General features: G+C 37.7%; 2 protein-coding genes across 4 annotated transcripts in view; one reads left to right on the top strand and one right to left on the bottom strand.

The window, feature by feature from the left end:
- LOC311080936 (uncharacterized protein) overlaps positions 1 to 5,454 on the top strand; it is a 5,778-nt gene extending 324 nt beyond the window's left edge. Inside the window, exons 1-6 of one of the 2 annotated variants that reach the window (XM_084111185.1) lie at positions 1 to 17; positions 1,058 to 1,293; positions 1,483 to 1,555; positions 1,631 to 1,721; positions 3,759 to 3,868; positions 4,958 to 5,454. The exon at positions 1 to 17 is cut by the window's left edge and continues 303 nt beyond it. In XM_084111185.1, coding sequence (XP_083967311.1) covers positions 1,129 to 1,293; positions 1,483 to 1,555; positions 1,631 to 1,721; positions 3,759 to 3,868; positions 4,958 to 5,379 — 861 coding nt within the window. In that variant the 5' untranslated portion in view covers positions 1 to 17; positions 1,058 to 1,128 and the 3' untranslated portion in view covers positions 5,380 to 5,454. The remainder of the gene's footprint in view (positions 18 to 1,057; positions 1,294 to 1,482; positions 1,556 to 1,630; positions 1,722 to 3,758; positions 3,869 to 4,957) is intronic. The other variant, XM_084111184.1, reaches the window with a different exon arrangement.
- A 12,339-nt stretch (positions 5,455 to 17,793) lies between these two features.
- LOC311080930 (cytidine monophosphate-N-acetylneuraminic acid hydroxylase-like) lies at positions 17,794 to 60,712 on the bottom strand. Of its 2 annotated transcripts, none has more exons than XM_084111176.1 (20): positions 60,595 to 60,712; positions 53,120 to 53,335; positions 52,291 to 52,382; positions 51,367 to 51,479; positions 43,651 to 43,841; positions 43,461 to 43,541; positions 41,795 to 41,861; positions 41,626 to 41,707; positions 40,945 to 41,082; positions 38,496 to 38,631; positions 38,044 to 38,187; positions 27,538 to 27,712; positions 27,316 to 27,432; positions 27,118 to 27,233; positions 24,628 to 24,736; positions 19,239 to 19,487; positions 19,022 to 19,140; positions 18,831 to 18,916; positions 18,725 to 18,751; positions 17,794 to 18,200 (listed from the first exon to the last, which is right to left on the bottom strand). In XM_084111176.1, exons 2-20 carry the CDS (start codon positions 53,323 to 53,325, stop codon positions 18,049 to 18,051), a joined length of 2,400 nt encoding a protein of 799 aa, XP_083967302.1. In that variant the 5' UTR covers positions 53,326 to 53,335; positions 60,595 to 60,712; the 3' UTR covers positions 17,794 to 18,048. The 2 variants fall into 2 exon arrangements, with proteins under 2 accessions (XP_083967302.1, XP_083967303.1); XM_084111177.1 differs by having other exon boundaries at positions 53,120 to 53,385; positions 60,595 to 60,665.
- Between the last annotated feature and the right edge of the window lie 11,377 nt (positions 60,713 to 72,089).

Here is a 72,089-nt window from a genome sequence, read left to right as displayed (position 1 = left end):
TTTTTACTACGTCTCTGGTTTGTGAAGTTTGTATTAACACCCTTAGTTTACTCCAAAAAAAAAATATGTTTCTTGTTATTGTATCTATATTTCATTTCATTTAGTCGATATCTAATATCATTTTCATGTTAAAAATTATTTGAGTAAAAGTGTAGATGAAGCGGTCATTTACATTTGTCCATATTTGCATTCATGCATGCTTAAAATTGTATCTAAATATGTTATAAATGTTTACGTACTTTCTGTACTTTTATAACGATAAAATACATTTAACTTTTATTTTTAGATATTTATATTTTGTCTCGTGCACCCAGCACCCAAATCACAATGTTTATTATCATTATTATATTCAAAATAATTTTTAGTGAAAGTGCAGAGCAAGCTGTCATTTGCTTTTATCCATATCTGTTTTCATTGATATTTTACATATGTATATGTGAATTTAGCATGTTTACATGCATCGTGTGCCTTAAAATCCTAAAACACATTTGAGTTTTATTTTTTTATATATTTATATTTTGTTCCAGTTCTCAAATATCCTAGTGTTTAATGTCATTTTCATGTTCAAAATTATTTTAGTAAAAGTGCAGAGGAAGCTGTCATTTGCATTTATCCGTATTTACATTCAAACGTGCTAAACTTATATGTTATATAAGTTTATGTACATTCTGTACTTTAAAACCATAAAATACATTTGAGTGACTTTTATTTTATTTTCAGATATTTATATTTTGTCCAAGTTATCAAATCCTAATGTTTAATATCATTTTCATGTTCAATTTTTTTAAAAGTGTAATTTGCTTTTATGCATATTTTCTTTTAAAGATGCTAAACTTATATGTAAATATTACATGTTTGCATACATTCTGGAAACATAACAAACACTTGAGAAACTTTTGTTTTATTTTTAGATATCATTTATATTTTGTTGTTGTGCACCAAGCAATCAAACCCCAATGTTTGATATCATTTTCATATTCACAATAGTTTTTAGATTGTCTCCTTGGAGAATCTGATGTATATTTGGGGGATTGTGGGTCTGTGTGTTGTCCTGTAGGTCCTGGTTCCGGTGTCGGTCCTGGTAGCGTGAAAAGTCAGCAGCAGTTCCACAAGAACGCAGCGCCTCAGATGTCCCAGAGTGTGGAGAACATGCATCAGATGAAGAAACTCATGGAGCAGGAGATGAAAAGCGACAAATACAAATCCAACAGCAACAATAAGGGCTACGTCTTCACTCTCATGCCCATCTACGCCATCGGAGTCGGGCTCTTTGCCGCTTATAAGTTTCTAAAGGTGGTGACTTTTCTGTTGTTGTTATGCATAATACAGTAATGTTTCTTCTGCATTCACGAAAGGTCAAGGAAATGATGGCACAATGCATAAAAAATGAATGTTCCTAAAAATAGGCTTCGTTATAGGGGCCAAAACAACATCCATTCTTCTGGGTTGCTGTTTGAGAGGTTTGTGTTTTTGTGTTTGCAGATAAAGTCTGCGAGTGATTCTGAAGCACAAAAAGCCAAAGCAGCTCGAGGAGTGAAGAAGTCAGAGGAGACGGGTCTGTGTGCATGAATGAAAATGCTGAAATTTGCGTTTCTAATATCTCGCCATTTATTTTACCATTTATTTCCAGAGAATCAGCTGAATGAGCTGGAGCAGAGGTTGGCTCAGACCGAGAAGATGCTCAACTCCATACTGACCCAGCTGGACCCGCTTACAAACTGGTGAGAGTTATTTACTGTGAAAGTGAACATGATCACACTGATTCAGATCTGCGTTGGCGGAGAGAGCAGTTATCATGTGTAGGATTGAAACGGCTTCAAAAGCAGTCTTTTCAACCACACAGTATCATTATTTCTGTGTTACAGTAATTCAAATTGTCACAGAAGTACTGGGATAAAAGTTTATAGTTCTGATATAAACGCTGTGTACAGAAGCAAAATAGAGTAAAACACCTTTTGAAAGAAGCTTGAAACACTTCAAATAAAGATTGTTTCAATTACACCGTTACACCAGTAGGTGGCGACAAGCGACGGTTAAAAATTAATTTGTCATTGAATCATTCATTCAAGAGATTCGTTCAGAAACACTAGCTATGTTTCCATCCACACGTTTTTATCCGAATTAAGTGATATCGAATGAAAAATGCCTTATGGAAACAGTAAAATTCGATTGAATTTCATGAATATCGACTCAAATGAAATGCGTTTAAATCAATCTTCCCCCGCCCAGCGAGTGCTTGAAGTGCATCAGAAACAGAGCGCGCGCGCGATCAGTTGTTGGTAATTTGTTGTGTAGCGTGCGCGACGCCGCATCCAATGTAGACAGCATTGCTTTAGTTTGAGGGCGCTCAACACACTCAGGCACCCCTGTAGAAACGGGCCTGGCAGCTCGCGCCAGGTCTAGACACGGTGAAAGTTTCCTGATTGTGACGGATGGCCGAATTTACATGACACATTATAAATTAGCATTATAGTCTGCGATAGATACAGTGCCAAAAAGAAGAGAAGAGGATAAAAGGGGATAAAGACAGAGGTAAAGTGATGTAGTGAACGAACAGTTTATCTAATTGCATAGGAGTAAGATACTATAATTTCATGGCAGTTATTTTTACCTTAAACTTAATGTTACCAGTTGTTCTGAGTTCTCCAGAGGCCCCAGACTGTGTGATTTTGTAACAATCATGTCAGTTTTCACTTTTTTTTATTAATGTTTTACTCTGCAGTTGTGCAGTTTTGGGGGGGATACAGTACAGGCCAAAAGTTTGGAAACATTACTATTTTTAATGTTTTTGAAAGAAGTTTCTTCTGCTCATCAAGCCTGCATTTATTTGATCAAAAATACAGAAAAAATTTAATATTGTGATATATTATTACAATTTAAAATAATTGGTTTTCAATGTATTATACTTTAAATTATCATTTATTTCTGTGATGCAAAGCTGAATTTTCAGCATCATTACTCCAGTCTTCAGTGTCACATGTGACATCCGGTCTATCACATGATCCTTTAGAAATCATTCTAATATTCTGATTTATTATGAGTGTTGGAAACAGTTCTGCTGCCTAATATATGATGAATAAAAGGTTAAAAAGAACTGCATTTATTCAAAATAAAAAAAATATTTTCTAATAAAACTGACCAGTAGTGTATATTGCTGTTACAAAAGATTTCTATTTTTAAAACATTTTCTTCTTTTTTTATTTTTATTTTTTTATTCATCAGAGTATCCTAAAAAAGTATCACAGGTTATGAAAAAATATTAAGCAGCAGAACTGTTTCCAACTTTGATAATGAATCATCATATTAGAATGATTTCTAAAGGATCATGTGATAGACTGGAGTAATGATCCTGAAAATTCAGCTTTGCATCACATAAATAAATGATAATTTAAAGTATAAAAAAATTGAAAACCAATTATTTTAAATTGTAATAATTTATCACAATATTGCAATTTTTTCTGTATTTTTGATCAAATAAGTGCAGGCTTGATGAGGCTTCCAAACTTTTGGCCTGTACTGTATATGGCATTTTTAAAATTTATTTGCCAAGATTAGTAATGATATTTGTTTACAAGTTTATTAAAAATAGCAAAGTTCACATTAAATATGTATTGTAAAACGCTATATATATATATATATATATTCATATAGGCTAAATAATCATGAACACAATGACGGGGTGAAATGGGCTGCGATGCATGGGGCACCAGGTAAAATCTTGCCTAGGGCAGCAAATTGGTCAGGGCCCTGTGCTGCAGTGTGAAGTCTGTTGCCATGGAGCAGAAGAACGAGATAATGTCGCAGCTGCAGTGCATTCGCCAGCTAATGAAGAAGAGAGGCATGGAGTTTCCAAACATCAGGATAGAAGGTAAACACGTCTGCTCCCGTGTACAAACCCACACAATTAACATATACACACACACACACATGCGCTTCACAGGACAACGCCAGCATGTTAAATGTCTCACTACTGATCAACAACATTGCATGTAACATTGCAAGTGTCACATACAGTTAAATGGCCTTTGAAAACTCCCATGGCAAAATGAGCTGATAAATTAATGAAGGAATTATTTACCACTCAAACTCAATAACATAATGCATCTGATTACAAAATTACACTTTTGAGTACAAAATTTTTTGCTTTTTCTAATGTTTTGTTTTATTTAAATATTTTTTTTATTTAAATCAGCTACTCAAATTCTTATGCAATAAATGTATCTATTATTTATACATTTTTTATCTTAATTTTAATTAGTAAATCTGTTTTTGCATTACAGTACTGGGAATGGGATTTTATTGATCTGTATTTATAAATTATTTATAAAATTTATAAATCAAATTGTTATGGCATTTTGCTCCATTTAAAAAAAAAAAATCTTAATTGGACGCATGTGTAAATCTTTTATATATAGGTTTACATTCATGTCAGTGAGTAAGTGGTAGTATATCTTAATGTATAGTGCAAATGCAAATTCTAGTTATGCATAACTAATGCAGACGACCACAATCAATGAAGCAGGTCTTTGAAAATAATAGATACCGTAAGCAAATTATTGGGATAAACAAATAAACGCCCAACTGTAGGTCATGCTGCCATTCCTGTCAGTCGAGTTGAGCAGTGAAGATCATGATGTATTATTAAATCATGCTAAATATGTGATTATGTGCATGTTGTAATCTAAAGTTTCAAGTTTAGTTAATTTATAAAGCACATTTAAACACAGCCACGAGACTGACCAAATCTAAATATACACATTTAAGATAATACACACAAATGTAATATAATATACACACATTTAAGAGGAATGTGTAAAAAAAGGAGATTTATAGTGATGCCAGAAAGTATTTTGCTTTCTGTAATGCCATGACATCCACATATTAAAGTGTGATGTAAGCGCTGCTTCTGATTTGTTGTGCCGTTGGGTGATGCGAATCGCTTGGTTATTTCTTTTAGAGCCGACATGTGAACGCAATCTAGACAGACTCATCGAGACTTTGACTTCAGCCGAAGCTCTTCCAGACACTCGTCTGGAATCACAAACACACGATGAAGCGCAGCTTCTCGATCACCGAGCGCTCAGACCTGATCCTGAGGTAGAGGAAGAGGAGGACGAGGAGAGCAAACACGCAGCGGGAGAGGAAGACGTGGGTAGTGAGAGTGACTCTAGTATGCCCTCCCTCAAGGACTCGGGCGACGTCAGCGTAGACGACGTCACCGTCACTCAGAAGCTTCCAGAAGATCTGACAGAAATCTATTTATTTATTTATTTATTTATTGAATTCCTCATGATGAAGCGAACACTACTCATTGGTTCGACGTCTAAATCTGCATATTTCACTGACATGAATCAAAATCCACCCTGTTTACTTTCTTAAAGGAACACTCCACCGTTTTTTGAAATAGGGCTTATTCACATTCTTTCATACATTTAGATAGGTGGGTAAATGCATTTTTGTCTCAGTGCATGCATTGTTTTAGTTTGACAGGGTCGGCGCTAGCTTAGCTTAGCACAATGAATGGAATCCTTTGTTGCCAGCTAGCTTGTCCTGAGTAAAAGTGATTAAAAAAAAACAAAAAAAACCCACGTAATTACTTCTTGTGGCCTGCGTATTCACAACGAGTACAAATAGCGATGCAGATTAACACTAGGCGATTTCTTAGGCAGATATTGACTTGGGACTATATTATGGGGAAGCACAGGCGAAGCACGGCTACTTAGGTGAAGCACTGCTACTTGGGCGCAGACATATCACGCAACACATGAAATCCCACGACTTCTGTCAACATACCAGTGTGCAAGGAGTCAAAACACAGAAGAACAATGCGCGTGATCTGCACCGAGTGTCTTCGCTTTTGGATTGTTTTTTTTTGAGAAGTTACAGCTACAGTTACAGCAAACATGGTAATTATCTGCGTAGCAAAAGGTTGTGAGAACAAGCAAAGGACATACACGAATGTAATGTTTCACAGAATTCCATCGAATGTGGAACTGAGAAATAAATGGCTAGCTGCTCTGGAGATCTGTACTTCAACGCCTCTTTACAAAATCAAACAGTATCGTGTTTGCAAAGAGCATTTTGCACCGGAGGACTAAGTTACTTTGAAAAAATGGAATATGGGCCCAGAAAGACGGTATTACATCTGAAACATACGGCTGTCCCCATCCCATCTATTTTCAAAGCACAGGCAGAACAAAGTGCACATGTAAGTTGTCTTTTATTACTCTTCCTTATGTTAATCTGTGTCTTTATTCGGTTGTAAGATAGATGCTGAGAAGCTGTATATAGACTACGGTTCAAATAACGTTAACCTCCTTTAGTATAACCTCATGTTGAATTCAACCTGTTTAGCATGAACAACCAAACTAAAATAAAAATCGCTGTTATCGTTACCTGTAAAATGAAATGACTGAGGGCTAAGTTAGCTATGTTTCTCTCACCGAGTTAGGCTCAGGAGTTTTAGTATAACTACTATGAGGAGAAGGCTACAAGCAGTTTACTATACATGTGTCATGTTTAAAATAATCACTTAAGGCCTATTTATACTTCTGCGTCGAACTGCCGCCGTAGCTACGTCGTAGGCTGTGTGTAGCGCGCGTACCCTATGGCGTACCCTGACGTGCACCTCTCCAAAAATGTAACAACGCGTCAATTCTACGCGGACGCAAGCGCTGTGATTGGTGTGCCAGAACCCCTCCCTCGGGGTTTCACATGCTCCCTAAGTGCGCGTCAACGCGGACAACGACACAGAAGTATAAATTAAAACCAACACGTTGCCTACGGCGTATAGGCTCCGGCGTAGGTCCGACGCAGAAGTATAATGAGGCCTTTACTCTGTGGACAGCTGTCCATTTGGTCCATTCGGCGTGGGGCGTTTTTTCCAGTTCACTTTATCACACCGGAAAAAAAAATCGAGTACTGCCGGATGGATCAGCACCGTGAAATCCTCGGTAGCTGTGACACAACTGCGGGCACGCTCATCTTGATCTGACACATTGAGCCTGGTTATCGATGGAAGTAACTTGTCCCACTCGCCACAGCACAGACACTCTATTTCAGTTGGCATATTCCCCCACATTCACACCACCAGTTCGTGTTGGCTCTCATCCTCACGTCCTCGGGCTGTTGAGCGATTGCAACCTCCGCCTGTCGTTCTATTTCCACTCATTTTCTGTAAACTCTTGTATATAGGTATGGTTCTGGCTCACACAAAATCAGCCATGTTCATCGCCATTCATGTACTGTAGGGAAAATAGCCAGGCAGCTACTATTCACACCGTTATGTTGACGGAAGTCGTGGGATTTCATGTGTTGCGTGATATGTCTGCGCCCAAATAGCTGTGCTTCGCCTAAGTAGCCGTGCTTCGCCTGTGCTTCCCCATAATATAGTCCCAAGTCAATATCTGCCTAAGAAATCACTAGTGTTAATCTGCATCGCTATTTGTACTCGTTGTGAATACGCAGGCCACAAGAAGTAATTACGTGGGTTTTTTTAATTATTTTTTTATCACTTTTACTCAGGACATGCTAGCTGGCAACAAAGGATTCCATTCATTGTGCTAAGCTAAGCTAGCGCCGACCCTGTCAAACTAAAACAATGCATGCACTGAGACAAAAATGCATTTACCCACCTATCTAAATGTATGAAAGAATGTGAATAAGCCCTATTTCAAAAAACGGTGGAGTGTTCCTTTAATACACTACCATTTAAAAGCCAAGGCTGCTTTTATTTGTTACAGTAAAAACAGTAATGTTGCGAATTATTGTTACAATTTACAAGAGCTGTTTTCCATCTGAATATGTTGTTAAATATAATTTATTCCTGTGATCAAAGCTGAATTTTCAGCATCGTTACTCCAGTCTTGTCACATGATCCTTCAGAAATCATTCTTATATGATGATTTGATGCTCAAGAAACATTTATGATTATTATCAATGTTGAAAACTGTTGTGCTGTTTCATATTTTTGTGGAAACTGATAAATTTTCTTTAGGATTCTTTTGATGGCTAGAAAGTTATAAAGAACAGCATTTATTTTAAGTGTAAATATTTTGTAACAATATAAAAGCCTTTACTGTCGATTTAATGTGTCCTTGCTGAATAAAAGTATTTTTTAAATTTGTAAAAAAAAAAAAAATGTTTAACTAATATTTTTTACAAATTACCCCAAGCTTATGACTTAGTGCATAACGGTTTTCACAAAAATATAAAGCAGCTCAACTGTTTTCAACACTAATAATAATAAATGTTTCTTGAGCATCAAATCATCATATTAGAATGATTTCTGAAGGATCATGTGACACAAGACTGGAGGAATGATGCTGAAAAATTAATTTCATTTTAAAATATATTCACACAGAAAACAGTTATTTTATATTATAATAATATTTCAATCCAAACGTTTGAACATTAGTGTACATGTTTTTAGTCTGTAAATGATTCATAAATGTTGTTCCAGATAAGAAAATGTTTGTCTTCATAATCTGCTCAACCTCTGAAGTGACTTTCCTTTCAGCTGACATCATCAAGGCCGTGTGGGCGGGGAAAACAATGTCAGCCAATAGCCAAAAAACTGTATATGAATCCTTAGTCAGCATTTCTAAAATCATTACAATAGTTAGCAGTAATTTAATGCAGGCTAATGTAATGAAGGTGTGTGAATATGAATGTTTCCTTTTAACTTGTCGGCAAGTGTTTGCTGTATCTTCAGTCATGTATATGTCAGTACGCACCTGCATTCGCTTCATCTCCCTCTGTGATTGGGTGAGGTCAGGTCAAACCACTGCGGCGTATCCAAGGCAGCCAGTGATGTGTTTTGGTTTCATTTGCATGTTTTCCATGGCCTGCGGAGGTTTTACACAGCTGCATGTTTCTGGTATGACAATCATGTGTTCTGAAGCGTTCAGGCGTGAGGACTGCAAACGAGACGTTTTCTAAAAGAGTTATTAAATCTGACTTATTATTTTTTTTCGCTGAGCAGTACGGCAACTTTACAGCTTTGAGCTTTCTTTTTTAAAGCTTGAATGAAATACCAAACACTAAATGTGATCATACACTATTAGATTAGATGTTTCATACGTGGTTAAGAAGTTAAGAATATATTTTAGTTACAGATTTCCCCTTTTATAATATGTTTTCATATTATTATTATTATTATTTTTTTGTTGTTGTTGTTGTTGTTGTTGAGGATAACGAAATAATCTTTCTTAGGGAAAAAATATGAAAGTTCCAAAGTAGTGCTGAAATCAAAACGTTTACAAAACATGCAACTGGTCCTATTAGAAAATAATTTTCATAATTTAGTTGCATGGACTTTGAATGATGTGATTTAGCATCTGGAGATCATCGGATGTGAATGGCATGCAATAAGACACCCTGTGCTCATTATTGTTTTTGCTGTGTATGTGTTATGCTGATTGATATAAGCAACTGTTGAAAGCCTTAAATAAACTCCAAATATAAAATGTGTTGTGCTGGTGTTTATTATGGCACTTGATATTACATTTTTTGGGTTTATTAGTCTGATCAGATTGTGTTCTTTCATTTTTTATGTAGTAACAGTTTTGTCTTCTTCCATATGCACTCCATGTGTTTAAACACACCTGTTTATCTGCTCATTAATGCAAGTATCTAATCAGCCAATCAGGTTGATGCATGAAAGTAAGATGTTCAGTTGTTAAGAAATATGGCTCTGTGCTTTGAGTTTGAACCACTGATCTTCTGGGATCTTCTCACACCTCGGTCTCTGGAGTTCATAGCCGATGGTGTGAGAAAACAGCGAGGTGTAACATGGATGGAGTTCAGCAGCTGAGATCTTCTCATTAATGTCAGGTAAGACCAGCAAACTGTCTTGTCACCTGGTCTGATGTAACTCAATATCTATTTTTACATGTAGGTCAGACTTTGGCATAAACAACATCAATCCATCTTGTATCCATCAATCTATATTATTCAGCCATTCATTGATCCTGTGATGCATTTTGCACACAATAGTTATGCATATCTGCCAGTCGTGGTGCACAAGTCATGTTTACAATGAGCACTATTAAGGAAGTCTCATTTAAGAATATATTTCTAAAGGTTTTCTTCATCAAATGCTTGGATATTAGATGAAAACCACTTGCTTTTTCACTCTGCAAACCAGTCTGTGTACTGAACTGTGATTGGCCGCTTCATGTGTCATTAAGACGGTCTCTTCCTGTCTAAGTGGGCGGGTCTTGTCCAGTATGACGAGTGGATAGTGCCACGGATAACTTACCGAAGTCGACAGTCGTGTACTTTTACGTGACAGAAGGGGAATGCCGCACCACAGACGCGTGACACCAACGTGTGACGTCGCATCAAAATAAAATAATATCTATTTTCCCCCCTAGCTTTTCTTATCTTTCCTTTTTTATCTTTCTAATCAATCATTCTTTTCTTGAATTCTGATGACATTGAAAATATCATTGATACAAATTTTGTATTGTATACAAAGTTGTGTAGGCTATGTCATTAATGTCATCTCTGAATGGTTTATGACAGTATTTTTTTGTTTTTAATAATTCACTCACTTTCTACTGGATATGAGGACTATGCAAATTATACACCATCAAAGTCACAACTTTTTGCACAATTATTAACAACAACTTTAAAGTTGAACAGAGGGTTGTTCCATAAAAGACGCTTAGAAAAGCGGGGATTAAACTCCAAAACCGGACTTGAATGAGCCTAACAAATAAGTTAGGGCTAAAGTGGTTCCATAAAAGGTACTTGAAGTTCACCCAATCTCACTAATTTGATCCAGGTTTATCAAGTCTAGATAATTGCGTGTGCACGCGTTTCTGAAGCAGCCCTAGAGGTCGATCATGGATCAAATCGATCCACCATCAAACAGCGTATATTTTGTGCTGTTTTATGCGTTTGTGATATGTGTTTTTTCCCCCTCAGTGCAAAACTTACATTTTACAATTATATCCTCCATCTGTAAATGTTAGAAAGTCATGCAAATGTATCCATTTTGCTGCTAATCTTCATTTTGAACGAGCGCTGCTGCGCGCATGCGCGCCAAATAGGAGCGCAATAATTCTGACTGAAATATACATTTTGCTTGGAAAATTAATACGCGATATTTTATAACACTAGAAATATCTTCTAATTATAATCATTTATCTTTAGGATGTTGGATAAGTTGCAGTGAACTTCTAGCGAACAGAAGTACTTCAGTGAACAGAAGTAGCCTAATTAGGGAAGATTTTTTTAAGAAACTAAATATATAAAGATACAAAATATAGTTTTGGGTATATGACATATGCTACTTAATAAAGATTTATTTATTTATTTTTATTTATTCATTTATTTCACACACGTCATATTAAAGACAAATACAAAATTGCAGTAGTTATAGTTATAGGATGATTATTGTGTGAAAAGGGGGAACCCCAAAGAAGCTATTAAAAGCTTTTAATAGGGGGCCCAATACCAACATACAACAAATAAATAACATACAAAAAAAAAAAAAAACACTAAATCCATAGACACAAATAAATAATATAATAAATACAACAAGACACAACAAACAGACAATCCCAGCACAAGTATAATACTGAAGTATTCAAATGGTGTATGTTAATAGCATTTTTACCTTAAGATGTTTCTTGAAAGCGGAGACAGAATGCAAAAGTTTAAGATTTTCCTCAAGCTCGTTCCAAATCTGCGGACCTCTACAGACTACACTCAGGCTCGTACATTTCAATCGTCTTATTTTTCCAGTAATTAAATGTTTTTCCCTTGTATGATATGTATGCTGGGGTCGACTGATTGGGACAAGTTCACACAATCGGTAATTTAGCTTATGGACAACCTGAAATATCGTACAGGCATTATGAAAAGCATTATATTCTGTAAGTCTTAATAAACCAAGGCGATAAAACAAAAGACGCGAAGGGGTATTTTGCTCAGACCACGTTAATACCCTAATAATTTTTTTCTGTAAAGTCTGTATTTTTATCAAGTAGCTAGTAAAAGTGTTACACCATATAACGTTACAATAATTTAAGTGTGACTCAAACAAGGTTTTATATAAGATGACAAGTGCTGACTGTGGGAGAAAATTTCTTACTTTGAAAAATAGTCCAACGTATTTTGATAATTTGTTTACTAACTGATCAATATGATATTTGAATTGTAGACATTCATCAATAAAGACTCCAAGAAATTTAGTGGTGTTTACTCTTTCAATAATTTGTTCATTAATTTTAAGACAAACATGCTTATTAGCCAATTTATTCTTTTTGGAATGAAACACAATGTAGTTTGTCTTGTTTATGTTAAGAGATAATTTATTACACCGAAACCAGATAGCAACATTTCTTAGCTCTCTATTTATTGTTTCTTCCATCACATCTGGACTCTTATGAGACATAAATAAGTTTGTGTCATCAGCAAATAAAACCCTGTGTAAAGCCATTGTTGAATTTTCAAAATCATTTATATATATTAAAAAAAGAAGAGGGCCCAAAATGGATCCCTGAGGGACTCCACATTTAATGGGTTTACTTATTGAAATTTGGTCATTGATACTTACATAGTGCTTTCTACCAAGTAGGTAACTTGTAAACCAGCTAAGGCCTATTCCTCGAACTCCATAATAATTTAATTTATTCAAGAGGATGTTAAAATCAATAGTGTCAAACGCCTTAGATAAATCTAAAAAAATACCAGTAGCGGTGTCACCTTTATCGATGGCATCATTGATCTTTTCAATCAAATCGAGTACCGCCATACATGTGCTTCTTTTTTTTCTAAAACCATATTGAGAAGAAGAAATAATATTAAATTTATCAAGGTAGCCATATAGCCTATTGTACACTACTCTCTCTAAAACTTTTGAGATTGTGGGCAAGATTGATATCGGACGATAATTGCACATATCATTTTTATCTCCAGATTTAAACACTGGTATAATTCTGGCAATTTTTGTCCTTTTTGGTACAATTCCAGAGAACAGAGAGAGATTAATACAATAAGTCAATGGCTCCATGATATTATATGCTATGGCTTTCAGAACTTTACTACAAATTTCATCCTCACCAGCAGTGTACGTGCTACGTAAATTTGTAATTATTTTATAGACTTCATCGCAATTAGTTGGTTTCATAAAAAAAGAATTTACATAGGAGCCCCGCAAGTAGTGGTCAAAAGTGATACCCAGAGGTTGAACTATTTTGTTAGAAAGTTTTTCCCCAATAGAGTTAAAGTAGTTATTAAAATTATTTGCTAAATCAATGTCATGCGTATATTTATCACCCAAATTTGAGTGTATGCCCACAGAATCTGGAAACACAGCGTTGTTTTTGCTCTTGTTAAGGACTTCATTTAGTACTTTCCAAGACTTCTTAGAGTCACCCTGTGACGCTTTTAGGAGGTATGTATAGTGGTTACTTTTCCTTTTCCTTATTATGTTAGTAAGTTTATTCCTGTAAGTAGTATATGTGTCCTTGTTCGTAGCACTTGGACATTTTAAGAACCGTTTATAAAGCTTATTTTTATGGGTAATAGATTTTAAGATACCCTAGATAAGATGATGTATACTTATTTAGAATGCTGAGAATTACAGCTTTTAATGCAATCATTTTTTGGAGAAAGCAAGAATCCCCAGTTTTAAATGAGTAGATGTACATTATGGAGAGGATAACATGAAATTAAGAGCAAATGTATACATTTTGAAAAGATATGTGCAACTCTAAAATCAAAGAATATTCCATAAAATAAAAGAATATATATTAGCCTACATTAACTACATTTTTATATAACCCTCCCTCCCTTTTATTTCTAGTTATTTGTTATTTTATTTATTGACTTATTTAATATTGAATGTTTGATATTCAAATAATATTACTTGAATAACTATTAGGAATTATGTGTCATTATAAGAGTTTGATATAAATATGTGAATGTTACATTTTTATTAATATTTATTTATTGTTTTTTTTGTCTTTTCCCCCTTAAATCATATGTAAAAGTGTCTAATATGTACTTTTTGGTTATTGTTCTAATCATGTGTTTTTTAGGCTATGTGTTGGTGGGTATTATCACAAAAGGAAAAAAAAAAGTAGAAGGAAAAATAAATAATAAATGAATATTTATTGGGGGAAAATATGATGTATTTAAAGGAACTGTCCATTTGTATAATTGTGTTAAATGTGTTTGAATTGAAAGCCACAATAAAGTACATAATATATATATATATATATATATATATATATATATATATATATATATATATATATATATATATATATATATATATATAATATGCTAAAATATTTGTTATTTGGACATTAACTGTAATAACTGTAGCAATAACTGTAAAGGGACCATTGTAATGGGGTAAATCAAATGTAGGCTAATATACTGTCAATTACTAAGCTCAGATTCATTAACTTTTTTTAGATTGTGTGTGTGTGTGTGTGTGTGTGTGTGTGTGTGTGTATATATATATATATATATATATATATATATATATATAATATATTGTCTAATTTATCATTGTAGCCTTATTTAAGTTTATTTTCTGTATACTGTGTATTTATTTTTGGACTAATAGTGGTTAATAAAGTCCAATAATGGTATGAGAGAGTGTCAGTGGTAATATCATTGTGTTCCTATTGGTTAGTGTTAGAGGATCTGTGTAACAGCTGAGGCTTAGCCTGACAGTTAGCCTGCCCTGGACCAGGCTAGTTTCCCAGCATAAGTTGCCAGGGTAACTGAGTTTGAACTATTTTAAGTTTGCTTTATGAAACAGAATCCACCGACAATAAGTCTGACTAACCAAAATAAGCCTGGCTTGTATTCTAATCTTGTTTTATGGAACAACCCTCAGATAAATTCATTAATTGTAATCTATAAACATAATATTCTGGAATGTGTCATTCTGAGTTTTTACTTTTGAAGGTGGTAATAATTTTAATTTACACAGTTGACCATAATGGGCGAATACACAATATGAAACTATTCACGATATTGTTTACAGGAGAAGGTGACAAGAAAGTATTTTAATATTATTTTCAATAAATCAACAATGAAAAAAAATAGACATGGAAATAGTCTTTTAGTCACAAAATGCAAAACAATGTAGGTTCATGTTCAAATGTTCAAAACTAGGGCTGTCAGTGTCGACTATTTTATTTTTGGTCATAAAGATAGATCTGAAGTGAACAATAGCCTTTAGTATGACTTAAATACATATTACAAATGAGGCAATATAATTGGTTCAAATAAAGTAGGCTATTAAAAGTAATGAATTATTTTATTTTATTTAACAACACTATTAAAATACATGAAGAAATATATAAACAATGAACATATGTATATTATGTACAAATGCCAACAGAGGGCGCAAGAGGGCTGACGATAATTGTTACACTTTACATCAAGATCAGTAGGCTACTACGATGACGCATATTAAAACGACATATTTTTCTCGTAATAACGAGATGTCGTTAAAGCGACATCTTTTTTTTTTTGTCTTTATAAGGACATGTGTAAATAGTTAAAAAATCATACATTATGATTTCTGGATTTTTTTTTTTAGATTATGTCTCTCACAGTGGACATGCACCTACGATGACAATTTCAGACCCCTCCATGATTTCCAAGTGGGAGAACTTGCAAAATAGCAGGGTGTTCAAATACTTATTTTCCTCACTAGATAGATAGATAGATAGATAGACAGATAGATAGATAGATAGATAATAACCCTGGTCCAGAACTGCATCTCATGTTGTACAATGATATTATTATTACATTTTATTAAAACAATTTAATCTTTATTTCAATTAACAGAAATGATTTGATTAGTTTTAGTTAACGATAATAACCCTGGTCCAGGATGGCATCTCATATTGTATAATAATGATGATAATAAAAGTAATTAAGATAAAATTATTATTCATTATAATAAATGGAAAAAAAAAGAAAAGAAGTTAAATCATTAAAATACATCAAATAAGCTAATATATAAACATAACTGATGTTAACTGCATGTACTGAACGTGATCTTGGTCAGAAGACTAATATTGGCTAGTAACATTCCTGGTAATATGACTTTATATTGTGTAGCCTAAATAATTCACATGTGAACTCATGATATAATATTTATTATTCTCTTCTTTATAGCAACCACAGAAAACAAAATTGATATTCAAGCCATTAAAGAAAAAGTGAAGAAAGCAAAAAGTAAAAAGCTCGGAGCTCCTCCTGTAAACCCCGAGACGCCTTCAGCGAAAGACGGCAAACGGAAGAAACTCAAAAGCTAACTCGCGTCGGTCGATCTGAACTCTGATCCTGGAGAAACACAGTCACACCATCACCGGACGTCCGTTCAGTTCAGCGGCTGAAATATTGTGTTTATATAAAAGATGTTTGGTTTCATGCTTCGTCAACATCATCATAAAACCTCAATCTCACAATCAGATCTTAGATTTTGGCTTGTCGGAGATGAGGAATAAGAGACAGGAAAAAATCAAACACAAAACTGTATGAACAATTACATGAGTTTGTCCTGTAGAGTCAGAAACTGTTAAAACCGCTGCTTCTACTTGAGACAGACGCTCATTGATCGTGTTACATACTTTAGGTATAATAATAACTATGAACGGTGTACGGTATGTACAGTAGCCTATAGGCTATTAGATGACCGATAAATCTGAATTTGTGATGCTTCTGCTCTCGTGCTGTTCGTCATGAGCAAAGTACCTCTGTATGTTCATTTTTCAGATGCATCTTTTTTTGCTACCCAGAATGCTTGGCATCATTTTTTTTTTTTTTACATTTATTTCAGTAATTTCTCTGATATATGGCAATAAATCGAATTATATTTCTGTCATATCTGTCTCACTCGTTTAAACTGAAGGGACTAGATGGACTAATTGATGAAACATGTCCAGGTCACATTCCAGCCCAAATCAAACCCATTAAATATTACTGTGATCTACAGATACTTGAAAGTTCATGAGAATGAGATTTTGCATAGCAGAAATTTGAATTTGTGGGGTAAATGTGCTTCACTGATATGAAAATGTAAATGTACAAAAAAATCACTTAATGCATAATTTTCTTACTTTCTTACTTAAATTTGCTTCAAAGAGTTTTTGTCCCTCCCCGTCCCAGTGGAAATGTGGCATTGTCTGAATGTGAACTTTCAGTTTTTTAAGTTTTGAAGCTTATGCAAACAGGATATGATGACAATTCAGACAAGCAAACGTGAGCCATATCTACATGTTCTTTAGTCAAGATGCATTTTTGACTTGACAAAACAAGTAATTGGAAATGAATTATCAAAATTGAGTTTTTGCTTATAGGGTGACTAAAATAATCTTGTTTTCCCTTTGAATTAAGTGTATTTTAATGACCCAACTGACAGATATTTTTTCTTATATTAAGCATAAACCTTTGTTTATTTTTTTGTCGCAGTGTGTCCATTGTTAATATTTTTTACAATTTGAAATATTAAAAGTTAGTATAAAATATTAAAAGGTAGTGAATATATATAATTTATATTATAAATATTAATCTAGATGAATAAATGCTGTGAAAGTATTTATTTTTTAGTTCATTATACCTAATGTATTAGGTATAATGTTAACTGATAGTGAGCGGATCCTTATTGTAAAGTGTTTAAAATATTACTGAGATCTATAGATATTCGAAAGTTCATGAGAATGAGATTTTGCATAGCAGAAATGAGAATTTGTGAGGTAAATGTGCTTCACTGATATGAAAATGTCAATGCAAAAAATAAAATAAAGATCACTTATTATAACCTTTATTATAGAAAAGAAGCACATTGAGATTAAGAATCTCTTTTACAAGAGCGTCGTGGGAAATTTGATCCAATCAAATTTCAATATCAATATATAAATACAAACTTAATGCATAATTTTCTTCTAAAATACTCTTTTAATGTAAAGTGCATCAAAGAGTTAATGTTCCTCCCTGTCCCTGAGGATATATGGCATTGTCTGAATGTGAACTTTAGTTTTTTGCATATGAGTTCAAGCTGTTTCACTCGTATGCAAACAGGTTATGATGGCAATTCAGCCAATAAACGCAGGCAAACATGAGTGGGACAGATATGACTCTAATAATCACAACCGACAGGCAGAAGGAGCCGCAGGAGGACAGCACAGGGTCCCAGTCTGGAGTCCACCGATAACCTACACAAACACACTCATGCTTAGGGGACTTGATAGCAGGATGCTGTTGTTGAAAAGATAATCAGAACCGCCCAAAACACTCCAGTCGCTCTTACAAATGTCTGAATGCCGTTGCATTCGCAGTGTTTCTCAACTAGTTTTGCTTCAGAGCCAGAATTGTTAAAAAAAAATCTATTTTTGTAAATGCATAAACATCGAAAATATGATTTACAGTCTAGTTTTAGTGTCTCCAAATAGTAGTTGTTTCAGTGGTTTCATTCTCTCAAAGGTCAAATAAAGGTTCTTCACGGAAACACCCATGGACTCTTTATTTTTAAGAGTGTATATTCGTCCTAATTAATGCATATTTATGAAATCTTGTGTAGTTTTTTATGGCTTAATGCCACATAATCAGCTTCCGCCATCAAAAGCATTTGTGCGCAGACACAGACACTTGCTGTATTGCGATGACAGTCAGACATTTATAATTGTGAGTGAAGTGAGCAGATCTGTGTATTCAGATTGAGAGATCAGGCTTGTCTTACTCTGCAGTGCATCGCGGGTGGAGTTTTCTGTGAAAGAACGAGAGCGATGTGAAGTAAAGCGGTTGTTGGAAAGGATGAGTATGTTTGTTAGCCTACAGACACTTACGACAGAGTTTGTTTTCACAGGTGTCCTGACCACAACCTCTGCACGATGACCCCTCTCTGTATGGAGCAACGCCGTAATAATTGCCTCTGTTGAAAACAATGTTGTTGTGTGTGAACAGTACGAAAACATGCTTTGCATAAAATGCACCGTTCAGAATTCTCTGCACCTGCAAATGTGGTTTTCATACTCACGCTGTTGCATAGTTGCACACAAATATGATTCCTGGCACTGTTGAGAACGCCGTTTCTGCCACACCTTTTGGACAGGCCTGCGCGGCACAACCAACCTTGTACGTGTCTGCCCAAACAACCTTTACGTGCAGAAAACAGGCGATACAGAGAGGGCTCATTCACTTATGCTTGAACACTTGAGTGTTTGGTTGAGCTTTAACCAGATCTGAGTGTGTACCTGTGTGTAGTGACCGCACACTTTTGAGCACTGGTTCTGACGGTAATTGTAATGTTGGACCTCGTCCACCCATGACTTCACTGCAGATTTCACTGTGAAATGGGTGTACGGATATCCAGCCCAGATGTTTTCACCCACAGAAGTGAACGTAGGGTGCATCCTTCTCACTTCCTTAAGGTGAATGTTATGTTCAAAGACACAGAATCTCGCCCAGGCCCGTGCTGTCACCGCCAGCCCTTCATCCCACGTCTGCACACACACACATACACATAGGCTTATTATGGCTTCATTTGTGATTAATGATGTAATCTTATGACAGATCCAATCTGTAGACCCACATGCAAACTGCCCTTTACACATTCATGCCTTTGCATCTATTGGGCAATTCTGTTCATTCCCTGCTGAGAAAACATCTTAAATCAAACCTCAAAATGGTTTGCTGGTTTAGAGGATTTTTGGGAGCTCAATGTTCTACTTTTTGGGAGACTTTAAACCAGCCAAGACCAACAAATCAACATAGGCTTTTTTTTTCTCTCTCTCTCTCTCTCTTTACCAACAGTACATACATGTTACTTATCTGGTGAAACCGGAAATTGCATGGGAAACAAATGTAGAACCAGTTTTATTAGGAACTGATTGGATCCTGAAAAGCCAATTTGAAAAGAACATTCAAAATATTAATAAATACTGTAATAACATAAATAATACTAAAACAACACTGTTTATTGTAGTTTATATTTTACATATTTATTTTACTGCACAGTAGTGTTGGTTTAAATGTCTGAAACTAAGAGTTAAACTCATTTTTTTGTTTGAAACAGGACATTACATAAGAAAATAATGTAGAATGGGGGTTGGTTTTATGAGGAATTGATTGGATCCTGAGAAAGCAGTCACGTGGTTCAAAAAACGATTCATGACGTCATATAAAAATGAAAGTTGTTTCGGAGGCGTAGCAAGTTATTACGTTTTGATTCGATTTTTGTATTTAATTTTATTTTTGTAATGTGCACCAATTAGTCATGCACTATAAGACCAGGAGCAGGTATGAAGACACATGCCCCTTTTACACAGAAAATGTAAGTAAAATTACCAGAACAACTTTTCTGGTAAATACCATAGACTGTAAAAAAATATTTATCACCAAATAATAAATTAAAAGAAAACTATGATGCACTCAAACACAGCACATGACCTTCTGTAACGCCCACAAACACACTCCCACCTCTGTAATAAACGCGGAGATGTTCGTCCAGTCCAAATCGGTACATAAAAAGATATCGAATGATAAGAATTGTGATTCAAACGTTGTTTAGAAAACTGACCAAAGCCGTTAGACAAGAGGTAATCAGTCTTAATTTTCCAGTTCAAATTAGACCAAACTAACATTTTATGTAACTGACATTAAAAAGGTAGGAGCACTCTTGAAGAAAACAATACTGATGACTGACTTCGTCCACATGACTTTCAGCTCCATTTAAAGGAACACTCCACCGTTTTTTGAAATAGGGCTTATTCACATTCTTTCATACATTTAGATAGGTGGGTAAATGCATTTTTGTCTCAGTGCATGCATTGTTTTAGTTTGACAGGGTCGGCGCTAGCTTAGCTTAGCACAATGAATGGAATCCTTTGTTGCCAGCTAGCATGTCCTGAGTAAAAGTGATAAAAAAAAACTAAAAAAAAACATGTAATTACTTCTTGTGGCCTGCGTATTCACAACGAGTACAAATAGCGATGCAGATTAACACTAGGCGATTTCTTAGGCAGATATTGACTTGGGACTATATTATGGGGAAGCACAGGCGAAGCACGGCTACTTAGGCGAAGCACAGCTACTTGGGTGCAGACATATCACGCAACACATGAAATCCCACGACTTCTGTCAACGTACCGGTGTGCAAGGAGTCAAAACACAGAAGAACAACACGCGTGATCTGCAGTGAGTGTCTTCGCTTTTGAATTGTTTTTTTTGAGAAGTTACAGCTACAGTTACAGCAAACATGGTAATTATCTGCGTAGCAAAAGGTTGTGAGAACAAGCAAAGGACATACACGAATGTAATGTTTCACAGAATTCCATCGAATGTGGAATGGATGAAGGTTTTAATCTGATTAATGAGTGTGGCATCTCTACCACAAAACTAGTTTTTATTGTGCAATCATGTTTGAAACAAATAATTGAACATGTATGCAGATGTGGTGAAACTGTGGTCGCAGGGCAGGGCTTTAAAGCAGGGCTTTATTTAAAGGTGCTCTAAGCGATGTCACACGTTTTTAGGCTGAAACATTTTTTGTCACATACAGCAAACATCTCCTCACTATCCGCTAGCTGCCTGTCCCCAGAACACACTGTAAAAAAACCGCGGTCTCTGTAGACAGCCCAGGCTCCACAAACGGCAACAAAAACAAACTGGCCAAGCCTGGACCACGAAACATAACAAACAGTGTTCCAGCCAATAACCGACAAGAATGATTTGGGGGTGGGGGTGGTATAACACTGATGTCTATATTTGTCTATATTTTTTTTATATTATGGTGTATCTAAAAGTCTAAAAGTGAAAGTCTTTTTTTTTCCAATGAAAATGTTTTTTTTTTAATGATTTTTTTTTATTACAAATTATATTATCTTAAAAACGACTTAAACTTAAAAAAAGTTAGAAGGGTTGCTGTGGCATTTAACGGAAATAAATTAAGTATAGAGTAAGTTTCTTAAAATTGCTAAAACTAAAAAAAAGTGTAATGGAAATATAAGAAAAATATAAAAATGACAATCAAATATAAAAATGAATACAATTTAAAATATTCATAACTTTATAGTTTATTAATCATTATTAATAAACTACTAAACAAATATGTACATGTTTATGTAGTTTATACTTTACATATTTACTTTATATTACAGTGGGGTTTAAAAGTCTGAAACTAAAAGTGGAAATCCATTTTTTGTTAATATATAATCAGAATAAAAGTTTGAGTGAAAAGTTGAATATAAATATGAAATATTTCTTCCTTATTTTATGTGTCCTATCCCCCCCCCCCCCCATGTTATTAAAAATTACACAGTCTTTTAAAGCATTTATTTTCTAAATGTTTTGTACAGTAATTCAAGTAGTTGATTATAAAGTGATCAGCATCTCATAATATCCCAGTGTTTAGTGACTCCTCCTGAACACTCAATGATGGTAATAGTTAATTGTCAGTGTCTCCCAAATACCAGCAACACAAAACAAACAAACATTTCAAACCCATTTCATTAATAAACAATAACTACATGACAATAATATAGCAAACTTAACCGAAAAAGAGACATGAAGCAAATGTACACTCACCTAAAGGATTATTAGGAACACCTGTTCAATTTCTCATTAATGCAATTATCTAATCAACCAATCACATGGCAGTTGCTTCAATGCATTTAGGGGTGTGGTCCTGGTCAAGACAATCTCCTGAACTCCAAACTGAATGTCAGAATGGGAAAGAAAGGTGATTTAAGCAATTTTGAGCGTGGCGTGGTTGGTGCAAGAAGGGCCGGTCTGATTATTTCACAATCTGCTCAGTTACTTATTTTCACGCACAACCATTTCTAGGGTTTACAAAGAATGATGTGAAAAGGGAAAAACATCCAGTATGCAGCAGTCCTGTGGGCGAAATTGCCTTGTTGATGCTAGAGGTCAGAGGAGAATGGGCCGACTGATTCAAGCTGATAGAAGAGCAACTTTGACTGAAATAACCACTCGTTACAACCGAGGTATGCAGCAAAGCATTTGTGAAGCCACAACACGCACAACCTTGAGGCGGATGGGCTACAACAGCAGAAGACCCCACCGGGTACCACTCATCTCCACTACAAATAGGAAAAAGAGGCTACAATTTGCATGAGCTCACCAAAATTGGACAGTTGAAGACTGGAAAAATGTTGCCTGGTCTGATGAGTCTCGATTTCTGTTGAGACATTCAGATGGTAGAGTCAGAATTTGGCGTAAACAGAATGAGAACATGGATCCATCATGCCTTGTTACCACTGTGAAGGCTGGTGGTGGTGGTGTAATGGTGTGGGGGATGTTTTCTTGGCACACTTTAGGCCCCTTAGTGCCAATTGGGCATCGTTTAAAGGGTAACTAAACCCTAAACCAACTTTTTTTAGTTAATGATCTGTAAGAATGGGGCTTTATTAGTGCTGTTCATTGATTCGAGTAACTTTTTTGACATTTGGGTATAAAGTGCTGCCCTCTTCAGGTTGAACGGTGGCTAATGCAGTTGAATTTTCCTATTGGATGTTGCGGTACTGCGTGACGTAGGCAGGTTCCAGCTCACCACGCCCTCCCTTGGTACGAGCTCACCACGCCCTTGGATGAGCTAGCGTAGATTTATCTGTATTTAGTACAGTGGTAGGTGTAGTGTCGGCGCATTTTGCTGGATTTTTTCACATAGCGGCAAAATATGAATATGCCTATAGAGAGCGCGCGCTATTGACATCAACTCGATAAAACTCATCAGATGCATATTTACGTCGTCTTGCGACCCTGTGAGCAAACTATCCATTTTAGACAGTCTGACAGCAGGACTCTCAGGTGCACGCCCACCCCGCTCACGGTTCGTCCCCTCTATCTCCGCTGGGGTCTGCCCACTTTTCTAGCATTTTTCAAATATTGCCAGTGGGTGGAGTCAGGCTCTGACCAGGGGTTTAGTTACCCTTTAAATGCCACGGCCTACCTAAGCATTGTTTCTGACCATGTCCATCCCCTTATGACCACCATGTACCCATCCTCTGATGGCTACTTCCAGCAGGATAATGCAACATGTCACAAAGCTGGAATCATTTCAAATTGGTTTCTTGAACATGACAATGAGTTCACTGTACTAAAATGGCCCCCACAGTCACCAGATCTCAACCCAATAGAGCATCTTTGGGATGTGGTGGAACGGGAGCTTCGTGCCCTGGATGTGCATCCCACAAATCTCCATCAACTGCAAGATGCTATCCTATCAATATGGGCCAACATTTCTAAAGAATGCTTTCAGCACCTTGTTGAATCAATGCCACGTAGAATTAGGGCAGTTCTGAAGGCGAAAGGGGGTCAAACACAGTATTAGTATGGTGTTCCTAATTATCCTTTAGGTGAGTGTATAGCGCAGCTTTGAAGAAAATCTTTGAAGCTGCTAGGGGAAACAAACAATCATTCGGTTTTGCACCATTATGCAAAATTATTTGTGCACAGAATCAAGTATTCCAGATAAAATAATACACTTTAACATTACATAAGAAATTTCCAAACGTGTGTGTAAGCAGCATCATCACACCCCTCACACTCCCAAAACCACATAAACAATGTTATGACCCAGAACAAAATATCCTTGTAATTCAAATGAACAAATTAAGACAGCACACATGCGTTACTGCTCTCTTCTGGCGCGTCCGTTTCACTGGCAGTTTGAAGGAAATGATCCCAGTCTGGCCCTGATAGTGGCAGTTCTGTCTGGAAATGATTCCAGAACCTGCCGGTGAAAAGTAATAGTCATGAATGCCACTGCTTGTATTTCTCTGATCTGAAATGTTTTTGTCATCATGTTAGCAAAGTGGTTGTACATGTTGTTATTGTTAACTTAAACTAAAATGGTAACACTTTAAAATAAGCTTTCATTTGTTAACATTAGTTAATGCATTAACAAACATTAAATGACTGATAAATGATATTGTTCATTCTTAGTTCATTTTAACTAATGTAGTTATCTCATGTTAACACATAAAACAATCTAGTGTTAACACTAAAACGTAAAAATTGTTTTCATTAATTAAAATAAATCTGAAATAAAATAATTTCATATATGAAAATTTGAATTAAATAAGTTAATTAGTTAAACTAATATATAGATATATACAGTGGGGCAAAAAAGTATTTAGTCAGCCACCAATTGTGCAAGTTCTCCCACTTAAAAAGATGAGAGAGGCCTGTAATTTTCATCATAGGTACACTTCAACTATGAGAGACAAAATGAGAAGAAAAAAATCCAGAAAATCACATTGTAGGATTTTTAATTAATTTATTTGCAAATTATGATGGTGGAAAAAAAGTATTTGGTCACCTACAAACAAGCAAGATTTCTGGCTCTCACAGACATGTAACAACTTTTTTAAGAGGCTCCTCTGTCCTCCACTTGTTACCTGTGTTAATGGCACCTTTTTGAACTTGTTATCAGTATAAAATACACCTGTCCACAACCTCAAACAGACACACTCCAAACTCCACTCTGGCCAAGACCAAAGAGCTGTCAAAGGACATCAGAAACAAAATTGTAGACCTGCACCAGGCTGGGAAGACTGAATCTGCAATAGGTAAGCAGCTTGGTGTGAAGAAATCAACTGTGTGGAGCAATTATTAGGAAATGGAAGACATACAAGACCACTGATAATCTCCCTTGATCTGGGGCTCCACGCAAGATCTCACCCCGTGGCCCGTGGGGTCAAAATTATCACAAGGACAGTGAGCAAAAATCCCAGAACCACACGGGGGACCTAGTGAATGACCTGCAGAGAGCTGGGACCAAAGTAACGAAGGCTACCATCAGTAACACACTACGCCGCCAGGGACTCAAATCCTGCAGTGCCAGACGTGTCCCCCTGCTTAAGCCAGTACATGTCCAGGCCCGTCTTAAGTTTGCTAGAGAGCATTTGGATGATCCAGAAGAGGATTGGGAGAATGTCATATGGTCAGATGAAACCAAAATAGAACTCAACTCGTCGTGTTTGGAGGAAAATTGGATCCAAGGAACACCATACCTACTGTGAAGCATGGGGGTGGAAACATCATGCTTTGGGCAAATACTCATTTTCCACCATAATTTGCAAATAAATTCATAAAAAATCCTACAATGTGATTTTATGGATTTTTTCCCCTCATTTTGTCTCTCATAGTTGAAGTGTACCTATGATGAAAATCAGGCCTCTCTCATCTTTTTAAGTGGGAGAACTTGCACAATTGGTGGCTGACTAAATACTTTTTTGCCCCACTTTTTTTACTTTTTTAAACGTTAAAACCTTCATACACTCTTAGAAGAAAAGTTTCTATATAGAACCTTTTAGGGGTTCCATCATGGGATCATTTAATGTATTTAGTTTTAGTTAAAGGAGCATTGCGTAGGTTCTGCAATTTCTAACAGTTACTGAGTTACTGACACCAGTGCCCGTTAGAGGAACTGCAGCCAGTCTCATGCTCGTTCTCGGTGCGCACACGCTCATACGAGCACGACCACATCAACCAGGGTTGCCGCAGCAACCACTGACGGCTCATTGAGATTCACCAGCATAATGTTTGAGGTAAGAAAACACCATCTGAAAACAATACCGATTGCCGCTGCTTACTAATAATGGCTGCCGTGCCGTACGGATGTAAGCCCAAGTAGACGAGAACGCGCATGACGTCACATTTTGTGAATTTTCGCGCCGATTCGGGCCCGACTCCTCCACACACAATTGAGCCTACAGACTGCTAGAGGCAACCGTGGTGGACAGTCAAGGTGTCATTCTTTTTATTACATCATGGTTGGCTCATACATGTACAAATGAAAACTCTATCTTAAAGATTTTTTTAAGCAAAAACCTACGCAATGCTCCTTTAATTGATAAAAAAAAAAAAAAAAAACCCTGTTGAACATGAAATTATAATGCAATAATTTAAGACTTATTTTTGCCATTAAAATTCAAGAACACTAGAGTTCTATATAGAACCTCACTGAACCTTTTTCCTAAGAGTGCTTTAGGGTAGCATGCAAATACCATGGTAAATGCATAAAATCCCAAACATGATAATTCCAATTGATACATCACTTATATGCTTTTATGTATTTTTCCTTTTCATATTGTGATGATTGTATTTTACTTGTGGTGGTAAACATCAGGATCTCGACTCATTCTGTTATTGAAGCCGATGTACAGGTCGTCCCATAGCAGCCCGTTCAAAACCACGTGTCTCATCACGCCCACTCTGTTCTTGATCTAAACACACACGTTTCAGATATTAAAATCAGTGCATATCTCATTCAACACAGTCTGTGCTACAGGACTCGAATCAGGTCACCTCCTCGTACGCGTGATCTCTCTCCGGGCGCGTGTCTGGGAAAGAAAGGTCCAGAAAGTCCACTAGATAGTCGTAACCTCCTTGCAGGGGTTTGAAATCATCATCCGTCTCTATGACCTGATGGGAAAACACTCAGTGTTAGAGTTTAACTCATCTGTGTGCGTGTTTGTTTGTGCATGTGTGAGATCCACCTGCCGTTTAGCTATAAAAAATATTATTTACCCGAATGACCAGATTGTAGCCTTTAAATCCTGCCCAGTTATAATAGTACGGGATCCAGCTTTTGTATTTAAAGTTTTCAGCTGTAATGGAAGCATTCAGTTCATCCACATACAAGTCAAAGTCCCAACTGTCCTTATAGATCTTTGTACCGCTGGGCGGTTCAGTGATGGCACTCCTATGGTTATGATATTAAAACCAGAAATGAAAATGAAAAACAGGCAGACATAATCACAGAGACTCATGCTACATGCTAATTCACTCATGCATATATGAATATGATAACAACATAATTCTCAAATCAAAATTAAACAGATGCATACTCAAAAACTATAAACAATAAACGTAAAAAAGGTAGAAAAACAATGTCAGAGATTACAGTCAATATGTTTACAAATAAATAGTTTACAGATTACACTTCTACTGTTGAATATGCATTTATAAAATGCATAATTATTCAATCATGCTTGGTTATTATGGTTAACTAAAACTAAAAGCCTAAAAAATATTTTTGTTACATCAAATAAAAGAAACTACTTGGTTACTGACGTAACCTCAGTGCCCTGATATGAGGGAACGAGTATTGCGTAAGGCTAGCTTTTGCTATGGGAAAACCTCCTTTTCTCGAGAATATTGAAGCAAACGCAGTGCAGTTTTAAAACGTGGTGCAGCTGCACAGCGAGCACAACTAAACGTGGGAGCGGTCATTGGCTGTGCTGCGGCAACTGCACGAACCTATGGCGAGGCGGCTTTGACGCGAGAACCAATCAGGACGCTTGGCGCCCTGGCGCGTCAGAGCCCGCCAGTATGGGTGTGGTCAGAGGCTATATATTGGCGTGTCTCGCCTAGGTGCTCCAGGTTTAAACGACTGAAGCGATCCCCTGATCCTAGCACAGTAGCACGGTGGGTTACGCAATACTCGTTCCCTCATCTCAGGGAACTGAGGTTACGCCAGTAACCAAGTAGTTCCCTTTCGAGAGGTCTCTCGTATTGCGTAAAGTTAGCTTACGCTATGGGAACCCCATTCAAAACGCTGTGCGTGCTAACTTCGCTCTACCGTTACCCAAGCATAGTATGAATCACAAGGGAAGCATGACCCTAATATAAGCGAGTTTTAGACGGGCTTCATATGCTGGATAACTAGGAACCGTAGTTCACCGTGGGGGGGGCTTAACACTTTTACACTGAGAGAACCTTGGCCTGTAAGGCGGGTACCTCCAAGTTATAAAACTTCACAAATGTGGACTGTGAGGCCCAGCCGGCCACCGCACAAATGTCCTCAATGGGTATTCCACTGGACCAGGCCCACAAAGAGGCCATGCCTCTCGTGGAGTGAGCTCTGACGCCCAAGGGGCAAAGAAGGCCTTTGGACTTATAAGCTAGCGCGATAGCATCCACAATCCAGCGCGACAGTCTCTGCTTTGTGACGGCCAGACATTTAGTGCGGCCGCCAAAGCATACAAGGAGCTGTTCTGACTGCCTGAACGAAGCAGAGCGCTCCAGATAAATCTTGAGAGGCCTTACAGGGCAGAGTAAATACGCATCACTCTCATCATCTGGTGAGGAGAGAGCTATCAGGGAAATTACCTGTGCTCTGAACAGTGTAAGGAATTGTAGTCTGCCTCGACCCAGATTCCACTCCAAACTATATTTTAGAATGAGCTCATCCCCAAAATGGCTTAATTATCATAGAGATGAAAGAAAGTCAAGTTATATTGTTTCTTCACCATTTGGGTTGATCACATCCTGAACAAATGGTAGTCAATTGTAGAATGGGAATGGGTGTGGGACACAGAGAACCTTCTCAGACAATGGGGTGTCACAACTTCATTAACATACAGACAACAGCTGTTGCAACAAGAGCAACTTCATTTACATTAAGAAGAGGATCAAAGGTTTAAGATTTGGATGTTCTGGGTTCATTCTGACGCCGGTGAACCCAAGGTGCTTTGTGTACCTACCTTGCCACTGCTATGCTGTAATACCGCTTTAAAGGTTACATTCCAAATTAAACCAGAATGGGCCATATTTCCATCATACATGTGTTTTGCAAAAATCTTAGCAAAAAAAAAAAAAAATTGAGTGGGTCACATTTGTTAATCAAGGCAGACTTGAAACTGACATCATTCTTAGTAATATCAGGATTGCAACTGAAAGTTTTAAACATCTCCAATAATCGTTCTGAAAATGCTGCTGGATGCTCCCCTTTCCTCATGTGCATCTCAGATATTTTATCCCAATTAACTGACATCACACCTAAGACTTCAAGCAGTGCCTTTTTCCTCTCTGACTTATTAGCCTTTCTGTCCTTCACTTTCTGAGTTAAGGCTCCAGACAAAGTGTCAGGCAGGCACATTCTTAACAAAACGCATGCATCACCATCTGTTAAATTGTAAACTTCAGCATATTCCTACAAGTTTTTCAGAAAATCTAATGGATCTTGTTTGGCAGGATCAAATTTACCAGTTCAGTTGGATTAAATCCTCGGACTATGGTAGAAGTCATTGGTTCTTCCCTTCCTTCACAAGCACGCATAGTCGTAGTAGCATGGACTGGTGCCATGGGAAATCTCACTCTACAGTCAGAGTATTGGCTTCTGAATGACTGAGAATCTTGTTCCCAACCCTCAGTCCTGTCTTCCTGTAAATATGGCATTTTGGAACTGGGTTACACAATGTGACCCCTAACAATGTCTTACTTGTATTTTTCTTAGTTGTGCCATTCTTTATCATGAACTGACAAGCCGTCTTCGCTTCTTCCAAATAATTGAACAATGTTTCCACATAAGATCTAAGCATACTATTGTTAGTTCTAAGAAGTGCAATCTCATTTTGCATCCTGACCTTTTCTTCTTTCTATATCGTTTCACTAGCCTGGTAAATTTTTTTCCGAAATTACCCCGACACTGAGTTGCTCATTTTCAGCTTCTAACTCATCTACTCTCTTCCTGGTTACTTTGTAGGAAGCAAAAACAGCTTGAAGCGCATTTGCGATTTTTCCTTTTTTGTTCCCAGGCATTTTGGGATAATTTTCAAACTTGGAGATAGCCCACTCATATGGTTTATCAACAATATTTTCTATTCCGTCAAACATTTCCTGAGAACCGTGTTTAGCGATGTATTTAACAATCGTTTCTTCCATTTTTAAAGTTTTATCGGGCTTTACAGTCTCTCGTGTATTCACAATCTGTCACGGAACACTAAACGAGAGACGAGGATTCAAGTGCAGAGGAGATTTAATAAACAAACACAGACGAAGTACAAAAACTCAGAACTCAGGTATCCAACAGACAGGAACATCAAGGACAGGTAACTCGGACAACGAACCAGCACAGGACTACAAACACAGGGAGGCTAAATAGGGGAACAAACAAAGGAGGGAAACGAGAAGGACAGGTGGGACAAATTAACCAATAATTAGATAACAAGATGGGAGGGGCTAGACAATAGACAGGAGAGCACATGGCACAAAACAACAAACACCCATGTGCAGCACAAGACAGGACAGACATGTGACACAATCGTCTGATTTAAATGACTACACGTTATCTAGTTGCTTTAAGATATTCGTTAGTCTAATTATTCACAGCTCGAGCGCAAATGAACATAACCAGCACACTGACCAAAACTTCTAAACTTAATCAGAGTCACAGTCCTTTGGACCTTAAATTTCTTTGAATGTAACACTGTCATAGTACGTCGGACAAAACCACACTACGTCGGGTTTTATGTTATTTTCTTAAAACAACTTACTTAGCCACAGTACTTTGGGCTTAAACAATATTTCTCCAATTTAAAACACTACCACTGTACGTCGGGCAAAACCACACTGCTTCGGGTTGTTGTTTTAAACTTTACAGAGTCACGGCGCGTCCGACTCACTAGTCTACACTATAACACACAATAGCTGTGAAATAATCCTGTGACCACACTGCGTCGGGTCTATTCAATTACTTTAGAATTTACTCAGAATTATTACAACTTCACAATCGTTTAGAAACGTACACATTTGTTTCAGTTACTTTAGAAACAACCAATCTAATATAACTCTGCCACCACACTACTTAGGGTTGATTCAATTACTTTAGAATCTTAACAGAATTATAACAGACGAACACCAAGTTTCAGTTACTTTAGAAACTTTACACTTAAGCACTTTGTTTCAATTACTTTAGAAACAACAATTCCAATACAACTCTGCCACCTGTTACGAACTGCTCGGAGACACGAAGGGAGAGATCCAAATGCAGCTTTATTTAAAGGGTTATCCAGAATCGTAATCCAAAAACAGGCAATGGTCGAAACACAGGTAAGCAGTCCAAACAAACAAATAAACAAACAAACAAAACAGGCAGGGACCAGAGGCAAGAGAGTAATCCAGGGAACAAGGCAAGATATCCAGAAAACCAAGAACCATGAAACCAGGGAAAATGCTCGGAAATGCAGACTAACAGTACAACAAGACTTCGCGGTGAGTGAATGAATGAACGTGGTATAAATAGACAGACTAACAGGATGAGACAGGTGAATGCAATCAGTGAAAGAGGTACAGGTGAATGTGATCAGTGATAAGTGATGATGAGTCCAGGCAGTGAGTTATGGGAACTGTAGTTTGTGAGTGAATAGGAGAGTCCTATGTGGAGTGCCCTCTGGTGGCTCTCAAGGGCACTCCAGCTGGTGATCGTTACATAGCCCCCCCTTTAAGGAGCGGATTCCAGACGCTCCTAAACTGTCCAGGAGGGAGGTGGAGCGGAGGTGGACCTGGGGGCGGGATGGAGGGCCAGGCCCGTGGAGCGGCAGAGGACCTGGATACTGCAGCAGGATGGGAGGCCAGGGCGGATCAGGCTGTGCAGGTGACCAGGGCGGAGCAGGCTGTGCAGGCGACCAGGGCGGAGCAGGCTGTGCAGGCGACCAGGGCGGAGCAGGCTGTGCAGGCGACCAGGGCGGAGCAGGCTGTGCAGGCGACCAGGGCGGAGCAGGCTGTGCAGGCGACCAGGGCGGAGCAGGCTGTGCAGGCGACCAGGGCGGAGACAACCCTTCAGGCGGCCAGGGAGGAGAGGAACCTTCAGGCGGCCAGGGAGGAGACGACCATTCAGGCGGCCAGGGAGGAGACGAACCTTCAGGCGGCCAGGGCATAGACGACCATTCAGGTGGCCTGGGCGGAGACTTTCCCTCGGGCGGCCAGGGCGGAGTCAACAGTCCATCGGGCGACCAAGGCAGAGACAACAGTTCATCGGGCGGCCAGAGCGGAGACTTTCCCTCGGGCAGCCACGGCGGTGAAGACCCCTTGGGCGGCCACGGCGGTGAAGACCCCTCGGGCGACCACGGCGGTGAAGACCCCTCGGGCGACCACGGCGGAGGAACTGGAACAGACACCAACGGCTCAGGAACTGGAACTGGCACCACCGGAACTGGCACTGGAACCGGCACCACCGACTCAGGTTCAGGAACAGACACAGACACTGGCTCTGGCTCAGGAACTGGAACAGACACAGACACAGACAAAGGCAATGGCTCTGGCTCAGGAACTGGAACAGACACCGGCTCAGGACCAGACACCGGCTCAGCGGAGACCATCTTGTCCGGAGACACTGGTTCGGCGGTGGCCATCTTGTCCGAAGACACAGGCGTGGTTTCGGCCATCTTGTCCGAAGACACAGGCGTGGAGTCGGCCATCTTGTCCGAAGACACAGGCGTGGAGTCGGTCATCATGTCCAAAGACACAGGCATGGAGTCGGCCATCTTGTCCAAAGACACAGGCGTGGATTCGGCCATCTTGTCCGAAGACACAGGCGTGGAGTCGGCCATCTTGTCCGAAGACACAGGCGTGGAGTCGGCCATCTTGTCCAAAGACACAGGCGTGGATTCGGCCATCTTGTCCAAAGACACAGGCGTTGAAAGAGGAAGAGGAACAGATTCAAGCTCAGTATCCAGATCAGTTTCAGGCTCAGGAACAGATTCAGTCTCGGCGGGACGAGACACTTGACGGGCGGACGTGACGTGAAGCTCAGTCTCTGGATCGGCAGAAGTGACGTGAAGCTCAGTCTCTGGATCGGCAGAAGTGACGTGAAGCTCAGTCTCTGGATCGGCAGAAGTGACGTGAAGCTCAGTCTCTGGATCGGCAGAAGTGACGTGAAGCTCAATCTCTGGATCGGCAGAAGTGACGTGAAGCTCAGTCTCTGGATCGGCAGAAGTGACGTGAAGCTCAGTCTCTGGATCAGCAGAAGTGACGTGAAGCTCACTCTCTGGATCGGCAGAAGCGACGTGAACAGTCTCTGGATCAGCAGAAGCGACGTGAACAGTCTCTGGATCAGCAGAAGCGCACTCTGAGCTTGACGGGACCAGCGGCGGCGAGGGCTTTGAGCTGGTTGGGACCAGCGGCGAAGAGGACTTTGAGCTGGGCAGGACCAGCGGCGAAGAGGGCTTTAAGCTGGGCAGGACCAGCGGCGAAGAGGGCTTTGAGCTGGGCAGGACCAGCGGCGAAGAGGACTCTGAGCTGGGCCGGACCAGCGGCGAAGAGGGCTCTGAGCTGGGCAGGACCAGCGGCGAAGAGGGCTCTGAGCTGGGCAGGACCAGCGGCGAAGAGGGCTCTGAGCTGGGCAGGACCAGCGGCGAAGAGGGCTCTGAACTGGGCAGGACCAGCGGCGAAGAGGGCTCTGAGCTGGGCAAGACCAGCGGCGAAGAGGGCTCTGAGCTGGGCCGGACCAGCGGCGAAGAGGGCTCTGAGCTGGGCAGGACCAGCGGCGAAGAGGGCTCTGAGCTGGGCAGGACCAGCGGCGAAGAGGGCTCTGAGCTGGGCGGAACCAGCGGCGAAGGGAGCTCTGAGCTGGGCGGAACCAGCGATGAAGAGGACTCTGAGCTGGGCGGGACCAGTGGCGAAGGAGACTCTGGGCTGGCGTGAAGTGCAGGCTTGGCTGGACTGGCGTGAAGGGCAGACGGTGACATGGCGTGCCACGGAAGGAAGCTCTCCAGACATCTGGAGAGTGCCTCTCTCCAATCCAGACCGGAGAGATCGGGGAGCTCCCTCGGGTCGACCTCCTTAGCCCCCAGCCGGTAACACAACTTAATTGCCTCGTCCCCCAGAGAACAAGAGGCAGCGAGAGGAACAAACCCCCAGGTATACTGGAACAGATCGAGGCTATCCAGGGCCAAGGCTGCGATCTGTCCAGCGAACTCCCGGCTCATGCTGGGAAGATCAGGCGAGATCTGTACTGCTGCATTCCTGGAGGTCATAGCTGCTGGATCTGGGTGTGGCGAAGTCTTCTGTTACGAACTGCTCGGAGACACGAAGGGAGAGATCCAAATGCAGCTTTATTTAAAGGGTTATCCAGAATCGTAATCCAAAAACAGGCAATGGTCGAAACACAGGTAAGCAGTCCAAACAAACAAATAAACAAACAAACAAAACAGGCAGGGACCAGAGGCAAGAGAGTAATCCAGGGAACAAGGCAAGATATCCAGAAAACCAAGAACCATGAAACCAGGGAAAATGCTCGGAAATGCAGACTAACAGTACAACAAGACTTCGCGGTGAGTGAATGAATGAACGTGGTATAAATAGACAGACTAACAGGATGAGACAGGTGAATGCAATCAGTGAAAGAGGTACAGGTGAATGTGATCAGTGATAAGTGATGATGAGTCCAGGCAGTGAGTTATGGGAACTGTAGTTTGTGAGTGAATAGGAGAGTCCTATGTGGAGTGCCCTCTGGTGGCTCTCAAGGGCACTCCAGCTGGTGATCGTTACACCACCACACTGCTTCGGGTTGATTCAGCTCCCTTAGATTCTTAAACAAAATTGTACGGAATAGGCTTAACAACTCCTCTTGCTAATACTGAATAAACCAAATTCTCTTCTGTCCTTAAAATTTTCCTTTCTAAATTTTTTTTAAACGAGGGGGTTCCCTGACAAAAAACAGCATAAATGAAAGAAAACAGCTTTTTCTTATCTATCCCCACTTTTTTTGTTGGAAATTCCTCGCTGGGTGGCTCGCCAATGTAAGAAAAATGATGTGGACGTCGAAGATCTCAAAAATGAAGTTTATTACAGCATAGCAGTGGCAAGGTACACAAAGCACCTTGGGTTCACCGGCGTCAGAATGAACCCAGAACATCCAAATCTTAAACCTTTGATCCTCTTCTTAATGTAAATGAAGTTGCTCTTGTTGCAACAGCTGTTGTCTGTATGTTAATGAAGTTGTGACACCCCATTGTCTGAGAAGGTTCTCCGTGTCCCACACCCATTCCCATTCTACAATTGACTACCATTTGTTCAGGATGTGATCAACCCAAATGGTGAAGAAACAATATAACTTGACTTTCTTTCATCTCTATGATAATTAAGCCATTTTGGGGATGAGCTCATTCTAAAATATAGTTTGGAGTGGAATCTGGGTCGAGGCAGACTAGAATTTCTAACAACAGAGTGGAGAGCACTTTAGGGACATAACCGTGCCTCGGTTTAAGAACGACCTTGGAGTAGTTCGGCCCAAATTCCAAGCAGGAAGCGCTCATAGATAGGGCTTGTAGATCACCCACTCGCTTGACTGAAGCAAGTGCCAGCAGAAAAGCAGTTTTGAGCGAGAGCGACTTCAGGTCCGCTGACCTTAGTGGCTTGAATGGGGGACCCTTCATGGCTTCCAGGATTTTGGAGAGGTCCCAGATAGGCACAGATGGGGGGCACGGAGGGTTTGACCTCCTAGCGCCCTTGAGAAAACGCACAATGAGGTTGTTTCTTCCCAGCAGTTTGTCAGCTATCGTAGCGTGAAACGCTGTTATGGCCGCCACATAGACTTTGAGCGTGGAGGGGGTGCGACCCGCGTCCAGTAGCTCTTGTAAAAATGTCCAAAAGCACACTATCCCCCAGCCGGAATATCTCCTTCCTGGGTATAGCGCGCCTCACAGAGCCCTGACCCCCTGGAAAGCGACCGACTGGTATCGGCCTGGCGTGAGATGTAATAAATGCTGTAATAAACTGTAACACACTCGGTACTTCACATGAATGAGGGTCTACGTTTTGTGAAGCGCACCAGCCAGAAAACACTGCCCATTTCTGAGCATACAGGCGCCTTGTTGAGGGCGCTTTCGCTTCCGAAACCTGGGAGATACCCGGGTACCCGTTGAGGGGCCATGCGTGGAGGGCCCATAAATCGGGACGGGGTGCGAAATCATTCCGTTCGCCTGTGTGAGGAGGTCTTTCCTCAGCGGAATCGGCCATGGGGTTGTTTCCAGCAGCTGTAACAGCTCTGGGTACCAAAACTGGGTTCTCCAGAGGGGGGCTATTAACAGCACTGCACATCTACACTCCCTGATTCTTTCGATGACCTGTGGTAGCATCGTGACAGGAGGGAATGCGTACAGAGGGCTGCTCGGCCAGTCACGGGTGAGCGCGTCCCTGTTCTTTCTAAAAAATATTTGTCTTCTGAGGCGAAGAGGTCGACCACAGACCAGAGACGGGCCTGCCCTCGCAAAGGTGGAGGCATCTGTCGAGATTGTTTTTCTCCTCGAGATCACACCCAATCTCACGCCAGGCCGATACCAGTCGGTCGCTTTCCAGGGGGTCAGGGCTCTGTGAGGCGCGCTATACCCAGGAAGGAGATATTCCGGCTGGGGGATAGTGTGCTTTTGGACAAATTTATCCTGAGGCCCAGGCATTCTAAGTGGTTGAGGAGCCAGGCTCTGTGAGTTGTTAATAGCTCATCCGATTGGGCTATGATGAGCCAACACTCGCACTCCCCACTGTCTCAGGGGGACGAGTGCCGCTGTATTGTATGGAACACTTTGTGAAGGTACGGGGTGCTAGAGAGAGGCCGAATGGTAGTACTGTGTACTGATAAGCCTGTCCTTCGAATGCGAACCTCGGGAATGGTCTGTGATGGGGTGCTATTTGGAATAGGCGTCCTTCAGATCTACTGAGAAAAACCAATCTCCCGGGCGAATATGCGCGAGAATTTGTTTGGTTGTCAACATCTTGAACGGATGCGTCATAAGCGCTTTGTTCAGGTGTCTGAGATCTAGGATGGGTCTGAGACCACCATCCTTTTTGGGGACGAGGAAGTAGCGGCTGTAAAAGCCTGACTCGCTCTGTGACATAGGAACTGCCACGCGTGAGCTGGGACCCGTGGTTTTAGCCAGCACTGAAGAGGACGCATTCGCAGCAGCCCTAGCTGGAGAACTATTCTACATCAACATGTCCATATGGAGTACTACGTCAACATGTTCACATGCCAAATGCTAATGCTAACGCAAATCATGGGACGCTACATGTTAATGTTAACAAAGCCATGAGAACGCTACATGCTAATGCTAATAAAGCCATGGAGACGTTACATGTTAATGCTAATAAAGCCATGGGAATGCTACATGCTAATAAAGTCATGGGAACGCTACATGCTAATGCTAATAAAGACATGGGAACACTACAGGCTATGGCTATTAAAGCCATGGGGACGTTACATGCTAATAAAGGAATGGGGAAAGTTACATGCTAATGCTAATAAAGCCATGATACCTTTTAGATGTGTCATTTAACGCGAGGGCCAGATCCAGGACAGAACCGGGTAAAGGTGTCCAGGTTAAGGTGTTTGGACAGCTCTTTCTTACTGATTCGTTCAGGTCTGCTGGGCTGTTCTTGATATTCGTCTCCTTTATGTACCTGTTAATCATGTTCGAGTGTTACTTCATAATACATTTTGATGACTGTTATATACACTACCGGAATAATTCATATAATGTTTTTGAAATAAGTCTCTATTATAAACATCTTCACTTGTAGTTTTGATCAATTTAATGCGCCCTTGCTGTATTCAAGTATTGATGTCAGACATCACACTACATGCATAAAATAGCTTGTGAATGTTGTTTCGTGATAACTAATGATGTTTTTCATTAAAAATGAAAATGCATTCTTGCATACAGTAGCTATCTAGAAGGTTTTGTGATGAGAGATGCGTTAATATCCACCTGTCAGAAGGGTGAGCTTCAGTGAAGTATCCAGCGAACGGGCAGTAGATCTTGGGCTGCAGGGATTTCACCAACTGAGTCTTATAGTTTAGCAGTTTCTTCCTCTCATTCTTGATGAAATCCGCCTTCCAGCTTTCTGTCAAAGTCAGAAAATTTGAATTAGAATGCAGAGTTGCCTTAATGCACATTTTTGAAGACTTCAGATATAAAAAGATGGCGCATTCATTACTATAAATGAGAGAAAGTGCAACAAACAATATGGTAATATTCTTCTAAATACTTCTAAATAAAAGAGCCAATCGCCAATTGGTAAAGTCTTGATTAAAAATGATCTTTTAATCTCAACAGACTCTGGAGTCTCTGCAATCCTTATGCTTTTAGATCTCACAGCAGCATTCGATACTGTCGACCACAGTGTTCTTATCTCTCTCTTAAAGAAGCATAACGTCAGTTTCCATTTTTATGCAGATGATTCACAGGTTTACTTGCCTATAAAAAGTAAGGGTGATAATTCCCTAAAAAGGCTATGTGGTAGATTTTTCCCTAGACCTAACTACTTCCTGTAATATTTATACTCTAGCGCGTCTACACATCGACGTCGGCTGGGTGCTAATACTTGTTCCCCTAACTAGTGACAAACAGACTTCAGCAAATGTCCTTTAAATGCTTTAATCACGGCTGGGGGATCTCAGAGCAGTTCTCCAGAGCATCTCCCAAGAAGAAGCAAGGCCGGAAGATCTCAGACAAATTCCATTGAGAATCCCACCAGCTAACACGAATACAACAGTTTTTACAGAATAGGGAGGTATGGCAAAATTATATGAATTTGATTGGTTCTTCATATGCAAACCCTTCTGTTACTAGCCAAAGCAAACTTTGTTTTAATGATTACTTCATTGTTAATCACAAGGTTCTAACCTAGTTTAATTTCCCATATTTGTTATTTTTACACACACACAACCAAAGTCAAAGGGGTGTGGCAACACAACATTCAAAAACACAGGACAGAACGTTTTAGTACATTGTGTTTCAAAGTGTTAGTTTTATTAGGCCTAAAAAGGGAAGTAAGGTTAGATGTTAGAGTTAATATTAGTTTGATATACAGTTTACTATTTTATTAATTAAAAATCCACCACAACTATTAGATTGTTTTAATGACATCAAAGCCTGGATGGCTTTAAACTTTTTACATTTTAATTAAAGTAAAACCGAAGTCATGATATTTAGACCCAGCAGTTCTACTGGTGCCTCCCAGTTGGACCTGGGTCCCCTGACACCCTTTGGTAACTAGTCCATAGTAACTAACCTTGGTGTTAAGATGGATAGTGATTTTCAACTAGAGAAGCAGATAAATTCCGTTGTAAAAGCTAGTTTCTTTCAACTTAGGCTGCTTACCAAACTGAAGCCATTTTTATCTTTCACTGATTTTGAGAGGGTTATTCATGCTTGTATGACAACTCGCCTGGATTATTGTAATGCTTTATATGTAGGTATTAACCAGGCCTCCCTCTCCAGATTACAAATGGTTCAAAATGCTGCCGCTCGACTCCTGACCGGAACTCGTAAACGAGATCACATTACGCCTGTTCTTGCTTCCCTTCATTGGCTACCGGTTTGCTTTAGAATACATTTTAAGATTCTGTTGTTTGTTTTTAAATCTCTTTATGGTCAAGCCCCAGCTTATACCTCTGAACTACTGAAGCCGCACGCTCCTCTGAGATCATTAAGGTCTGCTGACCAGCTACTCTTTGTCCCTAGAACGTGGCTCAAAAATAGGGGAGATCGAGCATTTTCAGTCGTGGCCCCAAGGCTGTGGAATGATTTGCCTTTACGTGTCAGATTGGCCCCCAGCCTTCACATTTTTAAATCACGACTTAAAACTCATTTTTATTCATTGGCCTTTAAACCTGCTTGAGAGTTGTATTTCTGCATTTTTATTTTCTAGTTTGTCCCTTGTTTTAAATGTTAGGTTTTTTTGTTACTGATGTGTTTATAATCTGTCCGAAATCATGTCAATGTCCAGCGCTTTGGTCAACCTTGGTTGTTTTAAATGTGCTTTACAAATAAAGTTGGATTGGAAAGTCATCGCATCACTGCAGCCTGCCGTTAGAAAGCTCCAGTTGCTATAAAAACGGTCAGTGTTTTGAGAAGCGTGCTTATGATTGCACATGTGCATTGGCTGGTCTAGTGGAGACCAGCCACTCCACTTAAAATATGCATTTTTTTGTCATGATTTGAGCATTTAGAAACAAAATGGCATGAGACAGATGTTGTCAGATTGAATTGGTGATTTCAAATATATGAAATTACGAAATGTATTCGTAATTTGGAAAAGTTACTGTTTCCCCAAAGAGAGATAGGAGCTGTACTTGCATGACTGAAATAGCGTTTCAAAGATGGCCGCCGAGTGAAATGGCTCGCCCTAAAGGGACTTTGGTGTGTAACTCACCAGTGTACTTGCCGCCGTGGAAGGTCATGGGGAAACCGGAGGCGCCGCCAGCGAAGTCGCTCATCATCACGTCAACACCGTGAGGAAGACGTCCATTGTTTGGTCTGGTGCAGTCCACCGTATTCAGGATCATGTGACCTTGGAAGGTGTTTTTTAGAGTTTATCCAACCTATTAGCAATGTTGTGCATTTCTGAGGGGCTTTAGCCGCTTTATTAAGGAGAAATACTATCTGTTGAAGATAATCTGTTTGTAGGTGATTCATCATTTTTATTTACATGAAACAATTTCAACATTATCTTTACATATTTATGCAGGGTGACACTTTCACACCCTTGAACGGAAGAAACTGTTGGTGGTTTATCTACACTTGAACTTTTCCCTAATGACAGTTTTTATGCATGTTGACTTCATGTGACCTGTGTGTACTTTACATTACATGGTATAGATAAAGGGAGAAGAATACAACCGAAACTCTTTATATGACCTCGCTCTGTTCGTCTCATATTATTCTTATAGTTAATTTGTTACTTATTTTTCATACTTAAGATAATTAGTAACATATAAGCTCTTCCTCAAACATAGGAAGAACATATAATGGTCACATCAAGTCAACACAATTGTTTCAAAGCAGCTTTACAGGGATAAACATGAAAAATCAGTCTGAATGAGCAGCAAAATACCTTTATACTCCACGATCAAGCAGGTGTCCATCTCAGGATGAACTCCGTCCATCAGAATCATAAATCTCAGGTGATCATCGACCTTTCAAATGATTCAAAAGCCGAGATCAGAAAAAGTAGAACACGTGAAAAAGAGCAAAAGGGAAAAAAAGCCCACCGTATCACTTACATTCTGCCATACACCGAACGGCACCACGTTAATGTTTGTTAAATTCACTCCACTTTTCTCCAGATACCTGCAACAAAACACAAACAAACTGTTTATCTGCAAGTCAGATGGTCTCTGGATCAGCAGGGTTTCCCAAACAGGAGTTGATTAAAAACTAAGGTCACACTTTAGTTTAGGGTCCAATTCTCACTATTAACTACGACTTTTGCCTCAATAAACGCCTAATTACTGCTTAGTAATAGTTCGGTAGTTGTTAACTTTAGGTATTGGGTGGATTAAGGGATGAAGAATATGGTCATTCAGAATAAGGCATATAATATGTGCTTTATAAGTACTAATAAACAGCCAATATAATATGCATGCTAATAAGCAACTAGTTCATAGAGAGAATTGGACCCTAATCTAAAGTGTTACCAAAATTAATAGTTAAATCATAAAAATGTTAAATTGAAAACCTCTGAACTGTCACGTTTGAACATAGATCGGTTCTTAAAGGGATAGTGCTTTGTTTGTGCAAAAAAAAAGTATTTACCACTTTATTTGCAAAATATGAATCTCCAACGCGGGTTCATGAGAGCACCACGATGTATGCATGTTGTGTTGACGTGAGGGCGGACGTTGAACATTAACATATTGTAAATAAAGTGGTAAATTATGTTTTTTACGCAAACAAAGCACTCGCGTCGCTTCATAAAATTGAGGTTAAACCACTGGAGTCACATGAATTACTTTATGTCTTTATTATCTTTCTGGGGCTTGAAACTGGTAGTTGCGTAGCTGTCAATGGAGGGACAGAAAGCTTTCAGATTTCATCAAAAAGATCTTCATTTGTGTTTCGAAGATGAACGAAAGTCTTGAGGGTGAGTAATTAATGACAGAATTTTCATTTTTGGGTGAACTATCCCATTAAATGGTTGTAATTCATGAATGCTTTGGTCTCTTTCTAAAGCAGAATCTCAGCAGATTACTGCAGTGAAAGTACTTCAAAAAATACAAGTGTAAAAAGTTATAGAAGTAATATATTTTGTCTTATTTATTATAATAAGAGTTAAATCATAAAAATATAAAACATTATTTTTGTTACAGGTGAGTGGCTGCAATGAAGCGCAGGACTACAATAATACAATAATTACAAATCAGAGGAGAGCGGAAACACAACCACAGACAATAAACATAAACAAGACTGAACAAAGAGCTGAATTAACCGAAGGCTTAAATGCACAGACTAAGTAATCAACAGAAAGCAGAACAGGTGCGCAAATTAGGAACTATAGAAACTAATAAGCACAGGGAACTCAGAACCAAAACACAAAGAAACTAGAAGTATGCAAATGTGCTGTTAAATTGCTAAAGAAATAGTAACTTAAAATATCAGATGCTACTTCAAGAAAATATTTTAGTTCAAAGGGGTTTAGCTGATGAAAATTTATGTTTGTCATTTTTATGCTTCAAAAGTATTAGCTGCAATTAAAATGACTCTTAAAAATAAAGATTCGAAAAGGGGTCTTTTGCCATAAAATAACCTTTCAGTGAATAGTTCTTAAAAGAACCATTTTCCACCATTAAAGAACTTTTTGTGGAATGGAAAAATTCCATTGATGTTAAAGATTCTTCTTGGAACCATCAATGTTTATTTTTAAAAGTGTATGAAGTCGATCAGTCTCACCAGAACACCGGCCGTGAAGTGTCTCCGACATAAATGGGAATATCTGGACGCTTTTTGGAAAGACGTCGCAAAGTTGGGTAGCTGATAGATGCAAAGTTAGATTTTAAATGTTTGTTTTTTTGCATAATATAATATAATTTAATATAAGGAATATGTGCAGTTGAAGTGTTGTGGTTGATCAGACTGTAACCTCAGGTGATCTGAATGCATGTGGCTGATGTAAATGAGATCTGCCCGACTGAGTCTGTCCATGGCATCAGACGGAGGTTCATGAATGAGCCACCAGCCTCTCGCAAACGCTGGTCCAGTGAGCCACGGGTCAAACATCATCGTCTTGTTCCCCGCTTTAAGCTCCATACACGCGTGCGTGATGTACGTCAGCTGAAACAAACACACACAGAGAGTATTTATGGAATGAATGTGTTTCATGTCAACAATGTAGTAAAACATGTTACCAAATGGCCAAATAATGCTGAACACATGCTAACAACAAGATAAAACTTGCTAGCATTGTGATAAAACAGTTTGTCACGGCGAACTTCACTTCCAATTTAAAATAGCTGTTTTCTATTGTAATTGTAAAATGGAATTTATTCCTGTGATCAAAGCTGAATTTTCAGCATCATTACTCCAGTCTTCAGTGTCACATGATTCTGCAGAAATCATTTTAATATGATGATTTGATGATCAAGAAACATTTCTGATTATTATCAATGTTGAAAACAGTAGTGCTCCTTCATATTTTTGTGGAAATTATGACTTTTTTGTAATTTTGTAACGTTATAAATGTCTTTACTGACACTTTTGTCAATTTAATGCACCCAAGCTGAATAACAGTAGCCTATATTAATTTCTTTCAAAACCCCAAAATTGTGAATGCTATCAGCATGAGTTTTCCTTTGGCATTTATTTACTTTTCGTTATTTTGTTATATTTGAGAATACTACAGGTTGCTAGCAAACGGTCACACGCAGGTTGAAGCAGAGAAGGATGCAGGATCTAATTTGCAGTAGTGATGATGGGTCATTCATGAACGGATGATCCGTTCATTGCGTCTGTCACGTGACAAATGAACGAAAGACTCGGAAGGTAAAGTAATTTATGTTCCATGTAAATTATTTTGAACTGCATTATAATGATTTCTTAATTCAGAATATAATCAGGATTGCGTTGGTGGATGTGTTCGGGGAATTTGGCTGTTAAAAGTACAACATTTAAAGCCACTTGAATGAACGAAATGACTCGAAAAAAGAGAGTCAGTAAAATTATCCGAAATTCCCATCATTAATTTGCAGCAGTGTTTTATTTGAACAAACTCAGGGATAACAGAACAACCTACGATACGCAACGGATGACAGACTACTGACAGAACTAAACACAGCTTAAATACACACGGGAGTTAACAAGACACCGCTGACAAGACCAACGAGATGAATCACGTGAGGAAACTAACGAGGTGACAGGTGAAAGTATTCAAACAATGAACATAAACCAGACAGAACCCTAACCGTGATACAAACTTGTAAATATGTGTATACAAACTTACTGACACCTCTTGTAGAACTCAGGGGCCTGTACCATGAAGGTAGCTGAACAAACTTGGGGTTACAGGATTAGTTTTGAGTTGACAAAACCAAACCGATGCAATCAGGCTTTATTGGTACCATGATGCAGCTCATCAACTTTCTCTGTCAACTCAGGCTTTACGCGCGTGTGCACATAAAAGAGTGACGTCGACACTGAACAACCAATCGCGGGTAGAGCGAGAGCAATATATATTTCCGCGGAGGAGCAAGAGATAATCATTCAGTATTACGATTAATTTAAATATGTATTTCAAGCTCGAAACAATACGGTCTCTCAGTTAGAAAGTGACCCACATACGACACCTCAGACACCCGAAAACGGCACTTGTTAGGGTTAAGCTTAAGGTTTACGGCACGTATTCTGTCCATGACCTGGCGGAGGCGCTGGTCATGCTCTTCTCTTGTGCTGCCCCAGACGAGGATGTCGTCAACGACGATCGCACATGGTTGTCCTTCAAAGAGCTGCTCCATACATCTTTGGAAGACTTCACTACCCGTGGATATCCCATAGGGCATGCGCAGGAAGGCATATCGGCCCTCTGGGGTCATGAAGGTTGTCAGCTTTGATGATTCCTCACTGAGTGGCACCTGCCAGAACCCACACTTAGCATCAAGGATGCTGAACACCTTGGCTCCTGGCATGTCAGCGATCACCTGCTCCACTGTTTTCATGGGATGATGTGGCCTGAGGAGGGCCTTGTTGAGGTGGACAGGGTCAATACACGTCTTTTTTACGTGCAGCTACCATAGACGAGACCCACTCAGTGGGCTCCTGAACTGACTTAATGACACCCAGTTCAGTCATTCTGTTGAGTTCATTGATAATTTTGTCCTTCATTGCCAATGGCACTCGTCTGGGAGCACATATTGTAGGGTGCACAGAGGGGTCCAAGCAGTGGTGTAGTCTAGTTTTTTGTAGTGAGTATACTGTAATATAAATAAATAATGAAACATTATAGGCACAAATACAAATTTACTTTTAGAAATGGTGTTTAAAAAAAAAAAAAGAAAAAAAAAAGGTGTTATTGTTTTGGCAAGTTTACTGTTTAAATTATAACATGTATGAAAACTTGTGTGATATTCCCTTAAAATAACGTTTTAATAGATTTTATTATTATTATTCATTTTTAATTTTAAAATTTTATTAATTTTACTGTACAATTTCTTTCTAATTTCTTTGAGTTAGACCAAACTTTTATTTTGGTGGGTTGTAGACATTTGAGTTTCTGTGTGTTTTAATAAACTATTATTATTATTAGGCCTACTTGAAGTATACTCTACTGTGCAATAGTAATATATTTCTGTTATAATTTCTTCAAGTTATACCGAACTTTTATTTTGACAGGTTGTTTTGAAGACATTGCAGTTTCTATGTGTAGGCTATATGAAACGAATGAATGACGATAGTTTTGTCAAATTAAATGGTGAAATTCTCGTGCAGTGACTCTCATAGCAGCTCTGCGATGAAAGTGCACATGTGTATCCTATCCTACATCATGTCTCAATACAGTGAAACGCTGAAAACACCACGAGCGTGAGTCACGCGTGCTTCAGTGTGTGTGTGCGTGCGTGCGTAGTGGAGCACACATTGAGCGCTCATTCCTTAACTTTAATATTCACAGACACTAGTCCATATCATATCCCAACTTTTGATTTATTCATTCAAAAATAGCCAAATTCCGTGATGACGTTCTGCTTAGCAAGCTCCATTTGTGACTGGATTCCGCGATTCGGTGTCGCTTCGCAAACACTGACGGCTGACGGGGTGAATTTATGAATGAAAGTGTGAAAGTTCTGACACAAAACGAAGTTGTTACCAGTGGTGTAGTCTAGTTTTTGTAGTGAGTATACTGTAATATACCCCCCCCCCAACTCACCCATCCCAGACCATCACTAATGCATACAGTATGCATCGACATGTAATTGAGAGCATTATGAAATATTAGGTGTTATCAACATGTCAATTTATTATAAGCAACACAAGACTTTAACAGCCATTTACAGCTGTGGAGACTGGACTGATTTTCTACTGTTTAGTGTTAATCACCATCTAACTCAGCCAGTTAAGAGCTACATTTAGCCTTAGATGTTATATGAATATGGTCCCTGAAGCACAGGTTTTATCAGTTGACAAAAAAAAAAGAAAAAAAGAAACATTATAGGCACAAATACAAATTTACTTTTAGAAATGGTGTTTTTGAAAAAAAAAATGGTGTTACTGTTTTGGCAAGTTTAGGCTACTCTTTAAATTAAAACATGTATGAAAACTTGTGTGATATTCCCTTAAAATAACGTTTTAATAGATTTTATTATTATTATTATTTTAAAATTCATTTTTACTTCTTTTTAATTTCTTTGAGTTAGACCGCACTTTTATTTTGGTGGGTTGTAGACATTTGAGTTTCTGTGTGTTTTAATAAACTATTATTATTATTATTAGGCCTACTTGAAGTATACTCTACTGTGCAATAGTAATATATTTCTGTTATAATTTCTTCAAGTTATACCGAACTTTTATTTTGACAGGTTGTCGTAAAGACATTACAGTTTCTATGTGTTTGTATATGAAACGAATGAATGACTTTTATCAAATGAAATGGTGAAATTCTCGTGAAGTGACTCTCATAGCAGCTCTGCGATGAAGTGCACATGTAGTAGCTCATGTCTCAATACAGTGAAATGCTGAAAACACCACGAGCGTGATCACGCGTGCTTCAGTGTGTGTGTGTGTGTGTGTGTGTAGTGGAGCACACATTGAGCGCTCATTCATTCCCAGAGACGCGTAGAACAATTGCAGTCTGTTTTAACTTTAATATTCACAGACACTAGTCCATATCGAGATTTGATTCATTGTACAGCCCTACTTTTGATTTATTCATTCAAAAATAGCCAAATTCGGTGACGTTCTGCTTAGCAAGCTCCATTTGTGACTGGATTCCGCGATTCGGTGTCGCTTCGCAAACACAGACGGGGTGAATTTATGAATGAAAGTGAAAGTTCTGACACAAAACGAAGTTGTTACGCATCCTCACGATTTTTTAAGTGGGTATACGGAAATCCTTGGCCTTTTCTAGTGGGTATACGGCGTATACCTGCGTATCACGTAGACTACACCACTGGGTCCAAGCGCATGTGATACATTACCGGTAGTTTGCCTATGGTGCTGCAGTCAAAGAGATCTTTATACTCTGTGAGCTCAGGGTCCCCTTGTTGGAGATCATGCACATTCGGGCCAAGTTGCACAAAGCCTAACTTGATGCTGTCTCTGAGGCCCAATAGAGGTTTTACATCATTGTCGACAACATGGAACTGTAGTGTCCCGCATGTGAAGTATACATTAGTGACACCTAGAGTCCTTATGATCTGACCGCCAAAGGCCACAAGGTTGACTACATGACTGTGGTCGACATAAGCGCATGGGTCGATGTGCTGGAGAACACCTCTGGACAGTACATTGCACCGGGCTCCAGTGTCAATCTTCACCTCAAGTTGCTTCCCTGTGTTGGAAGTGGATAGGATGGTAAATATCTCTCCCTTATCAGCTGGCACCTCTACACTTTCACAGTAGAACAGATCTGCTGGTTCATATGCAATTTGTGCATCTAGTTCACTAATTCTATGTGTCTGTCCTCCTCTGCGTATCGTGTGGGGTGCTCTGTTTGACTGAGATGAACCTTGTTCTGATCTGTTCTGTAGATGCGTGTTTTGCTCGATCTGCAGCATTTAGAGAAGTGGTTCCATTTCCCACACGCATTACAGCGCTTGTTGAAGGCTGGAAAGCTGCTGCGGTCAGATAAGTGCTGGCCACCACAGTTAGAACACGTAAAATATTGCACTGCACAAACTTCACTTTCCCTCTTTAGCTCTTTGGTACCTGCTCTTTTTTTATTTCTTTGTTTCCTTTTTCAGACTGCTCATGTAACATGCATATTTCAATAGCTGAGTTTAAAGTTTTGTTTGTTTGTTTTTTCAGCAGCTGTGTGCGGATGTTGTCATTGTGAATGCCACATACCAATCGATCTCTAATCAGTTCGTTGTGCAACGTGCCAAATTCGCATTTTCTGGCTAGTGCTTTTAACGTTGCAACGTAGGACTGGATTGTTTCGTGCGGCGTCTGGTTCGTTGTATTAAATGCATGTCTGTCCATAATTACATTCTTTACAGGCAGGCAGATTTCTTCAAATTTCTTTACCAGTACTTTTGAATCCTCTGGATCTTCCTCCTCCTCGAAAGTGAAAAGTGTCATATTTATCTTGGGCATAGGGACCAGCGAGGTTGAGAAATGTGTATGCTTGCACTTTTTCGGTTGCTGCTGAAAGACCGGCGTTGCTGTATATGCGCCATTCGCGCTTAAACTTAGTCCAATTGTCCGCGATGTTCTCGTCAAAGACGAGGGGGTCAATCTTGCGAAGTCCTTGTGCCATCGTCACTTTAGGCTAACTTCTGACTCCATGTAAATATGTGTATACAAACTTACTGACACCTCGTGTAGAACTCTTTATTATCAACATTCACATGTGTCTTATTTCCGCACCTGTGCTCTCTAACTTTTCCAGAGCTCCTACGTCATCTTCTATGTCATCAACATAATCTACAAAACTTAATTTTGAAAGATAATTTTGACTGATCCTTTGGCAAATAAAAGCTACAGAATATATAGAAGTTTATTGAACTGGACACAGTGTTCTCTGGGTGTGGATGTGAGCAGACTTAGGCCTACAATAGGTTTATTTAACATGCAGTTTGAATTAGCACAGAAATTTAATAATCAAAATATTGCATAGTCTTCACTGTATGAATTAAGTATAAATGTATTCTTATTGAGGCTAAAGAAAAGTTATGCAGTCAAAAGCAGTGAGTTATTTTCTCTTTTTTTTATTCACATTGAAGCCCCGTTCACACCGCCAGCGACTTTGTCTCTGTAGTGTGAAGTAGCTTGTGGGCGTTCGTAGTGCTGTCGCTCTAATGTGACTGGTAGACTGCACGTCTGGCCATATCTATACAAAATACCATCACAAGTGATATATACAACTATATCATTTTAATTTGACTAGGAGTTAGGCTCAAAAGAAACAGTATGCTGTTGGGAGAGTGTTTTTATATTACTACAGCAGTGTTCAGTGGATTAAATCATTTAGCCTACTGGATTAACGATCGATCAATCAACAGATTAACTCATACTGTCATAAATTACTAAAACGTCATTCGAATTTTCTTGTCCCTATAGTCAACATAATGCAGGAGAAACTGTAAAATGCAGCAGTGCTAAACTTGCATCATAAAATTACAACACTCGTACTAAATGTGTGAATTAAACTCACTGAGACTGTCGTCAGTTTCTTTTCCATGCATCATTTTATTATATCCATGTATGTGGTTACAGTCAAATCATATAAAACAGTGAAATCGCCCTCGAACTCTTCTGTCTTGCCTGCACTCGAGACGGTGACGTGAGCTGAGCTCCACTGAAAGTCTTCTTTCCTATTGGTCGCTTCTCATTTGCATAAAGTTGAAATTTCTGAACTTTTGTTGCATGTCTTGCGTCGCTTGACACGCCCACATTCTATCGCCAACGGTCACTGTCGCTCGTGTCGCCGGAAGTCACCAGCGCTCCATTGAAATAAATGGGATCATGTCGCTTTGTCGCTGCGTGTCGCTGGCGGTGTGAACGGGGCTTAATGCAGCAGGTTTATTAGGCTGCTATCACTTTAAAGGGATAGTTCGTCGGCGCGCGTTCATGGAGATGAATGACGTCGTGACGTAGAGCGAACGTAGAGTTTTGTTTTGCTCTGCTCTCTGGCTGCGCTGTCACGCTCGTTCTACGTCACGACGCTTCCTACGGTACGTCCTACGTCATTTGCCAGCAACCATCTCCATGAACGCGCGCCGACCGCCACCGGAAGCCAGTTATTTTCGTTTATAAAGTTTTAAATATGTATATTTTTACGACAAAACCGCACGGATTACCCTCAGAAGGCCTTCGTTTATCCCCCTGGAGCCGGATGGATTATTTTTGTGAAGGATGCATGCACATTTTGCGACTTGAATCAGCTGGACCCCATTGCTTCACATTATAACCACTGAAAGGTCTAAGACATTTTCTAAAATAACTGAAAATGTGTTCGTCTGAAAAAAGATTGACATATGCATCTCGAACGGCTTGAGGGTGAGTAAATCATGGCTTAAATATCATTTTTGGGCGAACTATCACTTTAAGGCCAAACGCACGGATCCATTATACTGATTCAAAACCGAAATTAATGTTCTTCTGAACTTCTGAATGTTCTGGCCAGCGCGGATCATTAATGAGTGTGATTTACCGTGATCTCTCCGGCCTGTAGCTCTTGTGCTTCTCTCGGCTCTGCGGTCCAGGGGTCTGGAGGATTCAACTCAACCAGCTCTAAACTACCGTCAGTGTCTGACAGCACTGCCTCTACACACACACACACACACACACGCACGCGCACACACACACACACACACACACACACACACACACACACAAACACACAAACAAACAAACAAACAAACAAACAAACAAACAAAACAAATGCAATAAGATGATAACAGTTCCCAACAGGAAACTTTATCAGAAATTTGACTAACGTTCTGGCAAGTTATGAACAAACATTCTTCCAGGAAGGCTAGAACATTCAGTCAGAGTGATCTGGTTTTCCACAATGTACTTAACATGCTATCACAAAAACCTTAATTACACATCGTTCATGGAAATGTTTATAGTTTGTCTATGTTGCTACTTGTTTCAGAACTATCAGAGAACATTCAAAAGAGTAATTTCCATAATGTTTGCAAAATTATAAAATGGAATGTTTCTTTAACGTTCGCATAACCAAGAAAAAGAGAACTTTCAGAAATAATGTTTTTATTACTTAATGGAAACGCTAGAAAAATGTTCTTAGAACATTCGCTTCCAACAAATATACAAATAATATACATCTATGTATATTTTATATGTGTGTGTATACAGTATATATATACACACCTATCAGTATTAAGTTGTTAAAAATTATTAGTGGGAATTAAAATGATATCAAATGTTTATAAACTCTTAAAAATAAAGGTTCCAAAGGGGGGTTTTCAAAGCGATGTCTTTAAAGAACCATTCAGTGAACAAAAGAACCTTTTCCTAAAAATCTAAAAGACCTTTTCCACTATAAAGACCCTTTTGTGGAATGGAAAGATTCCATTTCTCCAGTAGCAGTTTTAAATAATAATGATTTTACCGAGTTCATCTTGCATGAAGCTGTCTGGAGGGTTGACGTACTCCATGGTGGCCACGTTAAGTTTCCAGTAGTGTTTAGTGCAGCGCACTGTGCTGTTACACAAATACACAAGCACAGTGATTCCTTTTATATACTTCTACAGTGTTGAATTGTAAATCTTCCTGCACTATATTTGTGTCAGTGTTGGTTGCGGAAGAGATGAAACAGGATCTAAGCGCAGCAGTCTTTATTTAGAAATCAACTCAAATCTTCACAAAAAAAAAGAATCACAGGAACAGAACAACCAACTTAACATGACGTAGCTGACAATGAACTGAAAGAAACACAGGGTTTAAATAGACAGAAAACAAGAGAGGGCTAATTACACACCTGAACAGAACTGAACACAACAGAAACGGAGAGAACGGAGGCGAACTGAACTAAGATTATCAAAGAAATTCAGACGTGAACAGAAAAACAGGTTAAAAATAAACTCTCATGAATGCACAAACTCAACACGTATAACAATAATGCATTTATTTGATAAAAAAATAACAGTAAAATTGTGAATTATTATTACAATTTAAAGAATTGTTTTCTATTTTAGTATATTTTCAAATGTAATTTATTCCTGTGATGGCAAAGCCGAATTTTCAGCATCATTATGTTCCTTTCATAAACAATTATTGCACAAATAAACAATTATTTCACACCAGTTATTGCACAACAATTGTTGTTTGTCACAGTTATTGCACAAATTGATTTTTTCCCAGCAAATTCCTTCTTATGTGTTCTTCTTCTTCTTCTTATCTCTTATTATTTGTGTTTAAATGAGTTTAGGTTCACTCACCTGCCATCCATGTCCTCCATGTCTTTAATGAAGAGTCCACCCTGGTGTTTGCACTGGTTTCGACACGCTCGTAGTTTGTCTTTGACTTTGTAAATGATGTAACATTTGCCATCCTCTGGGTTTTTCTTGAAGTTAATTCCCTCTTTCAGTGCCTGGACGTCCTCAGCCTGCAGTCGCAGGACCGTCTTTGAGACCTGAGATGTCATCGTGCTCCAGCTAGAGATGAGCGGTTCATCAGTTCATTGGCAGATCTTTTACAATAAGGTCTTAAGAAGTATTACAAGTTCAGATTCAGTTTCAAGCTCAGGAGAAGATTGTTGATCATAATGTATTGTTTGTTGACAAAATTTAAACTCAAAAACTTGTGTTGAGTTGCTGCCATAAATTAAGTATAATCAACTAGACTTTCTTGTTCTGTTCTGAATAGGCCTGTTAAATTTAAAGTAGTTGTTGTGGAGTGAGGGGAACTAAAATAGCTATGTTTATCTTTTATGTTCATCATTTCGCTTTATTTACCGGTATTTTACATTAGCCTATTTCTGAAAGTAATATTGAGACTTAGGCCTATGTGACATATATCATCTTCTTTTTTTCCCACTCAAAACCACAATTTTATATAGCGTATTTATCATGCTGCAAACGTTTTAAAGTATCTTGAAAAATTACTTTTTAAAAGTATCCTTGATTTTGACTTGACTTGCTTGCATATTTATAATTTTTTGTAGTTAATTACTGGTTTCTAGGTGTTGTCTTACATCATTTTTTGTATCATTTCCAGTTCGCCGAATCGGTGTTGTCCTTGGGGGAAATGAATTAGTAAAAAGTCACCGGGTGAGATTCCAGGGTGGATGAGTTCATTTCATGAGTAGGTATCATTTCTATATTTATTTAGCAGATGTGGTTATAACGAACTACACAAATCATTTTTGGTAACATTTGTATTTTTAAGAGTAGATTTAATTTAAATCAAATGTAAACCATTTAAATGTGGGTAGGCTACTTTTATTTTAACTCGAGTAGCCTACATTTAAAAAAAAAGAAAAAGAAAAAGAAAAAAGACTCTCGTTATGATCGCTTTATTTTAATGCAATACATAGCCTACACGTTAAGAAATGTGTAGTTAATTCCAAGCGCGCTGTCTCTTTTGGAGCGATGCCCCATTCACAAATGAATCACTCTTTAGAGTCCATTCCGTTCAAAGACTATTTTGCAAAACTGTGTAATTTGGTTCGCGAATCAGTTTAAATGATTTGGGCCCGGTTTCCCGATAACGCTCACTCTTAGCACGCTAAGAAAGCTCGAAAGATATATCTTACCAAAGTTGTTTATGTTCCTAAGTGTGTTCCCCGAACCATACCTTAGGAAGCTGCTTAAGATATACCTTCTTACGTGCGACGTTACCCGGCGCTGTCCGTGGTGATGCTGCTGAATTGTTTGATATCGATGGCTCGAGAATCAATTATTCTCTCGTGCAGGGGCTGTTTATGTGAGAAAGCGGTGATCTTTATAAATGAAGCACTTCAGAAATAGTTGAAATTGCAATTTATTATGATTATTGGATATTATAAAAAATAATCCAAACTATAATAGCCTATAATAGCCTAGCCTACATATTTTAAAATTGTATCATATATTGCTGCCACAATAACCTTTTCAAAAATTGACGTGCCTTCTTCTCTTTCCCATTTTTGTTCGCTGAGGTGGAGCTGCGATGAAATATTGTTCTTGTAAATACTTTCCAGCATTTCAGTAATAAAAGTTTACATCTTGCGTACAGTGCTTGGCAGTGATCAAAAAGGATTTAAACCGTGAATTTTGAATCTCTTATGGCAAGCCGTTTTAACTTTTATTCATTTCCAGGATATGAATCCTTGATATCAACAATTCAATTTTCACTAGTTAAAATGATCATTCTTGATATCAGGAATAATGTTTCTACTAGTAACAATGGCAATTTTTGATATCAGGAATTACATTTCAACTAGTAAAAATGTTTATTCTTGATATCAACAATTGAATTTTAACTAGTAAAAACTATAATTCTTGATATTAACAAATGAATTTCAACTAGTAAAAACTATCATTCTTGATATTAACAATTTATATCCTGGGAATGGCAATAGGCAAGCCGTTTTGACTTTTAATCATTCGCAGGATATGAATCCTTGATATCAACAACTACATTTTCACTAGTTAAAATGATAGTTATTGATATCAGGAATTCGATTTCTACTAGTAACAATGGTCATTTTTGATATCAGAAATTACATTTCCACTAGTTAAAATGATAATTCTTGATATCAACAATTCAATTTCAACTAGTAAAAACTATAATTGTTGATATCTGTAATTGTATTTTCACTAGTGAAATGTCACCATAGGCTGCCATTCAAAATCAATTGTTGATATCAAGAATTGATTTCTTACTAGTTAAAATTCCAGTTTTACATATCAGAAATACAATTCTTACTAGTAAAAACCTTTATTTTTGATATCAAGAATTAAACTGTCACTAGTTGAAATGTCTATTCTTGATATCACCATTTGAATTGCTACTTGTAAAAATGTCCATTTTTGATATCAATAATTCCATTTTCACTAGTGATATCATGAATGTGATTGTTACTAGTAAGAAAGACATTTTAGATATCTGAAATAATATTGATATCAGAAATACATTTTCAGATATCAAAATGAAAATTTTTACTAGTAGCAATTCAATTGTTGATATCAATAATATATATTTCAACTAGTGACAATTGAATTATTGATATCAGTAATTACCATTTTTACTAGTAACAATGTAATTATTGATATCAAAAATTATATTTCTACTAGTAAGAAATCAATTCTTGATATCAACAATTGATTTTGAATGGCAGCCTATGGTGAGATTTCACTAGTGAAAATATAATTACAGATATCAAGAATTCAATTGTTGATATCAAAAATTAAATTGTTGATATCAACAATTACATTTTTGATATAAAAAAATGTAATTGTTGATATCAAAAATGTAATTCTTGATATCAACAATTCATATCCTGGAAATGAATAAAAGTTAAAACGGCTTGCCATAGAGCTCTCTATTTAAATTGTTACTAGTACGAATTGAATTAAAGAGCTCTGCAATTGCATTCTAGTAACAATTCAATTGTAGAGGTCTCTAATTAAAAATGAATGGAAGTCAATGGAGACATATGACTAGTAAAAATTCATTTGTAGAGCTCTCTAATTGGAATTGTTACTAGTAATAATTGAATTAGAGAGCTCTGTAATTGTAATTCTTACTAGTAATAATTGAATTAGAGAGCTCTCTAATTGTAATTGCTACTAGTAAGAATTGAATTGTAGAGCTCTCTAATTGAATTCTTACTAGTAAAAATGCAATTACGATGAGTAACGCTGGGTACAATTTAAGCTAAAACGGCTTGCCATAGAGCTCTCTAATCCTATTATTACTAGTAACAATTCCAATTGGAGAGCTCTCTAATTCAGTTGTTACTAGTAAGAATGCAATTGCAGAGCTCTTTAATTCAATTACTGAGCTCTGCAATTATACATATCTTTAATTCGTATTTTTACTAGTAAAAATTCAATTAGAGAGCTCTGTAATTGCATTCTTACTAGTAACAATTCAATTGTAGAGCTCTGTAATTAAAAATGAATGGAAGTCAATGGAGACATATGACTAGTAAAAATTCATTTGTAGAGCTCTGTAATTGTAATTCTTACTAGTAATAATTGAATTAGAGAGCTCTCTAATTGTAATTGCTACTAGTAAGAATTGAATTGTAGAGCTCTCTATTTGAATTCTTACTAGTAAAAATGCAATTACGACGAGTAACGCTGGGTACAATTTAAGCTAAAACGGCTTGCCATATTAACTGACAGTAGCCTATGCTTTCACTGGCCTTTAAAAGAGCGTTTTAATTAAATTAATAATATTGTATAATAATATAATTAAAAATCTAACAACAATCAGTGTAATGACAATTTTATTCTTTGCATGAAAACACTTGAATTAGCCTAATTTAATACTGTCTGGGTGTATTAAAACTTCAGAATTATATTCATATAGACCTGCAACAGTGATAAGGTAAAGCTAAGAGTGGTCCAGACCAACCTTACGAAAGTGTGACTTACAGAAGATATACTTAGCGAACGAACGTTTCGGGAATCGTGCCATAAGGTTAAGAGAGAGGTTAAGGAACAGGTTAAGAACTACTTAGAGATGAGAACGCTTTGGGAAACCGGGCCCAGTTCAGTTCCCTGCAGGGCCGTGCACAGGGGGGTGGCCCGGTGGCTAGAGCCACTGCCCATCTGCCCTCATCAGCTGAGGTGCCCCTCTCGCCCCCCTCCCTAACCCTCCAGAAGATTCCCATAAAAACGTTATGTTATCGCTCCGCTAAAGATCCACTGATTCCGCTAATCCGCTCCGTGTTTTCCTGCTCGCTCCGCAGCGTCACTCGTAGACAAGCATGTGCCCGCTCTCCGACGACAGTTTCAGAATAGAATTTCGTCCCATTCACAGGTCGATTACAAATTACAATCCACATTACAGACAGTAGTCGATCCACAAAATTAGTATTTTGGTAATATGTTTTTGTATTTCTGTCGCAAAATGTTTTGCTCCTGGTCTTCAAATAGTGCTAACAAGTTACAACTCGTGCAACATCCATGTTCTTGGAAGAAAAGCAAATGTGTTTTGTGCCGTTAGCCACCTTGTAACCTACTATACTAAGGTACTATTCATTTAGATTAGAACACATTTAGATAATATATAGTATATTACCTTTTTATTATGTATAATGTTAATATGGTCTCATTAAAATATTATAAATATGATGTATGTTATAGATAGATACTATATCAACTAAGGCAACTGATTATAATGGGAAATATATTTACAGGAGTTAAAGTGTGAAAAACTGTCTGCTAAATATTCTATACATAAGGATTTACCCTCTGGCTTTCTAGAACTTTGATTCAATTTTTTGCCATGTTGAATAGGCTTTGTCTTTGCTCTTTCTCACTGTGTTCTTCTAATTTTGTGAAGGCATTGTTTTTTTGTCGACAAAATCTGCAAACAACAGAAAATGTTATTTATTTATTCGTGATTTATTTATTAGTGTTATTTATATTAGATTAGATCAGGTTAAATAATTTGATTGAACAAGAATTCTAATTTTCACTACTCCCAGTGTATGATTGCAGAGCAATGTTTGAAAATTTATGGAGCAACAGATTTTGTGTGAAAATAAATCAGAAAGGTGGTTTGTTTAAAAATCGTATTAATGTATGAGGTGGCAAGGAGGTACACACGGGGTAAAACCAGCATGGTAAGACACACAGTATTGATAAAAATACTAAATTAATATGCTTTTAATAATGTCTAAGTTGATACTTGTTCAAACCAATCACTTTAGTAAAGTTTATAACAATTTTGGAGTTATTTTGATAAATTAAATAATAAATGTTTGTTCAATAAATATAGGCTATCTGTCATAATTTTCATTTTAAAAATACAGAAACAAGATTCTTGAGATCTTTGTATTTAAATTGCTACGTAAGTCTAAAACATTAAAAAATATATATAAAATAGTAGATTAAATCAACTTTGATCAAATCAATGATCAGCCAAATTTCCAAGTCCATCATCAAAAGCGTTTATGAAAAAAAGTGCTGAGCAAAATTTGTGCCATTGAGTGGTATAAAAGAGAATTAAGTCAAATGCGCATTTTACCCCGGTGTGACTTTATAACTGTTGTAACCTGTATATCATTTCAATTTATACTTTAAGTGCATAATATTAAATTAAATGTCTATACTACTTCCATAGGATGAGGCAGCTCAGAGAGTGAGAGCCCACTGAGCATCAGACAGTTAAACTGGCATTGACATTTAATTATTTAATTGGAAGAGTAATTATAACAACATAACTTGATTTTGCACTAAATCCTAATTGTAATCTTATTGCCCATATAAAATAGTTGTTTTTAATTTTCTGTATTAAGATGATATACTGCCTCATTCAAACTCCTTATAATGCCCCCTTTTTTGGTTTAAGCCACTGCCCCTCAAAATGTCTGTGCACGGCCCTGGTTCCCTGCACGCACTGAATCGTCTTGAGCGGGAATTAAAGAACATCACGAGCATTGGATGAAGTGGGAGACATACAGTCAATTGAAAGCAAATCTGCAGCGTATTTGTTTGCCAGCTCATCTCTTTATTAGTTGGACATCTGCGTATGCATGTCAGCATAATTTATCATGTGAACGATTCCACAGGTAGGTACAGCTACATGCGATTTCATTTCATACAGGCAATACATTTTACAAACAGATCATTACGCAAAGTACACGATATCACTACTACAAAGTATGACATTACCAGTTTGTGGACATATAACTTAATGTGTACATTAAATAAGACAACCAGCAGTTTAAATGCGCCTGCAGAAATATACATTTGATTACATTTTGGAGAGCATGTGCGATCATGTGCAGTTGATCGTGGTTTGAGTTCAGATATCAGCGGTCATGAGCGCGAGGCGAGCACTGTCTGTGAACCGTTCTGACCGTTCTCACTTTCTCCTTCGGGTGTCAGACAGTGCATCCGTTTACATGCCTGAACGCAAAACTCCGCACGTTCTCTTTATTTTGACATTGTCTTACTATAATGCATTGTCTAACAGAGATGATAACTTTTACTTGAGTAAATATTTCATCAAGTAGCCTACTTTTACTTTAGTATAGTTTTTGGATACTCAACCCACCTCCGTCTTTAAGCCTCGGTGCTCTACCACATTAGAAAATAATAATTTTTATAATGTAGTAATTATAATGTATTAAAATTAGAATACAACCACATTTGAGCAAAATAATTTGCATAAAATTCCAAAACAGACATCTGAACATTGGATAAAGCTAGAAAAAAAAACAACAAAAAAAGGTTAAAAAAAAAAGACAGTTAAATATTTTTACAGGGGCGATTTTAAATATCTGTTTTTATCATTCTATAAATAATAAAATACTGTCAACAGCCAGAAAAAATATATTTTCACCATATTTTAAGGAATAAATTTAAATATATGTATGGCAAATAATATATGTACAAATCCCTTTTTAAAGCCCTTCTGAATATGGAATACAACTGTTTGGTGAATGTAAAGCTGCTAAAGTGGAGATTTCTGACTCAATCTCACTGCATTTAAAGGTATTGAAATTGAAATCTACAGATACAAATACATAAAGTGTGATAAAATAAACACTTAAAAGTGTATTTTAGGTGATTTCTTTCCACTGGTCTGAAAGGTTGGAAGCAAAATCTCAAAATTGCCCAGTGCATGAATAAAACAATGGTTTTGCTGGTTATTTCTTGCCTAAAGTTTTCAAATAGTCTTCAAATTATAACAAATAAAAGATTTTTATAATTGCACAGTTTTTTTATATACACATATGGTGGAACATTACCTTTGTAGTGTCTTGAATTCTGCTGTCAATGTGAGTCAGTGGCTTCTATCAGTTTAGAGAGACTTTGTGCTGCAGAAAATGAACGTCCGAGGTCTTTATCAGGGCGTTTCAGGAACAGGGCGCAACCATCACGTCACATGCGAGACTCTTTTTAATTTGAGTATATGCAACAAAAAAAAAAAAAAAAAACCCGTCAAACCTGAACATCAAAAAGACAGAAAAGATGGCATTTCTTGTCACTGCACTGACATGAGCACAGAAATTGCTCATTGAGTATAGCAAGTTAAGAAACATATTGTAGGCTACATTAATACTGTACAGTTTCTTGTCAATTTTTTTCAAAATCAAGCTACATTAAATACAGACTTTAATACAAATTAAGTATTAAACATTTATGTTACTATATATACTGAAAGTAGAAGATGCTGAGAGATATAATGGCCTCATACAGCTCTACTGCCCCTGTCTGTAATTTTCCACTGATAGGCCTACCCATTCCTTCTAGTTTATCAGTTACCATTAATTACATAATAACTGCCATGTAGAAGTAGGGTGGTTTGTTTCAGCAAATATCCTATCTCCTGTCTGTCAGATCTTATTATTCCACACCAGCCAGTAAACAGTCTGAGATCGGCAGATAAATTATTGCTCCAGGCACCGCGGTCCCAACTCAAGCGAAAAGGTGATCTGTTTTTATGAAGAAAAAAAAAAGTCACACGTGACTCATATAAAATGGAAAAAATTCATCATCAAAATCAGAAACAACGCAGAACACACAGACAGAAATTAAGTGGCACGCTTCTAACAGTGCTTAAAGCATTCATAATGCAAAATTATCATGCTCACATGTAAACACACACACAGAGGAATACATTTGTGAGACAATAAAAACTGCTCTCTTATAATTAGTCACATAAAATAGTCCAAAATGCGTAACCACCACAAAAATAAATTTAGTGACACTGACACATCGACAATGTGAGCAATCACACACACACATACACACACACACAGAGAGAGAGAGAGAGAGAGAGAGAAAGAAAGAGACAAAAGTTACTGCTTTATTTGCTCATTTGTTATGCTGTTCAGTTCAGTCATTGCATTTTGATGTTCATGTCATGTATTTGTACTCAGTATATAATATAACTGTTCATATCTGTTCTGTTACAGTTAGTAACTGAAGTGTAAATTACATTTGTACAATTATATGAAAAAAAGAAGATTGAAATAAATGATAAATTCTAAAAACTCAACTTTTATCTTTTTCAGGTTTGATGAATCATAATGTAACATTATTGGGGGGGGGGGGGGATCAGTACAAAAAATGCTAAACTTTGACAAAAAAGTATTTTTTATTGTAAGAATTGTGATTTCATAATATTTAGATATGAATCCATCTGGAAAAACTTGTGAAAAGATATCTTTCAGTTAGTCAAATAGCAAATAACATATAGGGGAGCTCTATAGCCATCTAGTGGCTAAAATGATAATTTTTTACTTTTAAACTACATTTTCCAAAATATGGGCAACAATTTTACACTAAACCATGTAAAATTATCCATGTTATCCCCATAAATGAAATTGAGAAATTTGGGTTTTTTGCAAAGTGAAATTTCCATAAAAAGCTGTATTTGTATAAAAACCTATTAAAAAAGATATATATATATATTTTTATTTTTATTTTTATTTATTTGTATAAATGTAAAATATATCATAAATCCTCAAAAAACTGCACAAATGTGGAGTAAAACATTTATAAACAGAGTAATATGATATATATAGAACAACATAATATATGATATATATTAAAAAATATATATACTTGCTGATTATACTGGAGTGTATTATGCTGGAGTGATTAGCACAACACCTGAAAAGCACCGTTGTTACTTCCATCAACAAAACTCTGCTCCTCACCACCATAGGCTCATCAAGAGGCTTCTCAGGTGCTGTGAGCAAATCACTCCGCCCAAGTAGCAGTGCTTTGCCTTCTGGGAATATGGTTCCCAGTTTGTATACGGTTAGAAGATGGCTGTGTCTCATGTGACCTTGTTATTTGTACACGCTGTGACTATACGAATCACAACATGTAGATAGGAAAATGTTGGCGTTATTTTGTCACTTATTGGGAGCAGTATGCTAGCTGGAGCCGTTTACCTCCAGTCTTTGTGCTAAGCTAGGCTAGCGGTGGGTGCGTCAGACAGAGTTACGGCGGGCATACACTGTGCGATGTATGTGCGATTTCAGCAAGGTACCTACTCACACTGAACGAGTTGATCGCATGCGATGTAGAGCCAAAGCTCAGGATTTATGTGCTCACACTATACGTTCCAAACGTCGAGCTGCGACTTCACTGCTCACACTATACATGTGAAATATGCGCGAGTCAGCGCGATAAACCCTCGTGCCCGGTTGCGCCTAAAGATGATATCATGTATCCAAATTAAAAACAGCTTTATTTCAAAAACATTGTTTAACAAATTAATAAAAGAGGCAAAGTGTACATCGCAGGTGGCTTGGAAGAAGTGGGTAATGGTTAATCCATTTTGCAACACGAACTGGAGGTAAGCAACAGTAATTTGTAGCTTTGAACTACAGAACTTAAAGATGTCCCTTTTTTCGTTTTTTTTTTTTTTTTTTTTTGCTGCAGATGAAACTTCTGTTTTCGCGCAGGCGCAGTGAGGGAAAAACACTGAGTTTAGGACAATCGGTTCGTAGCTCTACTTCACCTGTGCGATATAGTCACGAGGAGCGACCAAAATATCTGACATGCCAGAAATTCATCCGACCATCCGATTGCCGGCCGGGAGAGGTTAATCGCCTCTCGTTTCTTCCCCCATACACTGCACGAACACTGTAGTCCAGGCAAAGTAGCGTTTTATGACAGACTAGACTAATTGTAAAATATTTTTTTTGCAGCTTAGATGTTTTCTATGAGGTGTAGAACAACTCACTAAAAGTCCTAATAAATCCTAGTTGAGGAAATATGTTAAATTCTCATCAATCCGAGATGTGTGCCAATAAGGCCAGGCAACAATACACCCCAATTGGGCTATTTTTTTCCTTTAGTCCTATCAAAATGAAACTTTACACAATGAAAGTAAAAAATTTTGTATTACATGTTTCTTTGAAAATGAATTTGAATATGCAAATGAGCTATACACTATTCGAATATGCCCAAAATACAACCAAATAGGCTTCATTTTTTTCCTTTACTCCTACCACAATAAAACTTTACATAGTAAAAGTATACATGAAAAGTAATTTTTTTTGTATTACAAGTTTCTTTTGAAATGAGTTTGAATATGCACATGAGCGCCACACTTATTGAATATGTCCTAATTTGCATATAGGCAGAAACACCATTCATATGACAAATACATCGGCCCAATCTTCATCCAATCATCCTACTGCCAATGGGTGATGGCAATGCTGCTTTTAGACTGGCCTCTAACCTGAAAACTGCCTGGCTTGGTAGTACCTGCCAGGGGTATAACCCCCACCGGTATAGTCTTCAGGGTCACAGAGGCACACAAGCCTCCCCACCACGAAAAGATAGCAACAACAGGGGAGGTTTTTTTGTTGTGGTGTTTTTTATTTCATTTATTTTTGTTTGTTTTTTGTTTTTCTTTAACTAACCTAGAAATTGCTGTTGCTAGGTTCTCATAACACTGCAAAGCTACTTTACAAACGGTGGAAGTCTGATGTGTGGCCCGCCTGGTCTGAAATACTTGCTAACTACAAAAAGAGAAGCAGTTTTGGTGTCTGGCAAAATTATTTTAAAGAGCTAGAATGTCTGGAAAGTGTGTCTATCCGGTTTTTCATCTGTCTTATGTGTGAGAGTGAATCGTTTAGTTGGTAAGAATTACTTCTGCCTGTAATCTCGTAAGCTTACCAACAATACCAATCATTTGTAAATCTACCAGCCCAAAATTGAATCTCACCACGTTACTAATGACTAAGATGGCTATTCTGACTTTCTTCTGATGTTATCTGTGGGGGAATGTCATTAGGTAAGGCTTGTTCGCAAAAGAAAAAAAAAGAAAAAGAATTTAGAAAGCAACTGGAGGCAAGATTGTGCAATCAATTCTTAAGGTCAATATAAGTCTTTTTGTGGCAAGTGACCCAGGTAAGTGTGGCAAGTGACTTCAAATTGATCGTGTTTATGCATAGGTTAACTTACTGAATGGACATGAATGTGTTAGTTATTTGGCCCCTGTTTTTTCTACTTGTGACTTTATGGTTTCTTGGCCATAAGTCAATTAGGCCTAATGTTGAGGTCATTTGCATATTTAAAATAGATTTTTCAAAGAAACTTGTAGAACAAAAATGTTACTTTTCATGTATACTTTCACTGTGTGAGGTTTGATTATGATAGGAGTAAAGGAAAAAATAAGTCCATTAGGGTGTATTTTGGGTATTAGTATATTGCTCATTTGCATATTGAAATTCATTTTCAAAGAAACTTCTAATACAAAATGTTTTACTTTTCTTGTAGACTTTCATTGTGTAAAGTTTCATTTTGATAGGAGTAAAGGAAAAAATAGCCCAATTGGGGTGTATTGTTGCCTGGCCTTATTGGCACACATCTCGGATTGATGAGAATTTAACATATTTCCTCAACTACGATTTCTTAGGATTTTTAGTATGTTGTTCTGGACACCTCATAGGAATGACCTATGCTGAAAAAAATTATTTAACAATTAGTTCTATTTTTGGCTCCAAAAATACTGCACTGCACGACAAACGACTCACGACAAAGCTGAAAATCGGCCCGACCCGAAAAAGAGTCGCATGAGTCAGAATTTGGCTCAAAATCGGACGAAAATCGCACAGTGTATGCCCGCCTTTATGGCACGCACGGAGATGAGAAGGGTATATGGACTTATCTAACTCTGAGGGATACAGTGAATAAGCTAAAGTCCCCAAAAGTCGGCGTGTACCTTTAAGTGTATTTAATAAAAATTTTGTACTGTATTTCTTCAAAAAAGTGAATTATTAAAATTTCTGTTTTATACAGTTTTTTTTACAGACTTTTTACGTTGTCTTCCAAAGTAAATGGTTAATTTACAATCTTGAGCATGCTTTAACACTTTAATGAAGGTGTGTGATGGTAATAAACAAAGAAATAAATAAAAATTGTAAAATGGCTGTCAAACAAAAACCATGAAATGATAGTAAAATATATTAATTAAAATGTAAAATAACAGTATTTCTCTCTGAAACCTTTAATGAAGTGTGCATTGAGAGATAAAATGGCCTCATACAGCTCAACTTACTGTCTCTGCAGTTTTCCACTGATAACAATTCTTTCTAGCTTTCTGTTTCAGTAAATTTGTTGTTTCACGTGCCAGTAAAGGTGCGCACCTTAAGAAAATTTGCTTTTCACAATAGTGTATGACTGCAGATTTTTTTTTTTTTTTTTTATTGAACATTGATGGGAGCAACAGATTTTGTGAGAAAATAAATCATAAAAGTGCTTTGTTTTGTTTAAATTTTTTATAAATGTATGAGTATTTGCAGCAAGTTTCTGTAAATTATTATTATTTTTTGCTCTCTGTTCCCCCTGTTTCGTTTCTGTTTGAGACCCGGCTTATTTCCAGCAATTGTTTTAAGTGAGTATAGAGAGCAGCAATCTGGTACTTGGTTCTCACAGTACTTGGTAGGTCATTGCAGAACACTGTAGATAATTGAACAAAAAATTATCTAGTTACGTTGTGAGTAAAGTTGTAATAAAAATTAGGCTATGCAACTCCCATAGTAAATCAAGTTTATTGGCAAAATTTAATTTCAGCTGTTTGCAATGAACAAATTAAACAAAAGAAATTGAAATACAGTACCAGTCAAAAGTTTGGAAACATTACTATTTTTAATGTTTTTGAAAGAAGTCTCTTATGCTCATCAAGCCTGCAGTTAAAAAACAACAACAACAAAAAACAGTAATATTATGAAATATTATTACAATTTAAAATAATGGTTCTCTTTTTTAATATACTTTAAAATGTAATTTATTTTTGTGATGCAAAGCTGAATTTTCATCAGCAAGTACTCCAGTCTTTGGTGTCTTATGATCCTTCAGAAATCATTCTAATATGCTGATTTATGATCAATGTTGGAAACAGTTGTGCTGCTTAATATTTTTTTTATAACCTGAGATACTTTTTTCAGGATTATTTGATGAATAAAAAGTTAAAAAGAACTGTATTTATTTAGAATAGAAATCTTTTGTAACAATATACACTACCGTTCAAAAGTTTGGGAACAACAACTATTTTTTTTTAAAGAAATTAGTACTTTAATTCAACAAGAATGCGTTAAATTGATAAAAGGTGATGGTAACGATTTATATTGTTAGAAATGTTTTTATTTTGAATAAATGCTGTTTTTATGAATAAATGCTGTTAACGTTTTACTCATCAATGAATCCTGAAAAAAGTATTCCAAAAAAATATATTAAACAGCACAACTGTTTCCATCATTGATAATAACTGAGTATCAAATCATCATATTAGAATGATTTCTGAAGGATCATAAGACACCAAAGACTGGAGTACTTGCTGATGAAAATTCAGCTTTGCATCACAAAAATAAATTACATTTTAAAATATATTAAAAAAGAGAACCATTCTTTTAAATTGTAATAATATTTCATAATATTACTGTTTTTTTTTGTTTTTTTGTTTTTTTAACTGCAGGCTTGATGAGCATAAGAGACTTCTTGCAAAAACATTAAAAATAGTAATGTTTCCAAACTTTTGACTGGTACTGTAGTTCTGCAGTCTCAAAATTATTCAGAAGTTATTTCTTATTGAGAATGCTGTTTACCCTTTCGTGCTTACTGGTGTAATTAAACCAACTGATCTGACCACAATTAAATCTGTTCTGCCCTCTTCCATTGCAGCCGGCAAACTGTTCTGAAATCGCAGACTAGATCAACGCTCAACTGAGATAACAGCGATGATGAGATAACAGGAGCACTAACCCAAATTCTTTGAGGATCAACTGGCCTGGGGGACCTGTGAAACTCGCATAGGCAGATTCAAACCATTCTTGGAGTCACGTTGCAGATCTAAAGGAGTATTACATACACAGCCAATATGAAACATGAAGAAACTGAGTCCCCTTCTAGGTTTGTGATCCATTTCCACAAAGCCTGGAATGAAGAGTCCTGGCATCCGGAGGACGGTGATCATGCCATGCTTTTTATATTTACCTGCCTAAACTATATGATAGGCTCAAATGCGCAGCTCATCTGCATTACTACGAATTCTATGACTTTTCATGACTTCTGCGTACGTGTAAGAGACCTCGAGTCAGTTGGAGGCTTTAAGGGTGGACCTGTTAAACTCTCGCCAAAATGCAATAGGGTTTTTTCGTGAATCTACCCGAGGCAAACTTTCGTTTAAAAGCATAATTAGAATAGAAACCCCACTTTCAAGTTTGACCGCATTTTCATTTTTCGGTCAAATTGCCTTTTGAATGGGGGTGCTTGGGGCACTTTTATGATAGCATTTTTAAAATACTAAGAAGGCTCGACACATCATGAAGCTTTGATGGAAGTGTCACCAGAGGCTCTACACATGAACTCCAGCATTGAGAATATGTTTGTGTGCACAGAGTTTACTAAAAAGAACCATTTTGAAAGGTAAAAAAAATAAATAGATTTTTCTTTTTAGTGAATGCAGCACAATCACGAACATAAATGCACAATGTTAAAGACGATTTTCTCAATGTTTCGATTATTTTGCACCCTAAGATTCCTGATTGTCATATAGTATCTCGGCCAAATATTGTCCTATCCTAACAAACCATACATCAATGGAAAGCTTATTTATTCAGCTTTCATGTGATGTATAAATCTCAATTTCATGTACACATGTACCCATGTGACTGGCTTTGTGGTCCAGGGTCACATATGTCAAGCCTCGGCAGGCAGTTTTTGGTATCAATTTGAATTTATTTTCTTTTTATAATAAACACAAATGTAAAGGTAAATAAAACTTCATTATAAAAGTATAAAATACAATAATCATGCTTTGAGTCAGAGGTGTAGTCAGCTCTAGGCTTCTAGGTGTTGGGGGTTTAATGACGCATCAATTACGGTATACTCCTGTTGTTAAACAATTACTCCTGTCTCCCCCTTCAGGAAACAGCTCATAATACTACACGTTTAACCACATTACTTATTGTGATGTGCATTCTTTTGCTATACTATAAATAGCTTTTAGCAACTGTAACCAGTTCTCACTCTGGCTGGAACATTTTTGCCATCTACAAAGCAAGATTTCTGTCTATCTTGCTTTCTCCCATGTCTCAAACACTTGCTTTGTGTCATTCGTATTTATTTCACTATGTTATGACCATATACGAAGCTAGAAATACCCAGCTGTTTCCAATTCTACTTTCTTTGTTCACCTTTTTTCCTTTAATTGTGCCTTTACTTGCTAAATCACCACAGGTCCATGGCCCAAATTCAATGCCTACTACCATACAGTTGTAAGGACCACCCATTGGCCCAACGACGGAATCGTGTGTGTGGGCGAAGGAATAATGTGTGTATGTCTTTTCAGCACTCCAGTGAAGTTCACTTAATTTATTTGAATTTAGTTTCAATATTACTTTAGCTCCACGCTTAATCTGACTCCAATTTCAAATGATAACTAAATTTAGATTGTGTTTCTGATTAGAAAATAATCATAAATATTGATTGAATTCATTTAGATCTTTGATTATTCTGAGCATCTCATAATTTCAAATATTCATTCATTCAGGATGCATAGTCTCTTTGAGACGTCACGTCGCGAATGTGCGCTCACGATCACAAACTAGCCAGTCCTGAAATAGTCAGAGGGTGCAGTGCAACTATTTTACCCTAAGCGGCCGCTCACTGCTGACCCGTAGGTGTAATTTTTGTAATAGTTGCAGCGTACAACATGCTAAGTCAGGGAATAGTCAGAAATCGGAAGGTCTTCCTAAGATGTGCCCCCTTGGTCCATTCATAGTGCCTTTAGTTTGATCTATCCTGGACAGAGATTTGCGGAAACACCAGACTGCACTTTAATCTACTGGAAATAATGATTTCTGAAAAATGCAGAATGAATCAAGACGTAACATGTATTTGTCAGGTAAAAATGTATCATGCCAATTACACAAGTAAATGAAGTAAATGAAAAGCCAATTCAGAAAAAAATAAATACATTACATCATTTACTCAAAGATGACTCTAAAAGTAAGCAATGTATTCCAACAGGAAAACACTGAAACAGCACTGTATGGGGGTGCTCCTGGTAAAGGGTCCCAAAGACTGCTCTGTCACCTAGCCTTAAAGGAACACTCCACCATTTTTTTAAATATATCTGTGCCCAAGTAGCAGTTGCGGTAGATTTTTTATAGATAAGATCAATAATGTTACTAACCATGGAAATCTGACTTTAGATTTTAAACTTGTGATAAACTTTTATCATACTTCCCATTTTTATGTCTGATGGTGACTAACTTTCCATTCCAGATCTAACAATAAAACAAAAAAATTCTTATGGCTTTATTGCACGGTGTTTTAGCAGGAAAATTAGTCCTTACACAATACACAGTAGGCCTATATACCAGCAAGTTACTTTGTTTATTGTCTTCCAGATATTCATTGCACTTAATCCACTGTAACCCAGACCATAAACAGTCATGTGCTCGCCTGAAGCTTTAGAAGCTTTTCTTTATCTTATTCATAGTTTTATTGTTTTCTTGTCACATTGTTTTTTTATGATAAAGCAAGGATCAAACGAATTTTATATCAGAGGAAAGTTTCTGTCAACTATCCTAACTTGTATTATTCTTTATAGCTCTTTTTATGGTAATCTCCCTTATTCAGACATTTTTTAGTACCTATAGTCTCCTATTGCAAGCAGCATTTTTTAGATTTTCAGTTTGTTAAATAAATGAAATTAATGTTTTTAATTTCGCAGCTATTATCGCATCTTACATGCAACTTTTATTAGTAGGCTATCGACAGCATACTTGCATTTCCATATCTTAATACTTTATGTAAAATAATTTCAGTTAATCATAATTCAAACTTTTTCTTTGGTTTACTAAATATCCTAAAATGTATTAATTACATTTGCTTTTGTTATGTTTGTATTTTTAAAATTTTTCTTAAATTCATCCCCTCTCTCTCTCTCTCTCTCTCTCTCTCTCTCTGTAAAATTCCTCTTCCTCCTGTTTCTGAGTGGCCTTGATAACTCCCGTGAGCTCGGGCTGTGCCTGACTCCCTTATCTCTAACCTGCATTTTATACGTTTTTCTGTTGAAAACTTCTTGTATTTCAGTCTCAGAGCCCTAGTCTTCATTTGTTTTCTACTTTCAATCTTATTTTTTACTAACCACTGTAAAAGTGTGTTTATTTATACAACAATGTATTATACAACAAGATGTAGCCTATCTGTTTTCATTTTGATGAAACTTTTCTACTGTTAATCAATACGTTTAAATTTATGCTGTATTTATTCAAAAACTGAATTAATAAAATTTCTGTTTTTATTTTTGATTGTAATTATCTTTAAAATAACAGTGATATACAATAATACAATACAATACAATACAATACAATAAAAATAAACATTTGTACCATGGTTTGAATTACGTGGGAGCAGGGTTCGAATTATGATTTCATCTTTGTGGGGGTCTCTTTAAAAAAAGGAAAACAAAAGTAGCCTATGAGCAGGCGCGGTAGCTTAATAATGTAATATAAAAATATACAAATTTGTAAATATAATACAAATTTAATAAAAAAGCGTTGGTAACACAATTCAATTTAAATAGTAGCTACATTTGGTTTAATTTGTCGTTTAATCCTCTCTCTATGGGAGCTCAGCTCCCACTGGCTCCCATAGAGAGAGGATGAGCTCCCATGAAAGCAGTAAAATCATACACCTGTGGGGGTCTCTAAAAATCATCAGCACCATTATTTTAAATTACAAATAAAGCACTTTTTCCTTCAGACTACTGTAGCATGACTTAAAAGATAGGACAAGATGCCAAACACATGGATCTCGCGGAATCTCGGATCGTCATCACACTACGGTACATCCTTATGCTTAAATCAAGTGATAAAAGTGCCGCTGCGATCATTGGCGCGGATACTGTGTTTGTTTGTGGCTCGCGCACAGTCTTCACTCGGGCGCGCTTCAATCCGTTGTGGAGACTCTCTATTCGTTCCAGTAAAATTACAAAACAAAATGCACACAAACGTGTCTCTGCCTGATATAGAACCACTTATAAACATAATCGGATTTGATAAAAAAAACTTATATGAGTGCGGATTCGAACCCAGAACCTCGACGCGTTTGGCAAATGTTCTACTACTGAACCACTTAAGTACACGGTCGAATCTGTCGGATCTATCTATTTACTCACGTGAAAATTCTCACAACTAACAGCATATATTAGACCTCATTAAACGACAAATTAAACCAAATGTAGCTACTATTTAAATTGAATTGT

The sequence above is a fragment of the Abramis brama genome, assembly GCF_963993115.1.
Source record: "Abramis brama genome assembly, chromosome: 4".
Lineage (NCBI taxonomy): Eukaryota > Metazoa > Chordata > Actinopteri > Cypriniformes > Leuciscidae > Abramis > Abramis brama.
Note: the sequence above shows the minus strand (reverse complement) of the source record. Positions and strands in the feature narration are given on the sequence as shown.

Bases quoted from the DNA above. Each gene is read 5' to 3' on its own strand.
- LOC311080930 (XM_084111176.1), bottom strand. From the start codon at position 53,325: ATGACATCTCAGGTCTCAAAGACGGTCCTGCGACTGCAGGCTGAGGAC. The intron at 41,862-43,460 runs GTGAGACTGATC...GTTTTGTTGCAG, and splicing joins ACTTCACGGCCGGTGTTCTG to GTATCTGGAGAAAAGTGGAG. The intron at 27,433-27,537 runs GTAAATAATATT...TTTTCCCATCAG, and splicing joins GCTACAATCTGGTCATTCGG to GTCATAGAGACGGATGATGA.